The sequence below is a fragment of the Melanerpes formicivorus genome, unplaced genomic scaffold, assembly GCF_026170545.1.
Source record: "Melanerpes formicivorus ecotype bairdi unplaced genomic scaffold, bMelFor1.0.p_v2 SCAF_28, whole genome shotgun sequence".
Lineage (NCBI taxonomy): Eukaryota > Metazoa > Chordata > Aves > Piciformes > Picidae > Melanerpes > Melanerpes formicivorus.
The window spans coordinates 6,721,232-6,793,320 of record NW_027142380.1 but is presented as its reverse complement, the minus strand read 5'-3'; the positions used below and the strand labels follow the sequence as shown (position 1 = coordinate 6,793,320).

The window sequence follows — 72,089 nt, the reverse complement described above, 5'->3', positions numbered from 1 at the left end:
TCTTTTAGATACTTCCCATGCATTCTGTCCTGCTGGCAAAATAGGTAAGAGTTTAGCAGAAGCATGATAATAGGACAGCTCTAATGTAATTTGTGTCAAATCTTAATGCTTGAGCTTGGAGGAAATGCCAGACCAATATGCACTGTCCTGATGTATCTCTCCTTGGGGAATTCCAGCACAAAGGAGCCCCCAGACTCACTCATACCTCAACAACATACAACAAAAGAGAGAGAAAACCCAGAAGTGCCTGAATTCAGTCATCAACCTCTGCCTGTAACCTCTGGAAATACTCTAAATATCATCATTCCAGCCTCACAGAAATGAAATACTTTGAGAAGTTCCAGCATAAGATGTTCAGACTAGCTTTTGCCTGATGAACTTTCAGAATAAATACATTAGGATTTCAAGCTGATTTAAATGACAAAGCCAGTTATTAATTTTGATGCAAACTTTGGATGAGCCTTCCAAGATTTTCTGACACCTTCCTTCATACATGGAACTCTGCCACCAGTGCTTTTATCTCCTCTTTTGCTCTGGCTGATGTTATTAGTATCACAAATGCTGTTTGGATGGAAAGAGGAAATGGAGGTATAGCTAATTTCTTAAAAGATGGGGTCGTTAATCCTGTCAGAGGAATATTTGGATCCCAAGCAAGTAGATACTCTCAAGCTGGTAGCTGTCAATGATAGATGACCCTGAACACAGTCTCCAAAGCCAGTGCCATCAGTGCAAAGCCCTCAGGTGTAAGATGAAGATGTCATCTTGGTGGAAAGGATAAAGAAAATAAAGCAAATAACACAATACTGTTATAAGAGCAGCTTGTGCGGGAAAATACTCTTTCATTGCCATAAACAGGGAGGGAACTGGTTAAGAAAACAGATTTTAGAACCTGATATATTTGAAGAAAGGTATCAGTCAGAGTATGAACTCCTGGGGTCAGAACAACTTGTCTGGGTCCCAAAATAAACTGGGCTGCTTGTGAAAAAATCTCTGTCTTCAAGGTCTGCTTCATCAGCTGATTATGAACCACCAATATTGAATGTAAACATAGCTATGGGTGAGCAAATATTTGTAAAATGCATTGGTTACTTATAGCAAGAAAGCTTGTGCCAAAACTTAAGAGATTCTTTGAGATCCCAAGCAAGCAACAGAGAAATGGTGGGGCAAATAGGCCTTAAATGGATAATAAAGTAGTAAGAAAAAGTACATTTTTGCCCAGCATCCTCTGGTAACACTAAAAATGATTCTGGGAAATGAATGACTCACTTCAAAAGAGAGCAAGTCTGAAAGAAGGGTCCTGCACTTCATGTTTCTTGTATCCATGGGTCTCTAAGACTTTGTATTATTTGCAACAGCCAAAATTTAGTATCAAAAGGAACAAAGGCCCTGACCTATGTGAGAACTTACCTGCTCCTGTTCACTGTCCTATCACCTTTGCTTTCCACTCTCATACAGTTTTAATTTAAACAAATAAAATGCCCAACAACCCAAAAACAGAGGCAGCATTAACTGTAATAGTCCTAGAGTCTCTATAGATGGTTTTTCCTTGCTAGATCACAACACATTATGAATTTTCTTTAACAGATGGGGAAAATACAGTGATTTACTGAAATGACTCACCATGCAAATGGTAGGACAATAAAATGACCCTTTATTTTCAAAGCCCTCACCTGGTAGTTGATATTTGTAATACCATATCCTACATCTAAATCATTATTTGTTACTTGCATTTTCAGTGTATTTTATTATATTAGCATGTCTTTAACACCACAGATCCCTGAGAGTGAAAAGAATAGAATAGAATTAACCAGGTTGGAAAAGACCTCTGAGATCACTGAGTCCAACCCATCATCCAACACCATCTAATCAACTAAACCATGGCACCAAGCACCCCATCCAGTCTCTTCGTAAACACCTCCAGTGATGGTGACTCCACCACCTCCCTGGGCAGCACATTCCAATGGCCAATTTCTCTTTCTGTGAAGAACTTCTTCCTAACATCCAGCCTAAACCTCCCCTGTCACAGCTTGAGACTGTGTCCTCTTGTTTTGTCACAGGTTGCCTGGGAGAAGAGACCAACCCCCACCTGGTTGCAATCTCCCTTCAGGTAGTTGCAGAGAGCAATAAGGTCTCCCCTGAGCCTCCTCTTCTCCAGGCTAAGCAACCCCAGCTCCCTCAGCCTCTCCTCATAGGGCTTGTGCTCCAAACTCCTCCTCAGCTTTGTTGCCCTTCTCTGGACATGTTCCAGCAAGTCAGCATCTTTCCTAAATTGAGGGGCCCAGAACTGGACACAGTACTCAAGGTATGTTCCAAAAGGTGCACCAGAAAGAGTTGCTACTGGGGAAAAGAAGCAATATTTAGATCACATAACATTAAGTTAAATCTAAAGACTAGAAAATTCTGGGCAATGGCTATGTGGGCCAAACAACAACACCTTGATGTCTGAGATACTGCATCTGGAAACTTGAAAGTAGTTCTTGACATCCAAGACAGTTCTTTTCCTCAGCAAGAACTCATAAGAGCTGAGAGGACACTGGGGAATCACTTGGAAAATATGACTTGCAGTTAAGCCCTTGATCAATCAGTGTAGTGAAAGGAGCAGTATCACTCTTCGGAAGTTAATTAGACACTAAGAGTAATACTCTAGAAAGCTTTGAGAGCAGATTGTGTAAAGACAGCTCCCAGTATAAATCATTACTATACCTCAACTCTGAATTCCCATTAATTATTAAAGCTTTCTAGGCAAGCTAAGCAGATATCCTAAGATGCATATTTCAGAAATTTCCCCATGTTAAAGATGAAGTAGTGTCAAAGGGCCAGGCAATGAGAGCCTTTGCAGGCCCCCATTGCAATGTACTCATGCAACTCAGCATCATCTCCAAGGACTGCATCAAGCTCAACTCCACACCCAGCCACCTCCCTCCAAGCATGTCACTGTCCTACCCAGCTGGTGAGCTTGGGTTTCTTTTCCATGTGCTTGAGACAGACCTGGTGAGACAGATCTACATGAGGACATTCAGAAGTGCTCCTGGGTTTTTCATTGCACTTTGTGTCAGCAAAGTTTTAGATCATGCCACATTCTAAAGGAAATGTGGATCTGAAATAAAGGATTGGGCAAAGTATGGAGAACAGCTTACATGAAGAACCAAGGTGTGTTTGGATGGTAGGAATGAGGCTCTTCCCCTCAATCTTCAAGCATGCCTATGACGGTTTCCTTCATTTTGTGATTAGACTGTGAAAAAAACAAATCTGGACCGAAGATGTAATTTGAAGGAACATTTCCAGCATTTTCCAGTGTTGAGAGAAGTCAGATTTTGCTGACCCTTGGCTTTGTTTTGGAGTTTAATTAGAAGCAGAAGTTCACTAAAATGCTCCTTTTTTAGGATAACTGCACTAAACCCCCTCTAAGTCCAACATCCCAATAAGGTACTGGGAGCAAGGAGCTTGTTGCTGGTTTTAATTAGGTTAATTATTTTCAGTGTTTCCAGCTAAGACTAAGAAAAGTGAAACTTAAAATGTTCTGAAATAGTTCTACATGAAACAAAACTCGACATTTCTCCTATTGCTGCAGTTAAAAAAAAAAGAAACAAAAGAAGAAAATCAAGGGATCTTTTTCAATCACTGCAAAAGATGCTCCCCCCATTTTATTTTGTAGAATTTAATTGTTTTATTTATTCTTTTTTACATTAAATGCAAGAGTTATTAACTTTAAATAACATGTAGGCTTGTCCTTTTGTTGGAAGAGACAAAACAGAAGACCGGCAAAGAGAAACCTTCAAAGGAACTGGAGGGAATGGCAGGCTTTACATTTGCATGCAAAGCTTTCAATGAGATGAAATGTACCCAAATAAAGTGTCTCAATTTTCGATTATTCAAATCAAGATACTGCAATATTTTTGGACACTCAAGACTTTGAGCTGTTTATTTATTCATTTTCTTTCTTTACTGCCTTTTTCCCCTGAGAAACCTAACAACTGAAATATAGCAGCAGCGCAGAATATTTATTGGAGAAAACAAGCACTTAAGAGGATTGCAAAATTTCAGGTTCTCGAGAAGAAAAAGCAATGGGCATTACAACAAAAGCTGCTGATACTGTACTACTTTGGAGTGTTACAGATAAAAGAGACTTTTTTTTTTTGCTCTCAAGAAGAAAACTAGGCATAGTTTAATAAATGTTAGGCTTCTTTTCAACCCAAATGTACAGTTGAAGGGAACCTTTACAAAAATAAACAAAAGCTATGTTTTATCATGTAGGTAGTATTTGAAAACATAGTCACTATTTAATTCACTAAGAACTGATAAATATTTAGGTAAAGAACCAGTTGAGGAAAATAGAATAGCCATGGTGAGTGATTTGAAACATTTTAGGCAATTCCTTCAACATTATTTTCATTTGGAATTTTGTCAAGAGCAGATGATGCTTTACATCTAAATGAAGATAAAGAGTATCAGTGGATTCCGTCTGGTCAGAGAGGTGCTGCCCAGTATGAGAACAAAGATAAGAAATGGGTATGTAGGGCAATGGGTATAAAGGCTGGGCTGCCTGGGTAACCCTCACGAAAGTGAGACAGCAACAAGTGAAATGTTGGCCCAAGAAGAAAGCAGAGGCTGCCCATGCTGGGACCTGACAAATGAACAGTTCGCTTCAAAGGAGATTTCACTCACATTTGACAGATCTTTTTTCAGAATAGTCACACACCTCTTGCTCCTTATATATTCAGCAAAGCATGAATAGTGTTTGAAAAAAATCTGAAACCCTGTTCCCAGGGTTTAATTGGTAAAACAAGGTGTCTTGCACAAATCCTTCTCTAAGCCCAAGATATGGTCTGAATTAAGAATTAGTAGCTTCAGTTATATGATCACCTAGTGTGTTAATGAATGAGGGAATAGAAATAAGGTTGCCTGAGCAACCTCAGCTCTGGCATGCCAGAATACTTGGCAAAGCAATCAGAATAATATTCTTTTAATATCAAGTGGGTTTCTTGGATAGATCTACATAGCACACTGCCTTCATATACTACTAGAAGTTAGGGTACAAACATGTATCTCACCTCCACCGCCTTGGCAAACTTGCAAAGGATCAACCCAGCTTAGGGTCTGAGGTTGTCCAGAGTACAACGCAGCACAACTACAATACTGCTTGATCTTGCACCGAGTTGTTCCTCAGAATAAATCCAAAGGATACTCCCATTCTGCTCTTGCTCTTCCCTGCCTTGCCTCACTATGAGCCAACTGAACCTTGAAGAGCATCAGAGCAGGCTTGACCTACAAGACACAAGTTGAATCTCCAGGGAAAATTCTAGTCTCCTTTGTATCACCTGCATACTGTTAGGTCTGATGACAATTCATTATCCATTTTGAGGTCTAGGGTTGATTGCAGATCTAATTTTGCTCTATTCTCATCTGCATGTTTTCTATATATAGCACTATTAGTTTTTTTTTCCCTTCCCTTCCAGCAACTTTGACAAATTCTTTTCAAGCACAGGATGGAAAGAAATGCTGTCTTCACAACAAAAAAAAAGGTAAAAAAAGAGCCTCCTTCAAATTAAAAATATGAGTTTGATACTAATTCACCTATGGCCCACCTTCCCCATCCTCCTTCCTGTTACATATTTGAAAGAATCTGATACTTAAAAGTACAATGAATACAGACAAATAACTTAAAACTCTAATTGTTTTTGAAGTATCATGCTACATTGAATCAGACAGTTCTCTTTCATCTACAGTCCAGAGACTTGCACTTTTCCCCTGAAATTCTATAACATTTGCAAGGAAATGGTCCCAGTTTAGAGTGACAGTGCTCCAAACAGTTCTTGTGTTTTCCATTAATTTTCAGTTGTATTGGTATTCTGTTCCAATTAGTCTCTGTTAGTGCTTCAAAGCTCTATCTTATCTGCAGATAACATCAAAGATGAGAGCTTCCAGTTTTAAATTTGGTTTGTAGTTATTTTAAAGATACAAAGGCATCATTTGTGAATAGCTGATCAAATAGAATAAATACTTTTTTGTTTGGGCTCCAAAAGGGCCTGGAAACTACTTTTCTGTTTGAAGTTCAATTTCATTTAGACATCAGGCCTCATTTTCAGGGTGCTGAACTCCCAGAGCTCACATTGGCTTCAGTTGCAGTTGTACGTGCTCAGGCAGAAAACTTATTTCCTCTTCCACAAACCTTTGAGGCTTCAATTTTTCTCATTTCACTAGTCCAAATCAAGATCTTTATAAAGCATCTCACAGAAGCATTAGGGATAAAGATCCCAAGTAACTCTCATATCCACCAACCTATCAGTTCCTTTAGGACGAGCTCTTAATCTCTCCTGTTAGACCTGTTTCACTCCAGCTAGAAGCAAATATCAGAAGGAACAGAAAGAACTTGACCTGAGGTCTCTCCTACCCCAGGGAGAGTACCTAAAAGTTCACAAAATTGCCATTTTGTCTCTGCTGCTTTGTCCTCTCTGCCCTGACAAGGATTTAAACAAAGACAAAAAAACTTTAGCAAAAGAACAAGAAATTCATTTCAGCAGTGGTTAGCCGAGAAACAGCAATGCTGTGTTCAAGCCAGCTAAAAGTTCCCTTGACACCTTCTTGAAATAAGGTAGAGGTCTAATTTTGTCTTTTTCTTATAAGAGTAATTTAGATAAAGCCTCTCCCTTCTCAGCTCTACTCAGCACCTCCGAGAAGGCAACCACATCTCAGTCACTGTTGGGAAGCAGCTTACTTAAAAGCATGAAGGAAACCACTCCAGTCAGTTTTCTCGCTGTTTAAAAAGTGCAGTGCTTTCTCTGACATCTTATCGAAGATAGTACTGTTTGGGGAGGTGCTGTCAAGCTTTGCTAGTCAGCAGAGGAGTCCTAAGTGCTCAGATTCTTCTTCATTAAAAAATACTTGCCACAGGCTTTTTTGCATATGATGGAACACGTAACAAATCACTGCTGAACCTACCTGGCTTGCACATGATGTTAAAGATGGTGAGATCTGGCTGTCAGCAATCCCAGTATGCATTCTGCACTTGCTGAAATAAGAACTTGATGGGGTGCTTGGTGCCATAGTTTAGTTGTTTAGGTGGGTTGGATTGGCTGATGGGTTGGATGCGATGATCTTGAAGGTCTCTTCCAACCTCGTCTGGTCTATTCTATTCTATTCTATTCTATTCTATTCTATTCTATTCTATTCTGGATTTTTCCCTTTGGTCCCACCTAGGTACATGCACAGATGTGTCATACTGATACTCCAGCAGCTCCCTCACTATGTTACCATGAAGAGATAGAGATTAAATGTGTTCATGGATTCCCACAAGGAAACAAACTGTGGGGACACATCCATGACCATGCAGTTTAGGAAACATAAAGCTTTGTTTCTGACCTGCTCCACACACCTATGTTATAGAAAGAAATGATTTCCACTGGAATTCTGCAAACACTCACCAACCCAAACACAAGATGCCAGGGCTAACAAGCACTTTAGATGGCAGGACAAGAGTTCAAAATGATCTCCACAAACCAGGGAAACAGTGTGGAGATAGCTAGGATGACGTTCCAGAAGTAGAGCTGCACAATCTTATGCTTAGGCAGAAATAATGAGTTGCACAAAAAGAAGGAAAGAGCTGGTTACGTCTCTATTGCTACAGAACAGAATTTTGGGAACAGGATGGATTATAAATCAAACATAAGTCAAGACTTTCTTGCTGTCTTGAAGATGAAAAACATCATACTGGGATGCATAGACAGGAAGAAATCTTGGAAAATGCATCCAAAATCTCAGTTATTCCATGTTGGCAGAGTTTTAGGAGGATTGTGACTCCTTTTGGACCCCACATCAGAAAGATGAAGCCTCAAGGATCATAATATTGACCATCAACTAACAAATGTGTTCCAAATGTTAAATATTGAAAAAAAGCTGAGATAACTTGTGAGAATCTTCCTTTACATGCTGAAAGGATGAGAAATAGCTTTGCACAAGCAGACGGAAAGGAAGACTTAGCCTAGACACCAAAGAGATGTTTGTGTTTGTTATCAGGATAGAAAACAATGGAGCAGACTGCCTGGAAAGAGCATTTACCTGAATGTTATTGTGGAACAGGTTGTGTTAGAATATTGGCAAGGAGACATAAGTCTCTTGCATTGAGCTAAATAAATCTTAAACAATATCCTCAAATTCTTTATGATTACTGTAAGAACTGTTCAACTAGAGGCCTTGAAAAAAAAAATCTCCAAACTAGCTTCTAGACAGTAATAGTGAGCTGCTGCAACAAAGATACGGCCTTCATTATTTGCACCTCTTGCACAAACTCCTCTACACTCTTATAAAAGTCTTCTAACTACCACTGGTTGCACCTCTCTGCCAAAGGACACTTCCCTCCATGAGATGGTTATGCTCCTGTCTCCTTTATACCACTATACACTGTGAAATGGCAGCAATTATTTAGCCATCCTGTATCACCTTACTGAGTCTTTGCCAGTTTTGCTGTCATGCCTAAGAGGCTTTCAAATATTTGTCCAGAAAAGCTTTCTGTAGCAGGTGTCACTTGGCCCAGGGAAGTCCACTTTCCCAAATGTCAAGGAAAGTTCTTGTGTTTAAGGTATTTTCCACTCAAACACATGTATCTAAGTTACAGGGCAATGCAGAAGCAGATATAAGGACAGCACATGCAGAGGTAGTTGAGAATTTGGCCCATGATGGACAAAACATGAGACAGCATTTTCTCCTTGAAGCTAGGCTATACAAAGGCATGAATAGCTTGCATTTTTGTATAAAACTATTATAAATCCTAGGCTTTAATTGTGACTGGGGCCTCTAAAAGTTTGCTTCTGATAGGAAGGAAAATGGCCATAATTTACCACTGTGCTCGGAAGCCCTCCCCCAGCTTGGACAAGGCCTCTGTGGCTCCAAGGTTAGAGGCTTTATGTCACATTTGCCCTTCATCCTCTTCTAACATTGTTTCCATCACCACTTTCTAGTGCAGACATCAACCTTCCTCCTGTCCTCTTGGAAGATGAGACACACATAGAAGATAGAGCATTACACACAATAGAAGATGGAGCATTCTTAACCTTGGTGGCTTGTTCTTCCTTCTAGGTTGTGAGTAACCTCTGTACTAATCCATCTTTGCAACCCTTTCCCAGCTCTTATTCCATTCTCCAGCCTAAGCTTATTCCCAGGTGTTCACCAATCTACAGTGGCACTGGGTGGCAAAGTGAAATGAAGCCCCACGTTACAGGACACAGAGTTATTGAAAAATTACCTAGGGTGTCTACAAGGCAGAGTGATGGAGAGTGAAGTCCTACTGTCTTTGTACTGCTCAGAGCTTCTGCAGCACACAGATCATTTGTCAGTGCCAGTTTGAGGTAGTCTCTCTAAACAGCCTGTTTTGCATTTGAAGCACTCACAGGACATGATGGTTCTGCTGAAAAACCATGCATTTTACATGTAATCACCAGGATAATTTGGCTGTATATCGTGTTCCCACAACTTAATATTCTACCTACAGATGCATGATCAAGAAGAGATTCCTTAACTTTGACAGGGCACATCACATTATACTCACTTTATTATTGGAAATGATCACCCCAGGGTGCAAAAGGGAGCAAAGATACAGTTTCATCATTCTTATTTTATTTATTTTTTTAAAGCACATCTACTGCAGTGTGGGCTATTCCAAAGCTACAGAGCGCCGCTTGCCAGTGGACAAGTGGCTAAATTTGACGTGGATTGTGCAAAGAAGAAATAACTGCTCAATCTAATGCTACACTGGGGAAAATCCACACAGGACAATTACAGTTCCAGGCACATAGCTCCTATCCTCAAGTACAAAGTTGTTAGGTAGTGAAATATAGTATTGTAGGCAGGTGGGTGTTGGTCTCTTCTCCTGGGCGGCCAGCAACGGAACAAGAGACACAGTCTGAAGCAGCGCCAGAGGAGGTTTAGGCTGGATGTTAGGAAGAAGTTCTTCATAGAAAGAGTGATTGGCCATTGGAATGGGCTGTCCAGGGAGGTAGTGGAGTCACCATCACTGGAGGTGTTTAGGAAGAGACTGAATGGGGCGCTTGGTGCCATGGTTTAGTTGATTAGATGGTGTTGGATGATAGGTTGGACTCAGTGATCTCAGAGGTCTTTTCCAACCTGGTCTGGTCTGGTCTGGTCTGGTCTGGTCTATTCTATTCTATTCTATTCTATTCTATTCTATTCTATTCTATTCTATTCTATTCTATTCTATTCTATTCTATTCTATTCTGTTCCACTCCATTCCATTCCCTTCTATATGCTGTACCTATGGACGTAACCAAAGACTCTTCCAGGTATGGCTACGCATCCTTCCTTGGACTCAGGACAGACCCTGATTCTCGACTCCTCACCCAGCATTAAGGAGACAAAGAAAACTTGACAGTTTTGATGCTTGCTAGGACCAACAATGAGTTTTTCACTCTGCTTTGATGGTTATTACCGCCTATTAAATTTTCTTACCCTGCAACTCTGCAAAGACTTGAATGCACTCCCAGCTGAGCAGACCAGAAAAATACACTCTCAAATCTCAACAAGCTCTTGATACAGTACATTTATCTGGCAAGTGATTGATATCACATCTCTTTTGGAATTATGATTTTTTTTTAAATTTATTTTTTTTTTCATTTTAATCCTCCATATAAATACCTTCTTTCACAATCTGGAAGGAAAAGGAACAAGTGATGGTCCATAGCTATTTAATAGCAATAAAATAAAACCTATAAAATAAAAGTGAAATGAATTATCAAACCATAAACTAAAGTTCGGTGTTTAAAACGGGCCATGGCTTTAAAAATTCAATTACAGCTTTAATAGAAACAAGTTTACTCAATATTTTAATGACCTCCTCTCATAATGTTTTTTCCTCCCTTGCAAAGCCTGGCATTACTGAGGATGCATGGCAAGCCTTCCTTCCCTCTAACTACTTTAAGATTGATTAGGAAACAGAAATATTGATGCATTTATCCAAAATAACTTAATTAAACGAGGCAAAAAATAGCACCTAGAAACATGCCTCAGTAGAAGACTGGAGCTGATCATGATTAAGAAAGGCTCTATCTAATGTTCCTGGACTGAAAACATTAGGACCATTAATTGAATGCCAGCAATGGAGAACACTCCGAGTGGGAAAGTCATTTAATGCTTTCTTAACACAGTGGTGGGCTATTTCCTGCTCAGGTTAGGTAACTTCTGCAGATTTGCATGCTACCAAAACACAGAAGGGTCCTACAGGGTATTTCAGCTGAGAATAGCAGTCGAAGAGATCATGTCAGAATACTAATTTGCATTACCTTTGTTGGAGCACAGCTGGAAAATCAGGTTTGTGTTTGCTTGATTTTTGTTAAATGGATATTGTCATGCTTTGGAGGACACATTTAGTAATGGGCTGCCAGAGATGCTGGTTCTTGAACTCCAGGAGACCAAGTGTAGACTCAGTCATAGCTCCTGCTCTTTCAAAAAGATCTTAAGTGAGGGAAAACCCTTAAAGACAAGACTTCAGAGACTGTTACTTCTAACAACAGCAGCTTTCGAGGCTGTGGTTTTGGAAGAACTTTTCTTGTCTGTTTTACTTTCTTTGGGAGACAGTAGGATTTTCACAAAAATCTCTTTAAAAAAATGAAGGTTGGGGTGCTGAATGAACTATGGAGAAATATTTTCCTTTTATTTATTTGGGAAACAACCTACATCTTGATTTTTGACAGTGCTTCTGAAATGCACAGTTGCATCAAGTCAAAGGTGCAATCAGATAGGACTCGGCTGATCTGTGAGGAGCTGAGCTGATTTTATTAGGACTCATCAGGTGCCCTATGGGTTCTGCACATCGGCCACAACAACCCTGTGCAGTGCTACAGGCTGGGATCAGAGTGGCTGGAGAGTGGCCAGGCAGAGAGGAACCTGGGGGTACTGGTTGATGGTAGGCTGAACATGAGCCTGCAGTGTGCCCAGGCAGCCAGGAGGGCCAATGGCATCCTGGTCTGCATCAGGAACAGTGTGGCCAGCAGGAGCAGGGAGGTCATTCTGCCCCTGTACACTGCACTGGTTAGGCTGCACCTCGAGTCCTGTGTCCAGTTCTGGGCCCTTCAGTTTAGGAAGGAGGTTGACTTGCTGGAGTGTGTCCAGAGAAGGGCAACAAAGTTGGTGAGGGGCTTGGAACACAAGCCCTATGAGAAGAGGCTGAGGGAGCTGGGGTTGCTTAGCCTGGAGAAGAGGAGACTCAGGGGTGACCTTATTGCTGTCTGCAACTACCTGAAGGGGGGTTGTAGACAGGCAGAGGTTGGTCTCTTCTCCCAGGCATCCAGTACCAGAACAAGAGGACACAGTCTCAGGCTGCACCAGGGGAAGTTCAGGCTGGATGTCAGGAGGAAGTTTTACATAGAGAGAGTGATTGCCCACTGGAATGGGCTGCCTGGGGAGGTGGTGGAATCGCCATCGCTGGAGGTGGTCAGGAGGAGACTTGACAGGGTGCTTGGTGCCATGGGTTAGTTGGTTGGGTGGTGTTGGATGATAGGTTGAACACGATCTGGAAGGTCTCTTCCAACCTGATCTATTCTATCCTATCCTATCCTATCCTATCCTATCCTATCCTATCCTATCCTATCCTATCCTATCCTATCCTATCCTATCCTATCCTATCCTATCCTATCCTATTCCATTCCACTCCACTCCATTCCATTCCATTCCGTTCCATTCCATTCCATTCCATTCCACCCTGACAAATCTAGCTGAAGAAATCAACACCACTGACCAAATTAAAGCATTTCAGATGCAACAACATGCGGGGGAAAAAGGGAAGTTCCTGGAAGGAAGAGGGGAACTGCAAGGGAAAAAACCATGATCCTCAAAGCTGCATCCAAGGGAAATGCAACAAAAATCTTAAAATATTACCCCTCGAGGTATTGCTGTTATTCCCAAAGCACCCTGCTTAAAATAGGTTTCCAAACCATGCAAGACTAATCATTGCAATTTGGAGATGTAAGCAGGCACTTACCATGCATTTCACAATTAGCTGAGGATGGTAGAGGAATCTCAGTCATGTTGGCACAAGAGATTTAAAAAAAAAGAAAGAAAACATTTTTTTTACTCGCAAGAATGACATGTGATGGGAGAGTAGAGGAAGATAATTGTCATAACAAAGGGAATATGTTATTATTTATTGGCCACACTTAAGCACTGGGATCTTGGATTATAGTATCTGGTGACAAATGCTGCTTGAAATTTTGTAAATATTACTTTAAAAGGTAAGATAACTGAGTAATTCTGAGTGTGCTCTGCAACCAACACTTTCAAAATTCACTTCTGGGAAGCAGAGTAACATTTTTCTTCTCCCCCCCCCCAACCTCTGAGTACCCTAAAATCTTGTTCTCTTTGGGCTTTACCCTGATCCTGCTAACATGAGAGCAGTATTGTTGGGACCTATGGCCATAGCATCTCAGACTTACAGAATGGTAGAGGTAGAACTAGTAGAATGGTAGAATTAATGAAGCCTACTAATAACCTTGAATTTTATTGCCTTCAAAGTACAGGGTACTGCAGGCTGAGCCCTGCCCTCTGTGCTGCTGCCTGTCAAGCCCACCCAGCACAGGGGCTATCCATGTCAGAGACCACTCAGCCCTGTTGCAGTGGAGGTAAGGACTGTTCATCTCTACAGACCTACCCTCCTGGCTGATGATGGATTTCCACCTCCTGTGAGCTTGAGAGGGTCACAGCACTCAGCTCCCCACAGGATTAAACCATTTCTTTGCCAAAGTGGCAGCTGTAAATAGACATTTGGGGTCTAATTCCTACGTCCTTCAGTATTTTAACTTATATTTAGCCAAAACATTGACACATTTATCCGATTTGTCACTATTCATTTCCTGATTCCCTTTTTATTTTCTTCTTCCTCTTGCAGACTCACTGGGTTATGAACTGCAGTAATAACCTTTCCAAACCAATTTTTCTTTTTGCAAAGCTTGATTTTTTTTTTCCCCACTCACTCCACTAGTGGTGGGATGCTGATTACTCTTCCCTCCCTGCCTTACCCAGCTCTAGAAGTGTATGCAAACAGAAAGGGAAAAAAAAAGAAAAAGAAAGAAAGAAAGAAAAGAAAAAGAAAGAAAGAAAAGAAAAAGAAAGAAAGAAAAAAAAAAAACAAAAAAGAAAACCCTCAGCAATAAGTTGGCTGATTCTGGCAGGAAGACAAATCCAGCACCACACAGCAGGCAGGCAGAGAGTGCACTGCTCATCCTTTCTGTTTTGTCGGTGTATGGGAATGCTGGACATCAACACGCAGCGAGGGATTCGGCCGAAAGCTCTCCTCCTCACTGTCTGAACCCTGCTGCTTTCACCCCCGGTTGGAAGATACAGGTAAAAATAGAGAAATGCTTTAGCTAACTGGATTCAGTGAAAATATAAAGCAGTTAGAAGCAGCCTGGACAGCCTAATCTTATTCCTAGCAGGCAATGGAAGCAAACCACAGTGTCCAGGCTGATAGCTGCTGTATACATTATACCCTCAGGTACTGTAACTTGCATGTGATTCTTAGCATTGCAGCAAATAAATAGTTGCAAGGGGTGCTAAAGATTTTACTTACTTATTTATTTATTTCAATACACTTTGTTCAACTTGCCTTTATTAATATTTATGATTATTTACATAATTATACCTCGCTGACATCAGGCTTTGCAGCAACTTTGAACCACAACAAACAGGCAAACTGGGTACCTCCTTTTTAGCCAGACTGTATCTATTCTATGTGTTAAATGTACATCTATTACTTGCATGCTATGAGCATATAATTCATTTCTTAATGTAATTTATAGTTACAAATGAATCCATCTACTAACAGCAACTATGTAATATTGATGAAGCATTTAGGAACAGAACATAAATTGAATGACTCGGATATTGCATAGTATCAATAATCTGTCGGGGGAAAAAATGTGTCTGTGTAAATAAGCACAATTTATTATGGCAGGAACCTAAACAGAGAACACATTTCTTTGTCAGAAACTTTCTTTAAAAGATCCTGACATCCCAAAATTCTTTTCTCCCCTACAGATGTCAGAAGCAGAGACAGACAAGGGAAAAATCAAACCAGCAGAAAGTTTTGAACATGACAAGCAAAATGTTTCTTGGCTGAAGAAAGGTAGGTTACATTGCTGAAATATTGGTTGCTGGGTTGTGCTCAGAGCTATTTCTTATTTATTAAAAATTTCTTTTTTGGAAGAAAAAAGGCATAAGGATCCCTCATAGGCTTAAACATGGCCAGGATTTTCTACCATCCAAATTCCATAGCTTGACTTCTATGAAACATTCATCTACATTTGCTTACAGTGCAGAAAGGCCTGCATTAACAAACTTTAAAGTAACCTGAAAGCTCATTTTTCTAATCTCCTTGCATTCCTGGGGAAGTTTTATTTAACCCACACTGTAAGCCACCAAGAAGCATGGGTCACCATCATAATTCTGATGAACAGGTTTTATTAACTCAAACTGTTACTGGGTTGGATTAATTTCTGTTTGTTGTTTTTTTTCTCAAACATGAGTGAAGATCAACCCTGAATGTTTGGATTTGATAGTGTCTTGTCTTAACATCAGTTGTCAGTGGTTTATGAAATATGGACTCTCAGAATGAGAGAAGTTATAAAAGCCAAGGATAGGGAACCCTTCCAGTTATAAAAGCTGAAAAATGACAAGTGCTAAGTAACTAATTTGCATCAGATACTGGTTCTTCAAAGACTGGTAAATTATTTTAGAAGAACAGGACATATGACTGCAAAGGTTTTCTTACTGTCTATCCCTGTATGCCTCAAGATGGGAGGTTCTTAAGATATATTCATGCTGGGGAAAAAATGATTTGCCAAGTTAGTAAATAGTTTATTACATCTTTGTGTGGTTGTTGGTCATAGCAGTCACTTTTTTCTATTCCATACATACACACACAAAAATCCCCAAAACATGAATTAAGTACAACCTCAAGATGCTTTCGAGATGCGTGTGATACAAATGACACGTTTGTGGTTAGGTGCAAATTATGGCTTTTAAGGAGAACAGCTATTTTCTAATCCTAACAAATGTATTTTGGGAATATTCAACAAGTGACCTGCTTTTTTTGAAAGCATCAACCATGGGAGTATTGAGGAAAAGGCTAATTTTTAGCCACCACTGTGGCTAAGGCTCATTTATAGCCACTGCTCCCAAAATATGCATCACTATTTTAAGCTCATCTAGTTAATTGTACATTAGATCTTTTATCTGCCAGAGAGCTTGCAATACAGTAGGCCTGAATTAATGTCTCTGCCTTGAAGCCTTCATTGTTTATGCAGCACTTCTGCAGAATGAAGGTTGCATGCTTGAGCAGAGCTCACTGGCTAGCATGGCAGGCTATTCGACTTGCCATCCAAAATCCTCTGCTTGCAAGGTGTGAGCTAACTTCAGTAAAAGCAGGAGATTTGCAGGTGGAGCATCACAGAGGGCAACACAGCTTAGTGAGATCTAGGTCTGATCCTACAAGATAACACTGCACTTTAGCTTGTAAACAGCAAATGTAACAGAACTGAATAGTTATTCCATCAGGAGTGAGTAGAGCACAAGAGATTTGCAGCTTTACAAAACCGGTATAAAGGTAGAGAGAACTTTAACTAGTCCATGCCTATGAGCAGGATAAGGCCAATAGCACAGGCCCTCAGAGTCCCATATGGGACACCTGCATAGCCAGGTGACATCACTCCCACCTGTTCTCAAGATCATTTCACTTAGTGAAGCTAATCCACAATACTTTATTTCTCCACTTCCCAAGGAGAGTCATCATCTGAGTTTCTAGATGATTAGTTATGTTCCAATTGTTTTGCACTTGGAGGAGATAAAACCTCTTTCAGAAAGAGTCAAATGTCATCTACTGGCACCTCTTCTCTCTAAAGTGCCACAGAGCAGAAGTGAGCCTTGAAGGTCTTGTACAGAGGCTGAGTCAATAAATAGCTGAAACGTGCCTCATATGGAAAATAAATTTTCCTTGAGACAAGGATGTGGACATTTATTTTATCTTAGACTGAAGTTTGCCGTTCAGAAATGTTGCTATTGTTTCTTTGCTTGAAGCATTTCCGTGGTCCAGGGTGGGGTTTGAGACCATGGTGAACCAAATTGTCTGGAGCAGCAGCTTAACTTCTATGTTTAAATGGTTTAAAAATACCTCACGTATAGATTTCAGGCATTCCAATAAACAATGAATTGTGGAGAACAGGCTTGTACTGTTTCCATCAAGCCCAGCAGGAAGACTATATGTTCTTTTAGCATCCAGTTTTAAAGAAAAGTTATTTTTATTCATGGCTTTCTATTGATTATTTGTTCCTCCTAAAAGAAACAACCATGAACCACACAGTATCAGAAATAAACAAAAAAGAGAAAAAGTATAGACTGGGCTCTGGCTTTAAGTACCTTTCCTAGACTTCATTTTTTCCCCCCAGGGCTTTGAAAAGTAGTTACTGGTAGTGCAGTGGGTCAAAATAACGTTTTTTCTTGCCTTTCAACTTTAGAAGCTGTTTAATCTGGGCAGGAAGAGAGGGGATTTTAATCTGGCTGGCAGTTACTTGCCCTCTGCTTTTTTTTTTTCCCCCTTTTGGAAGAAGATATTTCACTTCTGTCTTGAAGCCTCTAAAAGCAGAAATCAAAGCCTCATTCGGAGGAAAAACTTCTACCACAAAGCAAACGAGAAACCAAACCACCTTGTGAAAAAGTATTAAAGAAAAACATGAGGCTGTGTATATAGGACTGTATCTTATCCTATCAGCAGGGAGAGCATTAACAGTCCTACTCATGCCTCTACCTCTCAGCAAGTCATTTGGACCAACATCGCTGCCATGAGTCCGCCAAAAGACTGACAGGAATTAAAGATGACATGGGGCAGGGGGTGGGGTGGGATAATGTTGCACAAGCCAGCACAGTCTTGGAGAGAAATGCTTACATATTCATAGCTCTAGACTGTACTTTTTAAATGGACAAGGGCACATTTGCCCTTTCCATTTATTTCTGACTTATCCTACAAGCATTTATTTTTTTATATTATTTTTGGTGAGGGGCCTGAGGTCCTCCGAAGAAACTAGCAGATTGTAGGAGTACTGATGAAATAATCATAAAACTGTTAACAGGGAAGCAGACTGGCAAATGTGTGCTCTAGGTTTACTAGACTTTCAGGAAGTCTTAAGATATCTCTTTATTTCCTGAGGTGCTTAGCACTTTAATCTATGTATGGACAGTATGAGAGACTCCTTGGGCTGAGACTGGTTGAAACTGGGAATGATGATGATGATTAAATGATCACAGATATATCCTGAGTTGTCTCAGGATGAAGAATATGTAGCAACAATCTTTTCTGATAGTATGTCATGTTCCTCAGGACTATTTCTAAACACAACAGATGAGAAAACCTGTGTTTGGAGGGTATGCATCAGACCATCATGTGCAAATCAACCAGAATCAGTGTGAATGAGCACTGAGAAAAGGCAGTTTTGTCTGTCTGACCTTAGCACTGATGAGAACCAACTCAGGGAAAGCCTGGGATTCATTTGCAAAGAAGCACTTGCAAAGTTATCTACATTTCTGCCCTGAAAAACTAAAGAATCTTCAGCATAGACATTATCCCCACTTATACACCCACTTTGCTTTGACATGCATAAAGTGACATAAATGAAAACAGCTTATCAAATATGAATATGCAAGAAAAGAGACCACTGTAAGTTAAAAGTTGTATTAGAGAAATGTCCTCTGCATGGGCCCATGTCCTCACCTGTTTCATCCACCCACAAGATGTGCAACAAGCAGACCATCACGCCCCAAGGAACAAATCTCTCTATGGGCTCCTAATCAAGCAGTTATTAGAAGGTGCTGTGAAATCTGGAAGTTACACAAGACGTGCCTTTAGAAATGCAGTACCTACCCAAGGATGAGTAACCCTCCCAGGAGCTGACTCAGGGATGCTCCCAGCTTGCACAGCACAACTATGACCACAGAGCTGCCTCTTCCACATGGAACAAGGGCTCATTCCACCATGGTGGTGATTTAGTGCCAGATTAACAGCCATCTGGTGGGGAGGGAGGTCAACGCACAGCTAAATTCACACCAGCCTCAGCATGTGGCTTTTGGAGTTCCTTACAAACAAATCTCTTAGTATCACTTGATGATTACAGCCATATGGATACATGGGAGCAGGCAGGAGCTTATCTGACTGACATAAAGCTGTAAAAGGTGACACTGATTTTGCCCAGGAACCAGCAGTGGTCTGTTCACTATTTGTGCATCCATTGCAAATGCAAAGGGAAATGTGTGAGGGCCTAATGCTGCCCTCCTATGGTTTCATCCCAAACTAGCCACAAAAGCCCAGGAACACGGATCCAAGCTGCACAGAAATGAAATTTCATTTCAGGATATTTTCACACAAAGCTCTCTTGTTTTATGCTGCCCAGCTGTGTACACAAATGCCCTCCATATATAACTTCCAGTGAAAAGTTAATGAAATGGCTTCCTTGCTCTCCTGCCAAAAATATAACTGAAATTCTAATCTCAAGACTTTCTCCAAAACAGCCCCTTTCTGCACTGAAATTCTCATAAATCAGAAACATTTTTTTTTTGTCCAAAATAAGCCTGTTTTCATTGTCTTTCAAATAGTAAAAAGTCTAGCCCAACTTTCTTTAATCATCTGCTTTAGCCAGCAGATTTTTGCTGTAGGGTGAAATTCAGCCCTATACTGAGGGTCAATAGAAGGTCAGCACTTAAACCATAAAACAGGGCTTAAGTGGTAAATAGAGCCTCTGTTCAGGATTATATTTCACCCCTCCAAGGACTGCAGTTCATATGAAAAGGGAGATTTACTCATATCATAGGCCTGGCTGTAGTGACACCATTCACATTATTCAAATAATACCTTATTCCAGAAGTAATCCCATTGGGTGAGATTGTGCCACTTTTCTTAGTGGTACATCCCAGAAATCCAGTACAGGAGAAGATTATTCCGAACTGCACCACACCAGAGTATCCTTCAGCCTGGTCCTGGGGTTATATTCCTGGCAGTAATAGCAAAAACTTTCCTGTATTGCAGCACTCAGAGAAGGCTTTTCCCCACATTACCCAGGGGCTTTAAAGGACTTTCACAAGGAGTAATAAAGCAGAAAGGACATAACCCTGTGGGACTGGTTTAGCAGAAGGAGAGTTGTCCTGGAGACACTGGGGAATTACCCAGTTCTTTCACAGCCTTCCATATTTTGACCTGGTCTGCAGAAGCTGGGGCAGAAGTATAAGGCTTGTACTTCTGCTGAGATTGTTCTCAGCAGAGTGATCTGATCCAGCCTGCATCCCTGCATTTAGGAAGCCAAATGGCAGGTTTAGAATTTATTTTCTAAAAAGTCAGGAGTCACTGAATGCAATTTTGCACACACGCCTGGGCACTTGTTTCCTGAATTTTGCTGACTTGGGTCCAGAAGCTTTTTTCACTCTCTTCTTCCAGCCTGAATTAAGTCATTGAATTGAAAGGCTTTGTAGAAGACTGATAGCACAGAAATACCTCTCAGTTTCATATAACAGAAAATGCCAAATGCTTATAAGATGAATGCTGTAATCCAAGCAGACTCTTTCCAGATAAGAACACATACAAAAAAGCACACAGCTAAAAACTGATGACAAGGATCCCAGGGGGCTCAAATTTCTGGAAGATGCCTTGTCAGCTTCAGAACTATGACCAGATGAATTAATCAAGACAACCTTTCCTTATAAGTTGTAACCCAGCAGATTTAAAGACTCTCTTCCAATGGAGATGGAGTATATGAAACTGCAATGGTCCCAGCTCACCACTTCTAATTATGGTTTTATAAACTGAGTGGTCCTTGATCTTTGAACTGGAGGGTCCTTAGGGATGTAAAACTTTGAATACTGCCACAAAAGTGGAATGAATGTTCAGTAAAGACAGTGGTCCTTCCTGGGCATCAGAGTTAAGTTTAAATTCACACTTCTATACTGGATATTGACCGTAAAAATGTAAGTGAAGGTTTATTTAGGTTTGATTGCCTTAAGTAAATTTGTTCCACAAAGAAAGAGAAAAAGTCTGTTTCATTCAGCTGCCAATGCAGGGGAAGACTTGAATACTGAAAGTGTTCCAGGCCAGTTCTATTTGTTGCTGTACTTGGACAAAATATTCAGAATTTTGCTCTCACTTGTATCAGTAGAACAAAATAACAGAATAACATTTAGCTCTTAATCATCAGTTGTTGATTTTCTCAGCATCATACTTGGTAGAGCAGAATCCACACATCCAAGGGCCTCCATAGCACTTCCTATTTAAGATGGGAAGCTGTGGTACACAGAAAAATCTTAGCCTAAGGGTCATTGTCAAAGTGGTAATTCCACTAAAGCAGCAGAGCTGCACTGGGCTTGCAAAAGATTGTTTGTGCCAGTATGTTTGGGACAGATACCTGTAACCATCTTAGGGCATCAATGAGGCAGGAAGAATGGAGCAATGTGTCTCATTTTTACCAATTAAGTTCACAGAAGAAAAGGTTAAAGGCCAAGTGGATCTCCTAGATTTAAGGCAAAACAAGCCAGAAAGGTGCTTGCATGAAATAGAATTAAGTAATCTGGATGTTAAAGAAAACTTAGTACTAATAAAAGTGTTAAGTATTTCAGAAACTTCATCATTTCTAGTGTTTGACTATATAAATTCTCCTTGTTAGGTATCTTGTTGTCCTTAGATTTCAATACATGTACCACACAGAGAAGTTTGATTCTCTTCAAGGTGGAAGTGGAGCCCAATGTTGGTTTCTTTACTCAATTTTACCCTGCATTTTGGAAAGCTCAAAAAATTAATTACTACTTGCTTTCCTTCTAATCTGGAGCAGTAATGCAAATATCCTCGGGGTTATTATCAGTTTCTTCTGGAGGGAGACAGCAAGACCTTTGAAATTAATTGGGTATTAGATGTTTAAAAGCTATGAAAAAACAGAGACTCAAAGCTATTAATGAGCATTTAGTTCATTTATAGACCTTAATTCCTTGATAGAAATCCCATCAAAACAACGACTATGCAGGCTGAATTCACCCTGAGCTAGTAGGCAGGATACTCGTGGTTGTAAGCAGTTCAGTGCCAGTTTTCAGAAGGTGCTTTATGGGTCTGCAAGATTCCACACCAATATGTAGAGCCAGGCTGACAGTCACACAGAGGTATAACAAAATCCTTAATATTAGAGGAGTTCAGTGAAATATCTGAACATAATTAGATTATGAACCAGATTGGCCTCCCCTTGTCTTATGGAAGATTTGCAATCATTCTCTGAAGCACAACTGCTTCTAAGGACTCCAAACAAAATGCAGTGAATGGGCTCGGTCCTGGGCATTCTGGTTGTCTATTGTTTGTGAAAGATACTACTGGAAACTTGAGAGAAAGACCAAAAGTGGGATTAGTTTAAATATTCATTGTTAGCTGAGGTTCAAAGGAATTATTTTTCCCTCTGTTGTTTCCGTTTGGTTTTTAAGAAGCATGTAGAACTAAATCCAAATGGAAAGATACTTACACATTAGGATTGACTGCTTTGAATGTCCAATAACAAAATATGGAATACAAGTCCCTTATCAGAACAGCTTAATGATTGATGAATAGTTCTGTGACTTCAGATCTGGGGTAAGAGCAGATTCTATGAGAGGACTGAAATTCACACCTTCCACAAGAAAAATCTCATTGCCAGCTATCAGATCATAGAATCAGTCAGGATAGGAAGAGACCACAAGGATCATCTAGTTCCAACCCTGTTGCCATTGACAGGGACACCTCACACTAGATCAGGCTGGCCAGATACTTCATGCAAGATCATAGTTTGAAGATTCCCAGGTGTTACTGTCTGGGTGGACTACTTAAAGCTCATTTCTTTCTCTCTGAAGCAAAGGAGACTACAGCCCAGCAGGCAAATCACCTGCATGAAGAGCAGGAGATTGGCTCTAGTCCCTGCTAAACAGTATTCAGCTATCCCATAAAAAGTGAAAAACCTTTGACATGTGGTCTAAATACACTGCTGAGAGGAGGCAGAGAGGGATTTGAGCCTGGGCTATGCCCAGTTCAGCAGCGATATCACTCACACAGTTAAGTAGGGCCTAGAGCATCTCCTGATGCAGAAGCTCCGGAGTGGTGGCTGGTAGCAGTGCCAATGCAAGTGGAGTAGCCATAAGTACATAGGGTTGTTCTTCTCCCCATTCCTTCCAGTAATTTTCCCTGTTCCTTCCAGTAATTTTCCTGCTTTACTTCCTCTTGTTTCCTCACCTCCTGCATCAGTTACTCGATTCTCTGCACATGCTGTGCAGAAGGGCATATGCAAAAATCGGGTGCTGAAGCCCTCAGTGTCAGGCAAGTTTCTTAATAGCTCTTACTCCAACTGAGATTCATCTCTTTGAAGATAATTGCACAAGGCCTCTTTAACACCTAAGCAATATTTAAGTGTTACAGTGATCTTTGCTATCCCCCTAAACCAAATTAATTTTTATTTTATAGGAGTCACACAGTCTCTTAGGGTCTCTTGATTATATAGTCTCATTCTAATTTCAATCTTCAATCTGAATAAACACGTTAGAAAAACACAGACACAATTAACTTAATCATAAATTTAGATGGATTGTTTATTATCTGTCTACTTAATGTGCTTATGATTGCAGCAGTTAAACATGATAATGTTTTCTTCTCACACATAAATGAATATACACAGCACAGAAATATGTGCAGGAAGAAAAACTTCTGCCTGAGCACATCAATAAGCTCCAGAGATAGAGAAGTAGATTCACTGCTCACTGCTGTGCTCTACAGATAAACACAAGCTTTGCCATGATAATGTTGAGACATCTGAGAACTGGTTACTGACAAATTGTGTTCTTCCTGCTGAAGTATGCCTACATGCAGTTTCAAAAGCAAGGAAATGCTATTGCAGCAAAGATACAGGGAGAAACACCAGCTATATACCACTGCACCTGTCATTTAAAAGTAGAGGTGGAGATTCAGGGTAAATAAGATCGCTTGAGTTCTTCACAGAACAACACAGGTCAAATCAACACCTTCCCACTGGAGTAAACTCAGAAGACATCAAATTTACGGAGAAGAGTTTTCTGCTGTGTGATTCTTGTAAAGATAGTTGTTTTAAGCCCCAAGTTTTCTGTTTTGTTGCACGCCCATGGCAACTAACGTGCCAAAATGCTGTCACATATCTACCAATACTTGGATGCCAAAACTAACGTTGGAATATGCTTCTTCCTGTTCCCAGTGCATACTGAAAGTAAATAATAATTTCAAGCATGCATTCAGTTAAATTAGTGAGTATTACTTGGAGTTTTCTCTATCATTAGACTAATTTTTTAATGGCTACATAGTATACCATGATGAAGTTATATTTGGCTTAAGAATATTCAAGTTGTAGCTAAATTTAAAACACATACTTCCCCCCCCAAAAAAAACCTGAATAATTTATCATCTTTGTTTGCTCTTGGGTCACAGATAAAGCAACCCCAACTGCATGTTCTTATTATATATCACTAAAAGTACATTCAGAATGATATTTCTTATGCCAGCCTTCCTCAGCATTCTGACTTGTGTGTTGATACCCAGAAAAAGGGTCTTCAAGGGGAATCTAACTCTTAACCCTGGCTTCACATGGCTCTTTGCATGACTCTCAGGAAACAGACCTTAGAAACAAGTTGGCAGAAGTCTTAGGGAAACAGAGCACATCTTCAGATAGTTACAAATTAGTAGGGCTGCTTCATGTAACATACTTCTATCAGATGGTGTTCTTTCTTCCAGCTTTCTACCTTGTGAGCTGCATTTGCTCTGCACCCTCACTGAAAACCTAAGCAGTCAATACTAAACTGAATCACAGCTTCTCTCTTGTTAGTCAGCAGAAGCCTAAGAGTCTGGACATACCATACTGTTGCACATAAAACAATTCTCATTTGGCTCAGACCAAGATGAAGTTTAATGCCTTCTAAGGATGTTACATAGACATACAACCTGTGTTGAGTGCTGGTCCTAAATTTACATCATGGCTGATAAATCAGTCACTATTCCTGACTGAAAGGTGCTCACTATGATAGCACCTAGTCAAAACAGAAGAAAGACAAAGATAAAAGAATGGAGACTCAAAAGTCAGTTTAAGCCTCTTCACTTTCACTTTGCTTCTTCTCAATGATTTCCTTCACATATGAATGCTACAAAAACACAGAGAATTCTATTATAACCATTTTTTTCCTGATTAAAAGACAGAAGTTTTGTGGTTCTGAAATGTTAAGCGTCTGAAATCCGTGCCTATATTCCAGAAGTAGAGAAAACAATAGAAGAGATGGTGAGAGGTAGAAGAAGAAAGTTGAAAGAATCTTAAGAAAAACACAATGATGGTACCTGGCAGTCATTTGGGTTAGATGAAGTTGTGACCAAATGCTTTGTCTTCAAACAGTTTAATTGTTTATGATTTAAAAAAAAAATAATTATTATAAAATGAGTTATACAGATGTAGAGATAGATATAAATCTAGCATACAGTATTTCAACTATGTCCATTTCAGGTTCCAGCTAACCAACAATTTTTTTTGTTTGTTTCCCTAGTTTATTTAAGCTTTAAATAGAATAGAAAGAATAGAATAGAGTAGAATAGAATAGAATAGAATAGAATAGAATAGAATAGAATAGAATAGAATAGACCAGACCAGACCAGACCAGACCAGGTTGGAAAAGACCTCTGAGATCATCGAGTCCAACCTATCACCCAACACCATCTTATCAACTAAACCATGGCACCAAGCGCCTCACCCAGTCTCCTCCTAAACACCACCAGTGATGGTGATTCCACCACCACCCTGGGCAGCACATTCCAATGGCCAATCACTCTTCCTGTGAAGAATTTCTTCATAACAAACAGCCTAAATCTCCCCTGGTGCAGCTTGAGACTGTGTCCTGTTGTTCTCTTGGTGATTGCCACCAACTAGTGAGATCCAGGGAGATACTTACTTGACTCACACTTTGTCTCTAACTTGATGACCAGCACTGTGCCATCAGAGATGGTAATCACTAAGCAAAGAAAGTCTAAAGAGCAGTGACAGCTTCCCCAGCTGTCACTTGGAGGGAATCACCAACAGTTGTGGAAGAATGGTACAGCCTCCATGCCTTAATTTTTTTTTTCATGAAAAAATAAATAAAATATAAAACTAAGCAGCGGTTTTTACAGTATGACACAGCAGTATTACTTGCATTAGGCCAATTTACCACTTATGATAGCAGTAATAGCACTAAAAGCCAATAAAAGCGGTCTGTTCGTTCAGAGATTGGCTTTTATGGCTTATTCTAAATATTATCAAGTGAATCAAAAGCTGTCATTATAGTGTCTAAAAAGCCTTCGTACCTTGTAAGCAAACAGTGTGACTTTGACAAATAATCATTAACGTGCCTGTGTGAGACCAGGGCTAAAAGGGAAAGGAGGAGGAAAACCCAATATTTCACTTTACATAAATCATTAAGATGATTTCAGTTAAATTTCACACAAAATAAAACAGATTTATATGTAAAATGCCATCGTTTTCCCAAGTTTGGGTGTTGGCTTTCTTTAATCTATGAACATTTTCATAAACCAAAAACTTGTCAGATAGCTGAGCAATGCATGACTCAAATGTAATGATACATTCTCATCAGCTTTGGGAAAACAAATGACACACATCTGGGCCAGCATCTAACTTAACCATCCCTTGGCTCCCATTCCACCTGACAGGAGTCCTGAAAAACACACTACCACTCTTCCTATTCTTACTTCTCAATAAAGGCATGTTCCTATAGAGATAGAAAGGCATAGTTCAATTTGTCTTCTGTCTCATACCTGGCCAGTTACTCTTGCAAGAAGCTTAGGGGACAAAAACAAGGCTCTGGCAGGTCTCAGCTGCACTCCACCCACCACCTGCCCATTTGGAGGTGAACAGGAGCATCAAGAGAGAGAACTGTGCTCTCTGTTGCATGCAGGGCAAATGCCGGATGCATAGGGTTTCTTCTTCCCAGTATTCTTTGCTGCTACCTGGGAATACTAGGGCAAGTTCTCTTCAGATCTGCGCAGCCCAAGTCACTACTATTTGCCATTTCTAGTATATGGCATCTTGAATGGTACTGTCCAGCATGTAGTCACCAGCAATGGTTAAGAAGGAAGATTTGGGCTTACCACTGGCTGTCCAAGACAACCATTACTGGCAATGTTGCAGTGATTCTGGTCACTTTCTGATGTGTTTGAGTTTCAGAAAGCTAGAAAGCAAAGAGATAGGCAGGAGAAAACAGCCTTATTCCTGCCCTTGTACTGTTAGATGACAGTGACCAACATTAACTCCTCATACCCTCCTGCTGTGTAGCCTGATGAACCTTGTGTTAGTCAAGGTCACATCTCCACAAGACAGAGAGCCCTGTTGGGCCCTGTTGGCTCTACGAAAGTGCCCTCATCTGTTTCGGATCCCTGTGTGTAGGCTTTACCTGAGCTACCTGGAGACAGAGTAGGATAGACAAGCTGGAAATACAGTAGAAGCTTCAGGATGTCATGTAGGATGGAACAACACATGTGGGAAAGTTGAGCACAACACCACATAAGAAGGTAAATATTGGGAAGATAGAGTGTGGACTGTACAACAGTTCTGACAAGCGGTCAAATACTGGCATGGGTTGCCCGGATAGGTAAGGAATGCCCCATCCCTGCCTGGAAACACTCCAGGTCAAGGTTGTTTGGGGCTCTGATCTGGCTGAAGATGTCCCTGGTCACAGCAGTGGGGCTTGGACTAGATGACCTTTAAAGATCCCTTCTAATCCATAGCATTCTATGATTCTATATAATCAGGGCTTTTCTCAATTAAATCATTAACTAGACTAGCAGTAAAGTCTTAGTTTCACAAACACTGTGTGTACCTTCTGCCCAAGGAAAGATTTTTTTTAGTGTAATGTCAGCAAGAGGATTTGGGAGGCTAAATTATTCTCAGCACCCTATAACTAGTTTGGTCTCAAGTCTGCAGACCACAGCTCTTCCTCAGCCCTCAATGCAAGCTGCAGCAACTTCTTATTCACGTTGGCACTCACCCAAGGTTCTGTACTCAAGACCAGGGTATGCAACTGTGGCAAATGTCTTGGGCCAGGCACAGCCACCTGTCAAGCCTCATGCATTGAGTCCAAGCCTTGGGCAGTTGGCTCAAGCCTTCACACTCCCACAGCAGTGATGTGTCTCAGGGAGTTTTCTTGCCTGTTGCTATTTACAGTTGGGGGCCCCACTGGAGTGGCAGGCTGGCGTGCTTGCAGTTGACGGCGTTATGTGATACGTTGTGCAGCTGCACCGAGTGCATGAGCTAGCAGAAACATGTGGTGCTGCACTGCCAGGGGAATTATTCCCCCCACACAGCCCTTTAACAGCCACGTGTGTTTGGTAGGGAATTTATGTGAGCAGAAAAACCAACAGACCTCCCATTCCAAGCTTCTAATTTATTGGGATATTTTCTTTTTCACAGATCAAAGAACTTTCCAGAAACTCAACTGTGAGGTGTAGAAAGATCCCAGGTCAAAACAGATACACCAGGGTTTGACTATGGTATCCTAAAACATGGTAGGAAACCTGCTAGGGTCCTCTACAGACTTGCAATTAACCAAGAAATGGTGTATACAGTTCTATAGATCTACACTAAACAGACTTTTTTCTATAAAAATCTGCCACCAAATTGTGGGTTTGGTTATCTCAATCCAAGGAGTGGAAAAGTAGGTGAGAGCTGGTAGGTTTTTTTCCCTCACAAGAGCAAAAGAACTTTAATCCATTTGAATCATCTCTTTCAGATAGTATCTAGTATCAGTTATCAAGCTCCCTTTCAGACCCAGTACACAAACTGAGCATCTGCTTTTCTGTGCCCAAGTATAACTGGTTCAAAAGAGTCAACAACCAAAACCTAGAGAACATAAGGTTCTTATTGAAAGTAACACTGTCAGTGTCCCTATTCCATTTCCACCAACAGTATTTTCCAGTACTGATTTCAACTCAAGCATTCCTATAATGGAAAGAAAATATTTTATTGCACAAAGGTTCAAGTGACTTGGCCTCTTTGCTTTTCACATTGTCGGTCTGCAGTGCATGTATTTATCACATAGTTTCCCTGCATTATTTTCCCCAAGGCTTCAGTCTCTCCACACTATAGACCTACCTTCCTCTCTTTGTCACACAAGTTCTGTATTACTGCTGAAGAAAATCGGAGCAGAGGTCGCTGTGCAACCTGAAACAGCTTGTGCCATGCTGACAAGAAACAAACATTGGGTATGATTTTTTTGACCAAGACTTCAAGAGCAAAGTCATTGGAACTACTCATATGCTGGAAGTTAGGTTTGTGCTTAGGTGTGTTGCTGAACCAACTTCTGATAGAAGAGGAGGGTGAAGAATATGTTGGCCTAGATTAGAGGCCAAACCTTGAGTCTGTGTTGCCCTAATTGCTAGCATAGCAAAGAAACTGTATCCTTCCCTCTGCTGGAGAGACCACCTGGAGAAATACATTTTTCTTCTCAAACTTTGCACAAGAGCCCAAAACTTGGCTTTAATATAATACATATTTTCATTTCCCTAACCGCCCCCCCCACCTCTAATGAGATGCACTGGTATTTTACCTGCATGTGCTGCGTTCTGTTAATGGGAAATGTTTCAAACACTGTGTGGTAATGGACTGTGGGATATGGGATTATATATTTATTAATCTCTAGAGCACTGTGTAGAGTGTACCAGTAAGTTACAAGCAGACTGGCAGACCAGGGTTTGAATTCTGGCAGGAGATCTCTTCCAAGCTTGTCCGTTGGGCTGCATTTGGCTCTGCTTTAAAACCTTATGCTGAGCTATAGTTGCTTTGGTCAACTGTGCTATAAACAGGCTGCACTGAAGACTCTGTTCTGGGTCAGTTGTGTCAAAGCTAGGATGACCTGGTGGCCAAGGACATGTGCTTTAGGCAACTGAGCCCAATGATTTGTTACATGATGTAGAAAATGTTGCTATATCCAGAGATAACAGCAACGAATATTAGTCATGGTGTGCTTCCATTGACAGAAAAAAGCTCTCTCTGCCCATGGAGATTATATTTATACACAGCGATGTCTAATTTTATCTGTATGCAAGTTTACACAAGCATGCTACAGTCAAACACGCCTTCACCTTCTCTTCTGCCACAATAGGTCAGACTAGTTTTTTCAATGCAGTGGCTTTTACAGAAGTGAAAGGTTTGTTTTTTGCACAACTGAAAGACTGTCATTTTAAGATGAAAAAGCCTGATTTCCCCCTCGAGGGAAAGTTGAGGAAAATTTCATGGATTTGCCCTTTGTAATATTCTGGTTTGTCTGCAGCAAAAGGAGGAAATAAAAGCTAATGGAAAGAGACATTTCTTTTTGCATCAAAACTGAATACTTCCAAGAATGCATCCTCAGACTCTACTCAAATGCTTAGAAGAAACAATTACTAGGTCAAGTGATTCACAGATTATTCAGGCACTTCATATTTATTTTTCCTAAACAAGTTAAAAAAACCCCCAAAACTACAAAAAATAAAAACCCCAACTGTGACAAATTTTCCCTTTTCATTTGAGAGTCTCAAATCCTTTTCAGCCATTAACTGCTAAACCAGCCTATTTGCTCCATGAAGTTGATGAATAGGAGTGAAGGTGAAGCAATTACTTTGAAGAGTGAAATTAATTCTTTCTCAGGTTTGGACATCGGGAAAAGAACATGCTCTACAGTGAACCAAGCTCAGCCCTGAGCCTTTTTAAGGGTCAGAACAGTTCATATCCTAACTTTGCAGCCTTGTTTCATCTTTCCCTATGCCACCAGGGAACTGAGGCCTTTTACAGATTGAGACAGTTACAAATTAAACTTTAATAACCAATGCTAAATTAGATATACTTAGATACACACAATACTTACATATTCTAAATCTCCAACTTTCTGGCTTGGTAAGATCCTTGACTGCAGTTCCCAGTGTTTCCTGATGAAGATGAGCCTGTATGTTTCCAATGAATAAAGAGAAATAATTGTAGCACCCAAAATTAGTAGCTGTAGATGAAGTATAGATCATAAAGGACTGCCATTGGGTTTAATGACAGAAAGGTTAAGCCCTTAGCAAACATTACAGTACTGAATTGTTAGCATTTGAATTTCCCTCATTCTCAGCCTCATTTTCTAGCACCTTTGTTGTTTTTTTTCCTCTCCCCTTATTTTTGGTCTGTGATACTCAACTCTGTACAATTCCAGGCTGTTCAAGATCTTCCATTTAATTTTATGAGTTCTGGACTGTGGATCTAGAATTGTTTTTAAAGCAGTTAAACTTTTCCTCCAGAAAATACATCACTTTTGAGACAACAGATGCTCAGCGCCTTGTATATAGTTTTAAGAGATCTCTGTCCAGGACTGGTCACACTGACCACCTTCTCCTATCTGTGTCCCACTGGAATGCAATTTGCATGTAAAGTTATAGACAGATTCATATAGAAAGAGTATAGTTTAGGTTGGAAAGGACCTTAAAGATCATCTAATTCCAAATCCCCTGCCATGAGCAAGGACATCTTCTGCTAGACCAGACTGATCTGGGATTGTTTAGCCTGGACAAGAGGAGGCTCAGGGGTGACCTCATTGCCCTCATTGCCCTCTACAACTACCTGAAAGGTGGTTGTAGCCAGGAAGGGGTTGGCCTCTTCTCCCAGGCAACCAGCACCAGAACAAGGGGACACAGTCTCAAGCTGCGCCAGGGGAGGTTTAGACTCGAGGTGAGGAGAAAGTTCTTCACCGAACGAGTCATTCGTCATTGGAACGGGTTGCCCAGGGAGGTGGTGGAGTCATCGACCCTGGAGGCGTTCAAGGGGAGATTGGACGTGGCACTTGGTGCCATGGTCTAGTCATGGGGTCTGTGTTGATAGGTTGGACTCGGTGATCCTCGAGGTCCTTTCCAACCTAAGTGATACTGTGATACTGTGATACTGCGATACTGCGATCAAGGCCTCATCCAGCCTGGCCCCGAACACCTCCAGAGAGGAGCCATTCACCACTTCCCTGAGCAACCTGTTCCAGTGTCTCACCACACTCACTTCCTAGTATCCAATCTAAATCTGCCCTCCTCAAGCTTAAAGCCATTCCCCCATAGTTCTATGACTACAAGGCCTTGTAAAAAGTCCCTTCCTGGCTCTCTTGTATACCCACTTCAGGTTCCTGGAAGGCCACTATAATGTCTGCCCAGAGCCTTCTTTTCTCCGGGCTGAACAGACTCAGTTCTTGCACCCTTTCCACATATGGGAGGTGCTCCAGCCTTCTCATTATCTTCATGGCCCTCCTCTGGACCTGCTCCAGTACTGTATGCATAACAGTATGAGCTGTATGGAGCAGTCCAGGTGTGGTCTCACAAGAGCAGAGTGGAGCGGGAGAATCCCATCCCTTGTCCTGTTGGTCACCCTGCTTTCGATGCAGTCCAGGACAGTGTTGGCCTTCTGGCCTACAAGGGCATACTGCCAGCTCATGTTCAGCAATTGACACCTCCAAGTTCTTCTTCTCAAGACAGCTCTTGAGCCACTCCTTGCCCAGCTTACATTTGTGTTTAGGATTGTCCCAACCCAGGCATAGGACCTTGCACATGGCCTTGTTGAACTTCATGAAGTTGGCTTGGGCCCCTGGTCACCAAATTGGAAAAGAATGGACTTGAGGGGTGCACCACTCCCTGGACAAGGAATTAGGAGATGTCCACACTCAGAGAGTTATGATCAATGGTTCAGTGTCCACATGGAGACCAGTGACAAGTGACATACCTCAGGGATCAGTAATGGGACCAGTGCTGTTTAATGTCTTTGTCAGTGATATGGGCAGTGAGATTGAGACACCCTCAGCAAGTCTGCAGACAAAGCCAAGCTGTGTGGTGCAGTTGACACGCTGGAGGGAAGGGATGCCATCCAGAGGGACTTGGACAGGTTTAAGACCCTATAAATATAACACTGGAGTTATTGACATGGGACTTGCCTTGGAATATGTGTAAATTTACCACAAAGACAACTGATTTTTGACTTCTTTCTTCATCTACACTATCTGTAATGTGCATTGCAAAATCATTACTTGCCCTATGGTGAAGACCAACTAAACTGTGGCTGGATAAGAAGTCTATTTGCTTTGTCTAAGTACTGCAAGCTCTCCCATATCCAATGACTATTAGAATTATTCTGTGATTTTTTTTTTCAGCTTCTAATACATATTAATTTGTAATATACAAACCTATTCAAATAAATAACTGTGCAGACTGAATAAAAAAGCAATTTAAACTTTTCCCCCCCCTAACTGGAGACACTTTTTACAAATAGTTCTTTTAAGTAGTCTTAATAGTATCTCTTTAATATCGCCATTAAAATTCACCAGAGTTCAAGAGCAGAGCAAATTTACATCTGTTAAAATAATGGAATTGACACTGATATTACATCATTGCTATTTTAAATAATAATTCTTCATAATTCTAACCTGCTTGCTTTAAGTAATAATTCTTCATAATTCTAACCTGCTTGCTTTAAGTTGCAAATAAAGGGCTTGTTCCTACTTTATTCCAAGTCGATGGTGGAATTCTCTTTAGCTTTCAGGGAGTAGCACCTAGCTTTAGAGACCAGGGCCCCTGGTGATCTGTGGTGGGGTTTGACAGTGTTCACTAATGCAGCTGAAGGAAAAATTACTGTGGACAGAATTCTGTGAGCTCCAGTCAGACAGGATAATTGTGCTGGAACAGCCTGTTCCCAAAAATCATAAAGCTCTATAGACCACTCTGAATTCCAAGGTAGTTACAGTTGCTCTGCTTAGTTTCACAAGAAAGCAACATTTTATATAGGTGTGTTTCTCTTTTTTTCCATTTTAGTGCAATCTTGTGGTTTTCCTTCCGTAATGTTTTGGGAGAGCTTGTTTGAAGAGAAGCGTAATGGCAACCCTCAAAAATTCACCTTCCCTGGGGAGAACATTAGAAGTTTCACTAAAATTACATAAGTGTTCTATGAACAGCTCAAGCTGAACCTAAAGGAATTAATACAATACACTGCACAGAGCTGGAAAGCCGTCTAGAAAATGAATCAACGTAGTTCTCTCCCTGATTACATAAGAAAATGAAGCAAGGATTTAAAAGAAATATAGAGGGTAACAGTTATAATTAAGACTACTTTAAAGTAGAGAAAAATATGCTTTTTATCATAGAATGGCTTAGGTTGGAAGAGACTTTAGAGATCATCTACTCCAACCTCCCTGCCATAGGCAGGGATGCCTCTCAGCTGCTCAAGGCTTCATCCAACCTGTCCTTGAACACCCTGAGGAAGGAAGCATCCTATTCCAGAGTCTGGCCACCCTCACACTGAAGAACTTCTTCCTAAGATGCAGTCTAAACCTACTCCCCCTCAGCTTCAAACCATTCCCCCCTCCCCTATTGTTAGACACCCTTACGTAAAGTCCCTCTCCAGCCTTCTTTTCAGGTATTGGAAAGGAGCTATAAGGTCCTCCTAGAGTCTTCTCTTCTGTAGGCTGAAGATCCTGCAAATCCTTTCCCTGATCAAGAGGGGACTGGATGCGGCACTTGGTGCCATGGTTTGGTGGTCACAAAGTCTTGGGTGACAGGTTGGACTTGATGATCTTTGAGGTCTTTTTCAACCTTACTGATTCTATGATTCTGTGATGTCTCTTCATCATGCAAAGGCCTCCCTGAGAACAGCTGAAGCCATTCCCTAGAGAACCACTTAACTGCCCAAGTATGTTTTACCTAGAGCTGCTGGCAGCACCAGAGAACCATATCCTTCAAAGCCATGCCTCTGCCAAGAATAGAATAGAATAGAATAGAATAGAATAGAATAGAATAGAATAGAATAGAATAGAATAGAATAGAATAGAATAGAATAGACCAGGTTGGAAGAGACCTCCAAGATCATCGCGTCCAACCTATCATCCAACACCACCCAACCAACTAAACCATGCAACCAAGCACTCTGTCAAGTCTCCTCTTGAACATCTCCAGTGATGGTGACTCCACCACCTCCCCGGGCAGTCCATTCCAATGGGCAATCACTCTCTCTGTGTAAAACTTCCTCCTGACATCCAGCTTGAACTTCCCCTGGTGCAGCCTGAGACTGTGTCCTCTTGTTCTGGTGCTGGCTGCCTGGGAGAAGAGACCAACCTCTGCCTGTCTACAACCCCCCTTCAGGTAGTTGCAGACAGCAATAAGGTCACCCCTGAGTCTTCTCTTCTCCAGGCTAAACAACCCCAGCTCCCTCAGTCTCTCCTCATAAGGCTGTGTTCCAAACTCCTCACCAACTTCGTTGCCCTTCTCTGGACTCATTCCAGCAAGTCAACCTCCTTCCTAAACTGAGGGGCCCAGAACTGGACACAGTACTCGAGGTGTGGCCTAACCAGTGCAGTGTACAGGGGCAGAATGACCTCCCTGCTCCTGCTGGCCACACTGTTCTTGATGCAGGCCAGGATGCCATTGGCCCTCCTGGCTGCCTGGGCATACTGCAGGCTCATGTTCAGCCTACCATCAACCAGCACCCCCAGGACCCTCTCTGCCTGGCTGCTCTCCAGCCACTCTGACCCTAGCCTGTAGCACTGCTCAAAGCAGAGAACAGGCCACTGTGGAAGACTCTGGTCTGAACCACTTGATGCTCAAATCAGCAAAGTCTACTACCCAGCCATTCCTAGGCTGCCTGGGTGTTTTTCAGAATTTAAAACAAATAAATAAATAAAGGCCTGTCCACACAGTAGCTTAACTTCTGTAAAATCATGATGATACAGCTGCACATTATTGAAGTTTTCAGGGACAGGAATGTTTCAAGTCTATCTGCACTGGGCATCTATTTTGACAGATTTCTGTCCATGGCAGACAGCACCAGGCACTACAGTTAACTTCCTACTAATGCACTACTAAAATATGTTGAACATTTGCTGGACAATAACCACCAGCTGAGCCTTACTCATAATTTTGCACTGCAGTACAGTTCCTGTTAGATGTTATCTGGAAGCTGGAGGACATTATTAGCACTGTCATAAAAGGTAAAGCAGAATCAATCTGTTGTTCTATCACCACTGACACTGCCTATTATAAATAAAATATCTATCAAACCTTATCAAATTTAGCTCTTGACTGAAACGGTGGCTGCCTTGGTGTCTTTAAGAGCAATTTGGTTTAAAGAAACCCACATGAGAGAACAAAATATGACCTTTTACTGTGAAGAAAAGTATAAATAAGCAGTATCACCAACACCAGGTAGAAAACATATTATTCTAGAAAAATCAAGTTTTGAAGAACTTGCAGTTCTGACTGCTCTAGTACATTTGAATTTACTTACCCCGTTACATGTCTTTTCTATTTCACAGTGTGACACTTATTGCTTATTTGCAAAAAGAGGAAAAGAAAGTAGTTTGGACAATAGGGAAACATCTTCCAAGCAAGGATGACTTGGCAATGTTGCACCTCAGGAAGCATTTCAGGCACTGCACTTGATGGTGTCTAAGAAGAAAGGAGAAATAAACACCTAAGGGATTAGCCTACAGACATTTTCAAGTCATGCCAGCTAGACCTAGTTGAACTAGGAGGTCCTTACCAGATGCATCATCTGTGATTCTTTTTGGCACCACTCCTCAGCTTGGAAATACACTTTTACTCCATTCCAGTGGCACTAACACAACCTAATGTCTAGTGCAGCTCAGCCTTCACCATAGCCTTGAATCACACCGCAACTCAGTATGTTTGCAATTAAATAGGTTACAAACATGTGTTTTGTAAACCATTTACTTTCTTGTAGCTTTCCAGACACCCTAATAGGAAGAAACAGGATGCACCTGACATGAAGGACCAGTTGTTGACATGACTCTTCTTTGATGGAGAAAAGAGGATTATTCAGACATAGAGTCATAGAATCATTAGGGTTGAAAGGGACTTCAAGGATCCTCTAGTTCCAATCCCTATGCCATGGTCATGGGCACCTCGCACTAGATCAGGGTGCTCACAGCCACATCCAGCCTGGCCTTAAAACCCTCCAGGGATGAGGCTTCCACCACCCTATCTAATTATATATCTATATATATCTATCTATATCTCTATCTATATCTATCTATATATATATATAAAAGAGACTATTTTTGTATTATAAGCATATAGTCTAGGTTCCTTGTTCCAACATTATTATTTTCTAACACTAAAGCCTGCCTATCTGAAGACTTCACGTAGCTGCAGAAATCTTCATAGGAAGAAATATGTTCTCATGTCATCTATTTTTGGCTTTCCATGCCGTGACAACGGGGGCTGGCCTGGTGTTTCTATATATGAACACTTCTCAGGTAGCAGAACAGCTACCGCAGATTGTCTGGCACCTGCTCGAGAGTGAGGTGAGCGGAAAGTAAAGCAAAAGTATTTTTGTTTCATCGAGAACATCTTGGCCAAGCCATATTTGTAGAAGACAAAAACTGAGAAAAGCGTAAACTGGTGGGGAACGGAATCTTTTCATGTTTTGGGAGCATGGAATGGGGAAATCAGAGTTCTGAACTCGAATGGGTTTAATAAAGAGTGCAACAAAACCAGCAGGTGCTGAGAAAATAATCTTTTCAGGATAAGCATTTTCAAAACCTGGTAGTTACATTTTGTTAGTTCTAATCTTCTCTGAAAAACATCACTTCTGAAAAGAGAATATAAAAATATGGAACCTGAATGCCAACAGAAACATATTGCAAGTATGATATATCACCAACAAGTCTATCACTGCTAGGTTAAGAAAAAACTTAATGCACTTAAAAGGGACTTCTTTTGCTTTCTAATACATGCTTTTGAAAAATCTGGGTTTTTTTTTAATAGAGCAGCTATTAAGAGAAATTAATTATGATTTGATTTTTAAGGGCCTGGGTTTTCTCTTACCTGTATCGTTCTAACTCAGGAGTAGGCCCATTCAAGTAAATGAGATGAGACCAGCGTGATCAGAAACAGACACCAAGATATTTATGGATGAAGTAATTCTTGCTCTGGAGATGATTATATCAGTGGAGATTTAGTCTATCATCATGCAGAGCCTGAGACTCCTTTCCCTTACATCACCATACATCATGAAGCACTGTGAGGAGATCAAGGGTGTTTCACCAGTCTAAAGGCAGGAAGATGGAAGACCTGAGCCCACAGCCTAGCCTAGCTGTGAGCTGACTACAAATACCTGCCCCCATTTAAACCAGCAGATCATCTGGTCTTTCTTCCTAAGTCTGTTTACCTACTAAAACTTCCATATACATTGTTTTAAGACCTGTTTCTCATTTAAAATATTAAGTAACTGTGGTCATAAAAGAGCATATATTCTTTTTCTGGCATCATATTCAAAAAGTAACATTTCCCCCACTGCTCTCCAGTGACACATCTACAGAGATGGTAAGGAAAATTTGAACAGATAACATAAATTTGACTACTCCAACTCCCTCTAGATCAAATGTGGTTCTGTAAGAAATCTTTAGCAGTCCAAGTCTCTGAGCATTTTGCAACAATTTCTGTGTCAAACAACTATGCCAAATTCGACAGCATTGTTCCCTTTTTAGGCACATATCAGGTTTGGTGGTGCTAGAATAACATGTGATCCATCCATCCTCACTCTAAGAATAGGCCATGCCAGCTATTCAAGAAGCCAGCACAGAAAATGTTGTGGTGGGCTGCTGTGAGTATCTAGGATAGATTATGAGGAGAAAAAGAGACTGGAAAGGCTCCAGCAACTGTTGGAATTCCTGAGGAGTTTTTTCCATCGTGGCAATGACTTTAAGGCTAATTAAAGTTGGAAAACCAAAATGGCAGTCTACAAATTCCTCAGACATCAGGTGCTTACCAGAAAAATCTGTTCCCCAGCTGCACATTGTCCCTGTTCTCAATGGTTTCCATTGAGGGGGGGGGCATTCCCTTCCCAGACACTAGGCAGTCTGCCTTCCCAGTATATCGGTGTGCTTCTCACTTCTGAGAAATGGAGAGGACTAAAACCACCTTCAGAGTGAACAAAATCAAGTGTGGTTGCTTCTTGGATCCTGCTCAGCAATCCTACAAACTGCCTAAGAACCATGATGATGTTTTGAAGCAGCTTCTTCATACTATAGACAGCTACAGAACATCACATTGTGGTGCTATCCTGTGGTTGGCCAGCCAGTGGTCCACCGAGGACACTGAGCTGGAGAACACTGAATTTAGGTAATTTCCGGTGCAGTTTTACTTCCTACCATTATGCACTTTTCTCAAGGTATTTAAGCACCAAGCATTACAGGCATCATGGTTTCATACCCATGTTATACTTTGCTAATACCATGTTTCTCTGCATTAAGTGGTGTATTTTATCTTTCCCCACAAATAAGAGATGTCTGCATTATCATACATCCTATAGGCAGCTCTTTCCATATCTAAATCCCAGGGATTTATTTGGGGGGAAGAAAAAGAGATTATATATTTATTCAGAAATTAAATGGGATTAATAATTTTGAAAGTAATTTACAAATAGCAATCAGCCTCTGTGATGAAGGTCAAAAGAAAAAGGACACATTAGCAATTGAATATCTTCCCTCCCTTTAAAGTTTTAATACTGCATACCTGTTAATAATGGGAAATATCCTTCTTCAAGAGTAGCATTTTCAAAAATTGGTAGGATCCTTTTGCTAATTCTAATCTTCTTTTAATAAAATAATTTGTTAAAAAGGATTATAAGAGAGCATGAACATGGAACACCAATAGAAATGTACTGCCTACACAATAAATAGTTAATGTATTTTCTAAATGAATGATTTAAAATGGCTATTAAAGTAAAGAGAATGAGCTTATGTTTCTAGTAATGACTTCTCTGCCTCAGAATGAAATCTGTAAATCCCTGATTGCAATTTCACATCCCAAAAGAACAAGCAGTCCGGGGACCGATGCTTATTGCCTTTATCATTAATGCTAGTGCACCGCAGATGTGATTTTTATATCACTGGTTTGAATATTTACATTTACACTTGTGTGTGCTTTATATTTTAAATCTCATACAGCTACTCTGTCACAAAAAATAAAGCTCTCCTTCAACAAGGCTTTTTTTTCTTTCTTCCTTTGTATGTACATGCATACATGTATACACAGACTTTCAGTATAACTACAATTTTATTCATAAGAGTGCATAATGATTCAGGCTGTGATTGTTAATAAAAATGCATTTCTAACCATCAAATTTGAGTCTATTATTCTAAGTTAATTGCATTTGCCCTAAAGAGACTTGCGACTGGCTGTCAGCCTATTTGTGTCAGTTCCATTTTATTCATCAGTCAATCTTGTCTCCTCTTTTTTCACATCCCATATATTGATCAAATAGATTTGTTAGCATGCCTCTGCAGCTTTAAAAGAAAAAAAAAGAAAAAGTTTGTTATTTGTCAGGTTTATTTGATTGCTATATTAGTTTGTGTGTTATCTTAATTTTTACTTCAGTAGAAAATAAATGCCCTTTGATGGTCCCACAAGATGCCCATTAAACATGATCCATATAACAAGTTAGTGGATGGGATGAATGTGGTAAGAAAATAAACACATTAAACCTATTTTTAAAGGTGGTGTTAATCTGCAGCTGTATTGTACTTGATCCAAGAGACAGGAATAGAAATAAGTACAGTGTGAAACAATTTTGATAAACATCAGTGCCGTATCATTGCATATTATGCTATGTATAAAATACTTTAAGAAAAAGATGTGCAGTATAAAATAAACTGAGGTCATATCTGGAAGAGTGGGTTTTGTGGTTAAGTGTGAAATGGAACGATATTATATATGGCTTTAAACACTAAAAATTAGGCTATAGAGGCTGCAAGCGAAGGCAGGTGGAAATGCTGTGTTATACCGGGCAAATTATACAGGGAGAGGACAAAAAAAAAGAGCTTTTAGACAGCTACAAAGATAAACATCTAAGGAGATAGCTTCTTCGTCTGTAAAAGATGTCACACACTGCTCAATGAAATAAGTAAGGGTTTAGCTAGATTTAAAAATTGAAACAACATCTTGTGCACATTAGTCACTCAGTTTTGGTAATGCCTTCAGGAAAACCCAGTTTTTACTTCAGCCTTCTCAAAGGGGAAGGTGATGCAACCAGTTTTTTTCTATACCAATGTCTCACAAGCCTGCTTGTGATACTTTCAAGCAGAATATATATAACCATGACTCCTTAACACTGAATCTGGGCTCTCCCTAACATTGAATCTGGAATCTCCCAAGTTGATAACCTGAGTTTACATAGTGTCAGAAATAAGCACGGGGGGAAATCAGCAATAATGTGCTTACCATATCATTAAGAGAAAAGATGAGAAGTCCACATGCCTGAAGACAGCCACTCAAGACCCAGAAGCGTGGATTTAACAAAAGTTTTAGGAACCAAAGCCTGGTGCTTAAGTACATTGTCCAACCACATAGCTTTCTGAAATTGAAATAACCAAACTTTTCCAAATGTCTTATAAAAATCTAAGGTATTTCATTTCTTTGTCCAGGATTAGTCTTTGTATTATATGACTTCAGTCACCTAGAATTTTGTTTTCTGGTCTGGATAGTTATCTATATTTTATCTGTAGCCAATTGCAGGGGGCTGGGATGAAAACAGGGACAAAATAAGCCTTCCAATAAGTGTTTTTTTACTGGCTTAAACTTATTTGTCAAGAGATGCTGACTTAACATCAGGGCATGCTTGTCTCCTGCTGATTGTTGCAAGGGTTTAGGCCAGACTGAACACCACACGTACAGCTGCAGCTGTATGATGACCATCACCCTAAGGGGGACCTATCTCATTATAGCAGAAGCATTTTCAAATACCTGTGGACACTTGAAATGTCCACCTCCTAGGTTCTTGTTTCTTGGCTGGAACATCTCTAACAGTATTTCATGACAAGCAACCATGCTAAAGCTTCAGATTGCCTGGAATAAAGCTCAGATTTGCAATTGTCCTAGAGCTGTTAGCAACACTCCTGAGATTCAGAAGCACACAGTGTGATGAAGGTTTCAAGCTAAACCGTTATGACCAGCTAGTATGGAATATAAACAGGAACAGATGAGAAGAATACAGCCTCAACGTTTGAGACAACAAAGAAAGAGTGAAATGATTGCTACATAAAAGACATTTCAAAGACCTCCCAGAAAAGCAGGCATAAAAATCCCCAATAAAAAGGCTCAGCAAGAAAACTGTCACACCCCCTAATCCTCAGCAGACTTTAACAAGATGTTCACATGAGCCAGAGATTGTCTCCTTCCCCAGAAGACAAAAGGCAAGGAAAACAATACCGTCTAGCATAGGATTAGGAGGGCAAGAGATAGATAAAAAGGATTCCTTAACCTTACAATTAGAAACCCCAACTCTCCAGCCAAAAGGATAATCAGAAACAGACTGCAAACCTGTGTCACAATAATCGCTGCATCTTTCTTTGAAAACTGATATATTTTCTGAAGAGGTTATTTTTTTAATTTATTGCCACCCCAAGAAAGGTTTTGTCGGCCACTTAACTATAAGACAACTGCTGCTACCAAAGCACAATCCAGCACACATGGCAATAGCCTTTTATTTCCCATTCTTCACATTTCCACCACCTCCAACCAAGCAAAAATTAGATTACTGGTGCTTGTACCAACCTCCCAGTAAATTGTACAACTAAATCAAAATTATATGCGGTGTACTGTACTAGTCTTTTAACAAATGATCAGCTCACTGTGCCCTAAGCCAGACACATAGACAGATTCTTCATGCCAAACCTGGCATAAGCATGTGCTCTGATTAAAAAGGAAACAACTTAGTTGTTATAACGAGCATCTTTAGCTTTATTTGGTATTAGTAATGCCTTTAAACAGAAGGCAGGGTACTGGCAAGAGTAGAAAACAGACTTGAAGGAGGAGGAAACCTACAGCCTGGAAAGAAACTACAGTTTCCAAAGTTTGACCCTCCTGCTGCAGTTAACTAGTGACCATAAGCTGTAGAAGTTTGCTGCATAAAAATGTAAAACTCCTTCTGAAGCTGAACAAGGCAACCACAAGACATTGACAGCCACATTTACAGAGCATATGTTAGCTTGTGGACATGACTTCAGCATCCAAACAACCATTTATGCTTAGGAGCTATACATGTCCCCACCTTGTAGTGGTTATTGCAAGCACTCACTGATTGAAACAGTCTCAAGCTGCGCCAGGGGAGGTTTAGACTCGAGGTGAGGAGGAAGTTCTTCACCGAGCGAGTCATTCGTCATTGGAACGGGTTGCCCAGGGAGGTGGTTGAGTCATCGACCCTGGAGGCATTCAAGGGGAGATTGGACGTGGCACTTGGTGCCATGGTCTAGTCATGGGGTCTGTGTTGGTAGGTTGGACTCGATGATCCTCGAGGTCCTTTCCAACCTAAGCAATACTGTGATACTGTGAAAGCTAGGGTTTAAGCCGTCATTACCTCTAGTGGGCAGTTGATGTTGACAGCCTTTCCCAATATTTCTGGTACCATCAGGAAAGGTAAAGCAAGCTATTTGTTTTTCCTTCAGATGCAGCCCACTTTAAAACTATTGTTTTATACCCTTGTGATCCTATTGTCTATTGGACCTTAAATTTCCTTCCTTAATCTAATGTTCAGTAGTCTTATTCTGTGCAAACTAGACACTACCTCAGAGATCTCTTGTATGCTGTGGCAGATGAAACAAACTCTCCTTATGTAAACTACTTGAAACCACTTAGAAAGAGGCTGGCAAAGTTGTAACCTTAGCCATTGTCTTTTGTTATGGAAAGAAGCAAACAAATCAAACTTCCCAGAAGAGTCAAGACTTGAAATAAACACATGGGAAAAGGCAGATTTTTCTGTTCTCTTTAGGGAGCTCAGAGCATAGAGTTTGACTTATATATACTTGCAAAAAAAAAAAAAAAAAAAACGGATGGAAATTATCTACAGATTTCTAAATGAGCTTAGAAAAGCAGACTGTGGTCCAAATGAGAGCAAACAACCCATTGTGGATGTCCCCAAATCGTGTAGCTAGCAGTGTGGCACAGCAATACAGGATGCCGATCACCGCAGAGCAGGAGCAGAGGATAGTGTGGTCTGCATGGTTTGCCTGTTAGCATAAGCAAACTGATTTCTACTCAGCCACACAGTGCCCCAGAGACTCCAGGTCTTGCTTGTGGATTAAAGTCAGATACAAGACTTCTCCCACAAGCACACTTGTCCCAGTGCCATGAAGAATTTCACTGCTGTACTGCTGAAATGCTAGCTGTGCTCCAATCAAGAGCCTGGAAACAGGACCATGGCATTCTGTCTGTTATCTCACAATTATTTCCAGATATTTTTTAACTCATTTTATGAGCAAGTAGGCTTCTGATTGCCACTATTGCAAACACAACTTAATTTACAAGGTAGGCTACTACTTTTCACAGTTTGCAGTGAGATCCAGGTTTACCAAAAAAAAAAAACCAACACCACCAAAACACCCCTTCAGAACTGGCACAAAATCCCACATGCAGTGAGCTCACAATGCCACCCAAGTATTTGGTCATTTACATAACACCTATGTCTTCCTCTCCAAGTAGAGGAGAAATGCATAGTGCTATTAACACCACAAAAATTTCTATTTTGCCATCATTACTGATTTTGAGATACCCAGATACCATGGTGGTAAAAGTGCTGCAAAACCTTCGTACACCTAGACGTGTGGGAAGAAGCATTGCCATCCTGATCGAAAAAAGTAAAGATGGAGGAGGAGAGTAACTCCTGTGAGCAGCAGCTGAGGGAACTGGGGCTGTTTAGTCTACAAAACAGGAGGCCAAGGGGAGACCTTATTGTTCTCTACAAGTACCTGAAAGGACATTGTAGAGAGGTAGGTGCTGGTCTCTCCTTGTGAGTAACTAATGACAGAACGAGAGGGAATGGCCTCAAGCAGTGCCAGGGGAGGTTTAGGCTGGACATTTAGGAAAAAAATTTCATGGAAAGGCTTGTGAGGCACTGGAGTGGGCTGCCCAGGGGGGTGGTTGAGTTGCCATCCCTGGATGTGTTTTAAAGCCATCTAGATCTGGTGCCTGGGGACATGGTGTAGTGACAGACTTGGTGGACCAGAACAAGGGGACACAGTCTCAAGCTGCGCCAGGGGAAGTTTAGGCTGGAGGTGAGGAGAAAGTTCTTCACCGAGCAAGTTGTTCGCCATTGGAATGTGCTGCCCAGGGAGGTGATGGAGTCACCGTCCCTGGAGGTGTTCAAGAGGAGATTGGATGTGGCACTGGGTGCCATGGTCTAGTCATGAGGTCTGTGGTGACAGGTTGGACTCGATGATCCTCGAGGTCTCTTCCAACCTTGGCGATACTGTGATACTGAGTGGGCGAAGTGGCTGGACTTGATGATCTCACAGATCCTTTCCAGCCTGGAGCATTCTGTGATTCTCTGAATTCTGAGTTAAACATCCACAGCATCCCCAAACCAGAACACTAGACTGCAGGTATTACAGTGCTTATGTTTAACAACTTATTTTGCTAACCTCCAAAACTGCAAGTCCAACATCTCCACATGTGCCATCGATAGGAGCAGGGATGTGCTGAAGCACAGAGCGATGAGGTCTGTATTCAGGTTCATTACCAGCGTTTTCCTCTGCTGCGATTATTTTAATGAAGATTTTGCCTAATTAAGATTTTCACGATTTGGTGTAGGAAGCAGATACAATACCTGATATGGTATACCCTGAAGCCAAACATTTCCAACAGCTTTAATGGGCATTAGGATGGTCCCATATGGATCAAGGCAGAGCTGTTTCACTCATCAGCTGCATGAAGACCGCTTAGATGTGAGCCACCAAAAGGACATAGTAAAAACCTTAAACTTCACTCATTCAGAAACTCAGGCATGAAAGCTGCATTAGTGAAGCAGGATCCTTATGGAGTTTCTGCTCCTCTAGGTAAGAGAAATTGAGTTGACCTGCTTTTTCTCCCTGTGGGAAAAAAAAAAATATTGATCATCTCTGTGAGAGGCCAGAGGTTGCTGGATCCTTAAACAGAAAAGGTATCTCACAGTTTTTACACAGAGATGTTTTTACCATACCTCTGAAGTCAATTAGGGGACTAAGACTCCAGCCTCAGTAGCCTGAATTCCTACTTTCCTCTGATAACAGCACACATTTGAGGCACTGACAAAATGCGGATGCTTGTGTGGGATAACAAAGCCACCTTACCAGCTGAGGAGCTTTTCTTGTTCAGTGAAGCTTCCCTCTCCCATTCTTGTTTTCCAGAACTGGACAGCCCCATCCTACAGCAGCTTGGAGGTTCAGGTAAGTCACACCACATCTTTGCAGCTACTGAAGTGCTGCCTTTCATGTAAGAAAATGAGATCAATCATTCTAATTCCATGGTTCCTCACCTGTTTCAGCCTTCAGATCATCTTTAAAATGTGACTATGACTTGTATTACTGACTTCAAGAAACATTTGAAGTTTTACTCAAAAGAGAAAAACAAGCTCAGAAGTGTTGTGTACTGGAGCCTACAGGCCTTTTGAGCATGAGAGCAAGCTCTTAACCTCACAACCATTTTCTCATGAAAATGGGGTAAGAAGCCCAAAAGGGTCATGTGCTCACCATGACCATTAATTAGGGGGTAACTGATCAGAGGGTGAACACACCAGGCTATGCAGTCACCAAAAGGCTGAGTCTTCCAACAGTCTTAGAGACCACATCATATAAAAAAGTTTAGAAAGCACCATGCCCCCTATTAGGACTTTTCTTAAGGGGGCACCCAGAACCCCGTTGCTGCAAGGAAAAAGCCTGAATGTATTTGTATTGCAAACACACATGATGAAAACTTTCTCTGCTTGCTAGAGGACACTGCTGGGGCTTTGGTAGACAAGGTCAAGATAGCGTTAGTCTGCTCTGATAAAGCATGAGGAGGTAAATCATTCTCTGCAACCCAGAAGTCATTCAGATGGTACTTTTGGCATTTCTCACCCCCCACCCCACCCCCCCACCAACCCTTCCCTGCTTTTGTTCTGTCAGTCTGAAGAGAACAGCTCGTGTGATGTAATTTAGAATGGAGCTTTTTTAAAGCTTTCACTCAGGAAAAGCTTCAGGAGCTCTGGGGGTATAGCTTAGCTCCAAGAAATAGAAAGAAAGCAAGTTTGCATTGACAGCTTGATCCCAGAGAGAGGTGGCTGCCTGCTTGTCTAACAGGTCCTCTGGGTCTGGATGAGGCAGAGACAGAGGAGCAGTCAGATTAAGTGAACGCACGCTGCCAATGTTAAAGGAAAAATTACCATTATTCTGCATAGTTCACTGTTTGCTACTGCTATTTCCTTCAATAAAACCTCTTTTCACTTGCCAATTGGAGCTTGTCATGTAACAATATTTCTTATGCACAATACACATACTAAAATGCCCCTGTGTTTTTAATACATTTATAGTTGTTAACAATAGTGGTATAGTGACAGAAAAAAATGTACTTGCTTTGAATACAGAATAGAGTGAAAAAAAGAACAAACCAGAGGCCCTGCTCTGAAGGATTAATGAGGGTTAGATTTTGCCTAATTTGTGTTAAAACAGTGACACCTCTTCCATTTCGCTGACAACCACTTTTTCCTCTCAAGGCCTGGGCTGTGACCTCCTTGCTTGGAAGGGGTGGTACACCTGAGCCTTGAACAAAAGCTGCAGTGAAAGTTTTGATGTGGGGAAGTGAGGACAGGGTTGAATTCTCACCCACCCCATGCCCAGGCAACCCCTAGATAGATGGACAAGGGGTGTTGCTCCTGGGGCTTTGGTGAGCTCAGTGCACTGAAGGTCACCCAACCGGCCCTTTGATCCATGCCCATAGGTGGGTGGGAGTATGCTGACCTACTGTCTAGCAGTACCTGAAACCTCTGCTGTTCAGTGCTCACATCAGACAGTAGCAAAACTCCTTGTTAGTAGGGTTCCTTACAATGCAGGACAAATGGCAGGCACTGGAGAGAAGCTGGCATTTCACTGAGGTTGTTGGAACTCTGCTGCTCTCCTGTGAATGCTCATACAATGAAGACATTGTGCTAGTACTGTACTTGCCAGGTGGAAATGACCACAGTGAAGGTGCCATGGTGAAAAGAAATTATGTTTGTGCCTCTCAGCTGGTCAAACCTAATATTTCATGCACCCAAATGAACAAGCAGCTGTTTGGAAACCTTTGTAGCACAGTCATGAAGGAAACTTTCTTCTGCCATAAGATTCATGTTTTCTAAGAACAATTTTTTTGTTCTGAATAAGTTCACATACACAGGAAAAGACATCTTGAGTGTTCCTGGATTCTCCTACACTATGCAAGGATGATGATCGACTGAGTTTAAACACACCCTTTCACTGCATCTCAAGAGAAGTCCATTTGATTCTGTGAGCAGAACAGTTACCATGCTGGCCTTTGCCAGAGCACTCAAAAGTGTATTGTCCTAAAAGTACTTATTACATACTTAGGAAACAATGTGCCCCCAGAATAGGTTTTCAGCATCTTCAGTGTCCACCAGGAAAGAAAACGTTTTGTAGCATGACACATTTTGCTAATTGCTCTGTCTACAGTTCTTTCGAAAGAAAAGATCAAGGGAACCCAGGAAGTCTCCATATTGGAGATTGTTTTGAAGCCTGTTAAGCTCTCTGGAAGTCTTTCCATTGACATCTACTGATACTGGATCAGGTCCTTGTGGAGCTAAATAAATGGCTTTCCAGCAGAGCCAAGCAAAGGCTACTCAGCAGTATGTGGTGAGGTGCTTAGATGTTAATGAGATTAATAGTATTTGCTACGGTGAGCAAGTTCATCTCCCAGGTGTGCTCCTGTACAACAGGGGTACAAGACAGAAAGAAATGAAAGTGTGTGTTAGGAAAGCCTCTAGAAGACATAAGACTCTCGCAGATTGCCACTCATCATTGGATTGAAATCAAAGAGAAGCTTTTATAACTTATTAAAAGACATGGGGATTTGTAGTCCTCTATTATCACACGCCAATTTACCACCAGCAGAGCTTTAAGGACCATCTACGAGGAGCGCTTGATGTTCTGTTATTTGCAGCTCTGTTTGATGGTGTTTAAATAATTTTGATTTATTTTAAGAATATATGTGGTTTTGATGGTGTTCTCCCCACCAAATCAAAATGCTGACAGCCTCAGAGCTCCTCAGGCATTAGCGCTGTGAAAGGATATTTTTTTGTGTCCGTAGCTGTGTGTAATACCTGCTTTGGGAATAAACCCTTGGCACATAACTTCAGTGTCATTCTGAAAGTGGCAGAGTTGCCAAAGACCTGGGAACATGAAAAGAAGACACTGTGCTGTCTTTTCATTGGAAAGTTCACAAATTCTGCCTAGAGATCCCTCTGATATTTTCATTTTTCAATAGATACTGCTTACCAAAAATAAAACTGACACTTTAAAGTGCTTTCCAAATTTAACAACACAGAATTTTACAGGGGGGGGAATACAAAAAAAGCCCTCTCTTTTGTAATAAACTCAGTATTTTCTGGTTTTACATTACCTATGTACTTCCCAACTAAAAAGAGTGAGCATTTACACAAGGATGCCCGTAGGTGAGACCTACCTTTAGTTACTGTGCCAGCATGTTAAATAAAGCCCTGTTAAATAAAGCCCTGTCGACTTCTGGCCACTCCATTCTGGTAGGGATTTTGCTTCTGAAACTTGATCATACCAGCAGCAGGTCTTAACCTCATTGATGGGATGAGTAATTAGCTGTGAGAGGAAGGAAGGAAGAAAGACTGAATTAATGCAGCAGTGCTGTTGAGGCAAGTAATGTAATAATAATAAAGTTTGCTTTTCCTTTAATTGAAAGCAATACAACCAGTTCAGATACGATAATGCATAAAAATCTCCATCTTGAAAACCTGCAGAATTAAGAGAATTTGAGAATTTTGAGTTATCCCTGTAATGTGAGTGCTAGGATGGAGCTTTCCCAGCACTCAATGTGGAATGTCCATATAGCCCCATCAGTGTGGTTCTCAAGGGCTCTGCATAGGGCTGGGCATCCCAAAGCCCTGCAGTCCAGGGAAGGGACAACCACTGGTATAGCTGTATGGTTACTGGGGTGATCTACTGACATTGCTAAAACACTTAGATCTTAGCCCTTCACTGGGAGGGGGAAAGATGTGACTGTGTATTTTCAGTTTGGGTTCAATTCAAGACTTACTTGTTCTGAGTTTAATTATCCCTTTAGCAAAATGTCAGAAGAGCACAGCCTTGAGACAGAAAGAAAGAAAGAAACAAAAGAATATATAAAGAAGATTCTATTTTTTCTTTACAAACACTTTTTAGGGATGCTTCACCACTTACAAGAGCCAAAAATCCAATCTGGGACTTAAATTCAACTTCAGAAATATTCACTCCCTCTCAGGGACTCCCAAAGAGGATGATCTTTGTCAAGAGCTGTGGTAGTAACAACAGGGTGCCAGGATGCCCTAGCCATAAACTGGAGAAAATTAATTCAGAAGAGACAAAAGAATAAAAGACAACAGCAAAAAAAAACCCAACTTACCTATCAGCAAGCACATGAAAGACAGCAAGATCCTGCTGCTCCCTGGACTAACCTCAATTAATATCATGGATTTATTTCATGGATGGCATTTCATTCTATCAAAACAGTCAGGACATTAATACAGACAAATACAGAATAAATGCAGAAATGCTTAGTAGGAAAGAAAACAGTGGCTGAAGTATAACTTGGAAGCTCCAATCTAGAAACCAATGTTAAGAGCTTTTGGAGCATGCACAGCCATATCCCTCACCCTGGTCCATGGCCCTCAGTGACTGCATTGCCTATTGGCCAGCTGAGGATAGGTTTCTGCTGCAGCTAACACTTGATGTCAGAACTGTGAGGTTCCTGTGAAAATCCAATGATTTATCTCGGTGCTTATCCGCTGAGGACTCTCAAGGACCTGGTGTCAAGATCAGACAGAGAGCAAAGGAAAGCGGAGGTCTCCGAGCACCACTACCAAAACAGTTGTGAATTTTGCTATTGTGCTCCTTGAAAGCATGAATTATGTCCAGCATCTAACACAGAAGATGATGTCTGATGCAATAGACACTTTTGAATTAGCCCATAGAAACCTTTTCATGAAGAGTTTGGTCCCTCTTCTTGCAAAGTTGATTACAACTCTAAAGTGTAAGTGAACAACATAAAATTCAGACTAATCCCTTCAATTCTTTTTAAAGCATCCTTAAATCCACCTTTTCTTCTTTTTTTCCACCCCCCCCACTGTACATCTTACTTTTTATAGTTAAAAGTAATTTTAAAGCACAAAAAAAAAAAAAGAACATAAACAATATACACTGACTCTTGACACTCCATTGCTTTTTTAAACTAGAATAATAAAAATTTGCAAATGAACAAAAGAGTGGGAGGAAGATATCTGATTTACAATGTTTTTGAGATAAAGAACACTATAAAAAAAGATCAATGTGAATAATAAAGCATTGTTAACTGAGTCATGACATTTCTATTCTCAGTGAAGATTTGAACAGTAGAGCTCTGCAAATGAGCACCTTGTGCCATTTTCAAAGTGGGAGGAAGACATATAATTATAATTTTTAAAGTGAAGGGAATTTAAAGGGGGAGGGGGGAAAAAAAACCCTCTGTGAAAAAGTTTATTGAAAAACATATCGACATATCAATATGACATAAATTAATTTTATTAAACTGGGGGGGGGAACCTCCTTTTTTTTTTTTTTTTTCCCCCTTTTTTTTATTTTTTTTGTGGAAGACTGACTGCAGAAAGCATTCCTTGCAAAGAATTTTCTTTATTAAAAACCCCTTTTTTTTGCTGAGATGAAACAGCACCGAATGTCAGCACTACCGTATATTTATTCTGTAACTCTTCCAACAGCTGAGATCTATAAAAGAAACATATTTTCAAAACAGTTTTAACCTCCATTGTCTTGATCATTCGGATTAACATGTATTTTTTTTTTCCATGTCACCTATTGAAATCCCTTAAAGGAACCTTTTATTCAGTCAAAATTCATGAAGCCGTTTTCTTCAGCAGCCTCCCAAAAAGAAAAAAGGACGTAACGCTGTGCGTTTGCCTCGACAGACATTTTCTGCCATTTCCCTTATTTGTGTGGTGGGAACAAAACTTCATTTTTATGCCATCAAATCTGCCGAGAAAAGTGATTTGGAGAGGGAAGAAAACGAACTCTGCTCTTGCTGTGTGTGCAGTTTAAATCCACCCTGAAAATACGGCATTGATCAGATTACTCCAATTGAGTCATTTAGTGCTTTGGCATTCCTGAAGTTAGGGCCCAGCTGTGAAATCATAGTTGGGGCCAAACTTTGCTGTTAGGTGAGTGCACATGGCTCCCATTTTCTTCAAAGAGAATGACACACATGGCCAATATTTAACTTTCACCTCTTCCATTCTTCAGCTAGTGAAGCCAGAACGGGTGGACTATGTGCAGGCAATTTAATAGAATTAAGAAAATAATCAAGATTTTCCAAGACTTACTGGTGATTTGGGCTATATAATTCAATACACCTCAAAGCACAGATGCTCAACATATTCTGAAAATCGGGCCATCTCAGATGTCTTACTTTCAGCAGGTAAAATCATAAATCGCTTTGAGTATTTTAGCCATTGGACCCTAACAAACAAGGCATAGGATACCTCTCCAAAATCCTAAGCTCCAGTTTCTGGGTTGGCTCAGATACCTGGGTTAACTTACCACATCCCAATCCATTTTTGGTACTGCATTTCTACATATTTCTCCCCTGCCATTACCATTGTAGGACTGGAACATACTACAGATGCCCTTCTGCAGCAGCCATCCCCTTGAGAAAAATGTAGTATCTGGTTCTGCAGATCACCTGGGGTGGACCAGGCTGCTGGGATGGCCCACAAGAATTTGAGATGTTCTACAGAGAAAGAAAGATACATCCCAAAATCTAACTGCCCATGGTGTATGCAGACCTTCATTTCAACTCAAGGTCAAGTGGAAAACTTTCCTATCATCCTTGCTGACTCTTCTCTTTGCTTTCCCCCGGCTCCATCTGTTCCTCACCCATCTCCTTCGTTCCGCACTCGCCTCCCTCTTCTTCCTGTGTCCATCTGTTCCCTCCTTCCTCAACACAAGTTGGGGAAGGGAAGTAAATTCAGTCATTCACTGAACAGATTTCAAGATGAACCCCCTCCCTTTCCAGTTCTAACTTCATTCATCATGGTAAAATTTATAATGAATAGAAATGTTGAAGGTGAAAATTTATTAGGGATTGTGTTGCTTTCTTGTATCAAAAGCAGTTAAAGCTGCATATAAACATTGGCTTCATTCATTTTTCTTATATATGGTATAATTAGTGAGAAATATTAGTGGAAGTGCTTGCTGCGCCGTCCATCAACACATGCCTGTCAGAGTTTAGGATCTGGGCCAAAATTTTTTTGCCAGTCCTGTGATAGATTTATAATAAGCCAGTAGAAGGCTTTACAGTCAGCTGGGTCACTAATTCATAAAGCTAAAATGTATGCAATGAGGTCAAAAATTCACTATTGATAAAATAGCCCCTCCCGGGATTGCACCATTAGCTTTGTGACTGCAACAGCAAAATAAAGCAAACCCAAAGCTCCTGTGAATTACCAGTCCACCATCGTAAATCAGAGGAGAAGCGCTTGCACAAGTCCATGATGTCATATGAAGCCCAGTATATATTTATAACCTTGTGTACTATTTCCTGTTTCCTTATGGCAAAAATAAACAGTCTCTAAATCCTCAGTATCCTTACTCCTGAGCTCAGCAAAACGGAATGGGCACCAAACTGTGCAAGCATCCATGATATATTAGTCTAGAGCAGCTTGCTTCAGGTTAGCTCTGATGGTTACTCTCCCCCTGGACTTTCCTGTGTGGATGAAAGCAGTTCCAATGGAGTTTGTTCCATCTGCTGCACTCACTATAGGGGCAGTCCCACAGCCCCTCCTACTTTACCTGCTGGACCCTGGGAGAGAGAAGAGAAAAACAGATTCAAGTCTCCAAGCCCTATTCATGGAGTTGGATGGTCTGCCAAGCACAGCAGAGGTGGGGGAGCTCAGCAACCTGGGCTTGCCACTACAAGGACCATAGGAATCTTGTCCACCAAGACACCCAAGCCCTGGAGGTTGGAGTTTGGGCTGCCATTTCTACTCTCCTTTACTGATGATTTATGAACCTCATCTAAGACTCTGGGGTGTTTGGCATGCATAATGCCCCATCTCAGACCTTTGGACTCTCAAAAGATTCTGTACCTACCTGAAACAGGAACTTCTGTTTTTCCCAGTGATCTTCTCCCTCTTCTCAGACAAAACTTTCTCTCTCATTTTATTTTTGGCTTCCTTTCCAAAAATGAGGCAGAGAGAAACGGAAACAGTGAACCACCCCATGTAACCTCCTCTGCAAGGAAGCTCACTAGCTTCTATTTGCCTCCAAAGCACAATTCTTGAAGTTAATGAATGGCTGTCTCTAAGTGGCTCGGATTGAAACATGCACCAAATCACATTTATTTGCAGTTTTTCTCTACAGTGTTGCTTTGTTCTTCCACTAAGACAGCTGCACCAGCTCCCTGCCACTCCTGGCACTCCCCAGGGTGACACTGAGCAGCGAGGTCCATCCAGGTAAGCTGCTGGCCCCAGGCATGTGTCACCTCTGGCAGCCCCTCCTGTTGCTGCTGGCAGACAAATTATGTCCTTTAAACTGGCAAGAAAACATATTTTGATTTTCTTTTTATGTTTTCCTTTTTGGAACACAGCCATCAAAACCTGGGGTTTGGGTTTCATTTTGCTGTGAGTCTTCTGAAACCAAATGAGCTCAGTTCGAGCCTTTATACTTACAAATTATCATCCATCAGGTCTGATGGAGCCCTGCCTGCTTCATCTCGGGACTGAATGGACATGGCACACAGCTCTTTCAGTGATGAGCATGTGATATATTAAACAGACAGGTAGTGACAGTGGTGCATGGGATAATGAATGGCAGGGAGGTCAGCCAGGCCTTCCCTTGGTTCTTTCACTGCACCAACACGCAAAGATGCTTCATGGTAATAGTAAAAAGTTATGTATCCTAAACACACCTCAGCATTAACACTTGGGTCTCCTTGCCACAGGGGTGTGAGGCAAAAGGCCACTGTCTAGATGGATTTGGAACAAATGCCACAAGTGAGTAGAGTCACAGACTCCCTTGTCCCTTGTTTGTAAGACATCTATGAGCCCTATATAGAGTGATAGATCAGTTCTTCTCTTTCAGTGGCGACTCACCCTGACCAGTTGCTCTAAACAGCTCTTTAGCATTATCCATACTGCTGCAGTTCCTATACAGCAGAACAGAGCACCTCTTACCCACATTCCTTGTCAAAACCAGGCTTAGAACCCTTATATGCCACTATGGAAGATAATTTCAAAAGCATGCTAGGAAGCTCCAACCTCTGATTTTCCAGAGCTGAAAGACCCTGGTTTGTGCCTAAGCCAAGGAAGAGAAATAGAAGTGAGGGGACCTACTGTAAGTGCCAGTCTTGATACCACTGCTCCTAACTATTAACCAGAGAAATCTGAGGATGGCATCAGTGGAAAGTAAGCTATTTACTTTACGCTTTCAGGAATTCAGACATTGTAGTCAGCTGTCCCAAACACCTAACTTTAAAGACCTAAAGATTTCCTGTGTGCATTGAGACTGTCTCTAACATAAACATGGGTGAACAATCCCAGGCTTCTACTGCAGCAGCCGAGGCAAGCCCCAGCTTCCCCATAAGAGGAAGTTGCTACCTCATGATACTATTTTAAAATGGCACACTCTGAGGGTTTACCTCTAGCTGCCTCTGCCTAGCAGTCTAGCACTGAATAATCTGTGCTTTCTTCATCACTTTCTGTTTATTTTTCCCTTTTAATTCACTTCAGTAGATGATTCCTACACATTAAAATCACAGACATTGCTGGATATCTGAAGCTGAACACAGGCCCTTAAAAGATAGCAACAAAGTTTGACCCTCTGCCCATCTCCATTTGTCATTTTATTCTTTTTTTGCATCCTCATTTTATAGTAATCATCAACAATACTGTACAAAACCTATTTTTAAGACTATTTGGCTCCACTTATTTGTTCCAAACTCTCAACCACTACTTTTACATGCAGCAACACAGAAAAAACAAAACAAAACAAAACAAAGCCCTGTTAATATTTTTTTATGCTGTTCTAGAATAATCTTCGTTTCTTTAGACACTTTGTGCAAACATTAACTTGATAAAAGACATAATGTGGATGGACCCACGGCTGAACTGGAGGTAATTGCATAAAAATGAAATGGAGACCTATAATTGTACACTGCTTTAGCCTCTATCACACTGTTTGGTGGAAGCAAGGATCTCACTTGTCATAGCAACTTGCTTGTTACGGTGACTGTATGAAGACTTGATCTAGCTGCACAAGACAAGTATAACATTACTTAAAGGGAGCTTTTCAAACTAAAAGTCTGACACTGAAATGTATTTTCAAAGATGTAGTATGCTTTAACAAACAGAAGAGCCCTTGAATGACAGCTTTTGTTACCCTTTTGTTTGATGGTGCTGTATTGGAAAAAAAAAATTCAGGTTATATCTATGCCTTTCTATTTCTGGTTTTGATTTCTCTTCAACAGCACTTCAAGAATAAAAATTGACTCAAAGCATGAATAGTAGAAGTCGATGGACACAGTAAATGCTAGTCTGGCATTTACTGATTACTTCCGTCTGATTTTCTTTCTTCAGTCTCGTTTGTTGAATGCTTAAATGCATTCTGTGGGCCCAATGTATTGTAGCAGAGATGGGGAAGTCAAGGGATATATTGCAATTTAAAATAGATCTGGTTTAGACTTTTTTTGAAAGAAAAAAATGATAGAAATCATCATCCTTGCTTACATCTTTCAATCTGATCTGTGTGTAGCTCTCAGCCCAGACAAACAAAATCCATTTGTAAGATTGACACCTGAATAACAGGTGGGGCATTTGTCTTTTGGACTCACAAATCAGTTACTGTCCAATAAATCCAATACATGAGCGGGACATCGCTTCCTCCAAAGCTCTGCTACTCCAATTAGCACAACTGTTCCTGGAGGCTGCATGGTACTGGATGAAAGTGCAGGAAAATTTTTGGTATGGCATTGATTTATAAACACTGGAAAGCAGTTGTTAGTGGACACATAAGTACATCCAAAATATGTGAATTTTCACATTTCAGACGTAAGACATTAACCAAGAAATCAGGGGGTGGAGGGGGGGGAAGCTGTATTTACTTAATCTGGTGGGAGAACCATCATCAAACTCTCACAGATGGGAAAAATTAGATGTGCTTTGCCCAGGATGGTAGTTTGTGCTCTGCCCAGGATGGTGGTTTCCTGTGACCAAGTGTCCAACCTACAGGTGTGCACGACTGTGCTTTGCACTAGTTGGCCACACCCAGGGAGCCACTGCCTCTCCTGTCCTTCCCAAGTCTTGCCTGTGGCTTTTCTTCACCATAACACTCATAAAATCTGACAGTTGTAGGTTTCTAAGACTCTTCTCTGTGCCACTTCTCTCTTTCTTTCTCCTATCCTCACTTCTATTGCACCTGTTGCTCCTTGCCTCAGGCATAACTGTAAACTCTCCAGGACAGGAAAAATCCACATTTCCTACATAGTATACTTTGTCATTATTAGAAGTTAAAAATCAAGCCAAAACATCTGTCAACACACATTTTTAAAGCAATGATTTAATGTTAAAGTGAAAATGATAGCTTAGTATTTCTTCTTATCCTCTCCCAAGGTCTTACTCTGCTCAACTTTATCATGTTTTTCTGCTTCTACATATTTCACTACCATGAAGATGATCTAAACCAGCATAAAATCTCACTATGAGTAAATTTTGAATGATTATTCACTCATTCTGTAAGTAAATAAATTAATAGAAATCATAGGAAAATCAGCTTGGAAAGAACTAGAAGTTACTTTGTCTGGCTTTTGCCTTAAACCAGGGCTAACCCTGCAGTAAGAGCAGGCTGATGACAAAAGCGCCTAGCTGAGCTCCTCACACTTTTCCAGCCTCACCAAGGGCTATTCTGATACTTTAAATCTTCCGTGGAGATTAATTTGGTCCCATATCCAACCCCAAGTTTTCTTTCTTAAGCTTGTGATAGTGGCTTCTTGCCCTTTTACCTCTGTGCACTACAGGGTTACACTGGGGTCTGGCTTATCCATTACCTTGTTTATGAGGTGGAAGACAGCATTCAGCACCACTCTCTACCTTCACTTCTGCAGGCCAGTCAAACTTCTTGAGCTTCTCCTCATACAGCAGATGCTCTACACCCCTCACCACCTTCATGGCCTTCACTGGGCTTGCTCTAGATATCAGTTAGACCTCAAATCCTTGCTTCCCCTAACTTAGAGCCCAAGGATCTCAGTGATTTTGCACCTACCTTGCAACCCACTCATCCAATACACATTTCCTCCTTTTAGCTCCAAGGATACTACAGGACACAACTGTAGTCTCATCCACATTTCTCTCACTTGGATTTACCTTGATACATGTCAGGGATCAAAAGTACCTGAAAAAAACCCAAGAGATATGAAGTGTCTCTCTTTCAGGTCCTTGCAGCAGACACAGACTAACTGCTTTAGAGCATTTACTGTTCCTCTCACAAAGTAATGCTTGCAAAACGGAGATGTTTGTAAGGATTGATTTTCTGTATGTCACTCAAGAGCAAGCATATCACAAGATTTAAGTAAGATAAAAAGTGAGGCTGTGCTTGATGTGAGGTGCAGGAGTTAATCAGCTGCAGATAAGAACTGATGAGGTTTTATCATCCCAGCCATAGAGAGAATGACTGTGTTTCTTGGCTTCCTGATCACTTTGGAGAGTAAATGAAATGATATATCAGCCCATGTTTATCTGTTCCTGAGAAGTTCTTCAAGAAGAAATTGAGCTCAGAATTCTTCTTAACCTTTCCCCTATCTAGGACTTAAAATTAAGCTCTCCTCTGTTTTCTGAGCTGCCTCTCTGGCACACTGACAGCATGTGAAGTATCCCATCTTCTAGGTGACTTCTAGGCCAGCACCGTAAGTGTGGATAAAGTTATGAAATAATGTATCTGGATGTTAAACAGAGACCATCTGGCTTTCTTTGCTACAAGATTATGAGACATGGTGAGCTGGCACATCTGCACCTAGGTACCACCTACACACACATTGTTGGCTGTAAATTTAAGGAAACAGAGCTGCTGTTGAAAAATAACAAGATAATTATTTTGCCTTCTTTTATATCACAAAGTGAAGTTAGTTAGGAGATCACATCTGAAATAGATGTCATGGTTCTGTTCTCTCTCCTATCTTGATCCCGCCCAGTGGAACTGAATTATTACTCAGCCTTTAAGTCCCCTGGGTTTAAGAGAAAACCTTAGAATTGCAAGCTCAAAAATACTTAAACTATGAATAAACTTTGCTTGTGTAAAGAGGCTGACACCACTGGGTAAGGAAGGGTAGGCTTTGGAAGTAAACAGCTGTAGGCTTGGAAATTCTGCATATGTTATTCTTTCAGATCTCTGCCTTAGTATCACAAACAAGTTTTCTCTTCTTTTCTTCTTTCTTTTTTTCCCTAATCCCACCAGGTAACCAGCTTACAAATGAAAAACACACAGATGAAAAGCCTATGAAAGGCATTGTTATGAGTTCCGTGGCAGAATTCAGCATCACAGACACTTCATCAAAGGGTACCAAAAATGAGAAGAAGTTGTCAGCTGCGAGCACATCATCCATTGCTTCCCTGGAGAAATGCAGAGAATTCACTTACATCGAGGATGACGCATCAGTACATCAGAGAGACAGTGATGGTATGTTTTATGAAACAGATCACCCCTAAGCTGATTCAAATCTATGCCCACATAAATATAAATAATGCCCATTGCAAGAGCACTCTGTAACTCTAACTCAGAATAAAAGCTCACGTGCTGAACAGGAAGTTCAAGAACATAGCCAAAAGCAGCATTAAGTTGCCCTGCAGACATTTTTTTTTGTGATAGATGAGAATCTGCAGATGGTCTTATAAATTGTCAGTGATTAAAGTCATAGAAGAGGAGCTTGGAGCCTATGGTGCAACAGTGCTTTTGTAGTTCTGTAATGAGCATTTCCACGGAGGTACTAGTGTCATTATCAGATAAAAAGATACTTCACATGGACATATATCTCCCAGTAGCAGAAGCTATTGCCATGGGTACCACGGCAGCTGTTGTGGTTGCTCTAATATGCTGAATTTGGTGGTCAGCATGTTGGACTTATATATGCAGTTCTTGTATGGATCAAGAGGAAATGGCCTCAATTTTCACCAGGGGAGCTTTCAAAGAGGGAAAAAATTGTCACCTAAAGGTTGTTAAGCCTAGGAACAGGCTGCCCAGGGAAGTGGCTGAGTCACCATCCCTGGAGGTATTTAAAAGATGTGTATATGTGGTGCCTAGGGACATGGTTTAGTGGTACCACACTTGGCTGTGCTGGCTTAATGTTTGGACTCAATGATCTCAAAGATCTTTTCCAAGCTAAATGATTCTATGACCATTACATCCAACCCTGCCAGTCTGCTGACCCATCAACACAACCTCCCTCTGCTGACTGCAATGCAAAACTCACATAGGTCAGAGTGAGGAGCTCTCTTCATACTCTGCCTTGCTTCTTCAGAAACTGGGCCAGGTGGATCCACATGGACAGGACTCCTGGTTAGTTCAGTGTGCTCTGAGTTTTGAAAAGAATATATTTGAAAACAAAGTGCTGTGAAAGGAAATTACAAACCAGAACTGCAGCAGAAGCCCAATAGTTCAAGTGCATTTTCACAAATGGACATTGTTAAAACAGAACTTGCTCTGGGGCTAATAATCACCACTGATTTACCTTTCCTGAAAAGGAGCTGATCCTTTTTACCGTGTAAAAGCACAAGGTAGAGAGCTGAATCCTTGCATTTGCTTTTGTGAGAATTTCAGAGGCAATAATATAACCAAGAGTTGGGGAATAGAATGGGTTGTAAACATTTATTACAGGCATGCAATAAGTGGCACGACTCCTGTTAATCTAAATAATATAACACCCATGATTTTAGTGGAGTTCTGCTGAGAACCAGCTATTTCTGGTTATTCCAGTGGGTGGGGGTGGAGTGGGGAAGGGCTTTTGTGAAGCATTTTTTAAGTTTCTTACGTGTGTCTTTTGCAAGGATGGATTAGTGTGTTCTATCCAACAGAGTTGGAATCTATCACAAATATTGCTTAACTGTTCCTAAATTAAGAATTTCCAAATACAGATCAACATAACGAACCACCATGCTCTCCAGGAACATTACCATCTCTACTGTATCACCGATCCTGTAATAAAAGGGATGTCTCTGGTACATCTGTCAGAATATGTTGAATTTCCTTGAAGATCTGAAGCATTTATTTCATTTAAGGGACATGTCCTTTATTCCAAACACTATCTGATACGGCCCCATAGCCATAACTGGCACACAGGTGTGTACCATGTGACATAAATAACAGATTTCATACTCCTTAAAAAAGCTAAAAGTGAAGGAAATTAACAAAAACCCCAATCTGTGCTCAATTAATAATGTTAAGGGCTGGATGGAAGCCAAGAAAACCGAAGGAAGCCAGATTTGTGGTTGTCACTGCATACTCTACTTACTCTACTCTGACAACTTAATGCTTATTCCACACACACAAGGCCAAATCCTGCTTGCTGGTGCATGGAGAACCTCTGAAGGCAGAGCAATAGCTGAGGAAATCAATGATTCTTTATTTTCCTGTTCTCAGACAGGAACAAATCCAAAGCTTATGGATCTCACTGAGGGTGACCATCATGGCCTCAGTGAGCTGTGGACCAGGTTCAATCAGGGTGTCATCTGCATGAGCAGAGGGAGAGCTGACAGGCACGAAACAAGAACAGGAAAATTTAGAGAGGAGGCAGGCTAGCAAAATCCTTAGAAGTTCTTCTTTTGTGCTAATTAATCTACTAATGGAGAGAATGAGAGCTGAGGTCATTGTTCTCACTGAGATAAATGCGGTGATGCCGTTTTGCAAACAGCAGGGAAAACAGAGAAGAAAACAGGAGATTTCATCTGCTTTTATGCAGTTTGTGGCTAATTTATTTTCAAATATATAAATTAATGCATAGGAATGGATGTTTAATTGCTAATATCTATTATTTATATACATTACCCCACTTAAAACAGGACAGGAAAAAAAAGCCTCACACATGCAGATTTCTCGAAATGTGTTACATCCATTATCACAGTTCATGGTGTGTGCTCTGATGGGAATTTAAAAGCATCTTTACTGCACATCACAGACTCTGTGCTGAAGCACTATTTTTTATTAAAATCTTGTGCTTTTTGTGTGCTTTCTTTCCTGGATGAAGCCCTAGGAATCATATCTATTCCCTCCAGATTACATTAGCCCCATTATGGTTAACACATTCAGGGGGAAAAAAAAAACAACAAAACCCTGTTATTAGAAAACAGATCTTTGGAGAGGGGGAAAAAAATACACTGAAAGATCCTTAATTGATATAGAACTTTGAATTTTGTCTCTCACATCTATGTATATGAAGAAAATCTAATAAATATGAGGTATGTATAAAGAATAGTCTTAATTACACCGAGGACTACCGGATAAAATTACATTTTCTACAGTGCAGATTTCATGCAATTAAATGTAGCAGTGTCACCTTATAAAATGTTTCCATTTTATAATCATTTCAGTTCATTTATTTAGGAAAAAAAAAAATTATAAGCATGAATTTAGTAAGTATCACCAAAATCTAGTCATTCTTATTCCACAGAGCTGACTTAGGCGTTACTTGTGCTTGTCTGAACTTAAATAGATCTTGATGCATTTAAATAAGTATTACAATTGATAACATTGGTGATGATACGGTACTTAGAAAGAGGTTCAATCACATGCTGTTTATTCTTGCTACCTGCTTTAACTGACTTAGTTTTTGTGGTTGTTGCTATAAAGAAGACAGAATGATTTTTTGATTTTGTTTTTCACGAAGGGAAAAAAAAAACAAAAAAAGAAGAGCATAATTCTGGAAACTTCCTGGCAGTGAACTTTATGTTACGTGAGATGGAAAATGCCACAACAGAACCAATGCAGTTGAATGAGTTCACAGTTAGTCATCCTAGGGCAAGAAATGTGGTTATAACCATATGCTTTCCTGGAAGAACCAATGAAAAGGCATTCAGATTGTTTAAAGGCATTTTTCCATTCCAAAAACAAGGAGGGGTGGGGGGGAAAAATAAAGAAAACATAATTGAAAGGTCTGAGTCTCTGAGCTCCAACTGGATTCACACAGTCAGAATCTTACACCTGCTCCAAGGCCTGCTGCACCCAAAGGCAGCCACCCCAGATGCTATGGTTTGAAAGGTGGGACTTAATGAGTTGATTTCTGAGGGGAACAAATGCACTACCATGTTGTTTTTTCATGGGGACTATGTTTTCAGGCATATTTACTGCCTCCAGACACTCATCCAAGTTGATACCATCACCCAAACACAGAATTGCCTAGGTATGAAAAGACCTTTATGATCATTGAGTCCAACCATTAGCCTAACACTGACAAATCCTCTACTAGACTATATCCTTAAGTACTACATCTACACAACTCTTAAATACCTTCAGGGATGGTGACTCCACTTCTTTAGGCAAGCCAATCCAATGCCTTTCAGTAAAGAAGTTCTTCCTAACATCCAGTCCAAACTTCCCTTGGCACAACTTGAGGCTGTTTCTTCTTGTTCTGGTTTGAACAGACTGACTCCAGAACCTCCTTTCAGGTAATTGTAGAGAGAGAGAGATCTCCCTGAGCCTTCTTTTCTCCAGGTTGAACAATCTCGGTTCCTCAAATGCTCCTCATAAGACTTGTGTTCAAGGGCCTTCACCAGTTTCATTTCACTTGTTTGGATACACTCCAGCACCTTGTAGTGAAGGACCCCAAACTAAACACAATATTCGAGATGCGGCCTCACCAGTGCCAAGTAGAGGTGTGAAATCAGCTCACTGGTTGCACTGCTCACACTGTTTTCCAAACTTTCATTTTCCTTCAAAAATTAACCAGTCTGTGAGTGAAAAAGTGAGGTAACCATTCTGGCGGTGATGTGGAAGGATCTTGGGCTGAGAATCAATCATCTTGCTGCCCTCCGTCAGTGTTCTCTAGACTTGCTTTTGCTCCATGGCTTAGGCAGTCTCACTGTCATTAAACATTATTACTGAAACAGCCTGCTTAGAGAAATCAAACTACAAGGAGATAATGGATCTGTACTCAAATTTTTTTTATCCCTGTGTGATTTGGTCTTCATAATAAGATCTTCTCAGTCCTTGATCAGATGCCATACGTAATTCATGAGCTAAAGATATACTATCCCATGTATCCAGATTGACCACAAAGAAAAGCAAGAACTAGAACTGGAGTGTTTGAGGGCCTGATCCATCCTCCACAAAAGCCTTAAATGTTTGTATGCTAACTTCCAACAAGGATTGATTCAGACCATAACAAACTTCCAGCCCAAAAAGAATTACTTTAAATAAGGAAGATTCAGCTCCGAACTCGTATGCAGGCAGAAATTCCCCTGAAAGTTTTTGTTTGGGGCTTTTTGTTGATTTATTTTTCCCCTTCCTCAAAACAGCAGGAACAGCCTGATGATTTTTATCTTTAATTGCTAACTCATATGAAAAAGAAAATTAACTTCAGTGCCAAGTGCATTAGTCAGGTAGCATTACAAATCCCCCAGCAAAGCATCCCGTCTGCGTGAAGTTCAACCCTGTGTTGAAATGTATAATCCAACCCCTTTAAAAGCCTAGAATCATAAAATCACTTAGGTTGGGAAAGACCTTTAAGATCATCAAGTCTAGCCATAAAGTTGGTTTAGAGTACTTGCTCCTCTGAACTTCACTGCCACAGAGCATTTTCATTCAAATTATTTTCATGTCGCTAATGTTTTCCCAGAACAAACAACGTTGAAAATAACTCCTTTCATCTGACTTTATGGAAGCAATTATCATCAATGTATTTTTAGCCTACCCTGGGTGCTGTCTTGCATCTCGTTTCTGTGTAGTCACACTAGCCTGAACCTGGGAAATCAAACCTGCCCTTTTTCTTATGTCTCGTTGCTTTTCCTTTCTCTTAGATGAATGTGCAACACTTATCCTGGCCTGCTTGTTCTGCCAGTTTTGGGACTTTCTTATAATGCTGCCTGATACCTGTGAACATTGGCTGATAGATACCTGTTGTCCATCCAATAGATACTACCAGACCTCCAACGAAGACCATGCCAACAACGATTGCAATTGTGACTGTGACATTGATTGCAGCCTTTTTGAGTCCTGCCATGAGACTGGTGAATGCCTGGAACTTGCCATGGAGATTTCAGAAGTTTGCTACCGCTAATAGGAAAATAAGTGACAAATATTCCCCAAAACTGCCTGAAAGTGAACTGAGTGCAAAGGACTTTGTGGGTTGTTTCTGGTTTGGTTGGGTTTTTACATATAACAATAATAACCAAAGTGTTTGCCAACCAGGATTACCTGCCTCATGCTGCTCCCACCCTGGAGGTCTGTAGATCTGTACCATCCTGGTTGTATGATTTCACAATCTGCTGAAACCAATAAAAGGGGGGGAAAAAAAGGGTCTTCTCCTTTGCCACACACAACACAAGAATTCCTAAGTGCCAAGTGTGCTCCATGCTTTATCTGTGAGTCAATTCAAGGCTTTTATAAACCTTTAATGGCTTTAAACATGGATTTCCCCATTCATAAACATAGGACAAATTAGAATATTATTTTAGGACTGATATATATTAGTTTATCTTCCTAATGGAGTCATACCTAAACATGTATTACATATTGTTGGTTGTCATTAATAATGTATGATATAACATCATTTTATAATTAAAAATTTATTTATTCAATCTCTTAAAACACACTTATATGCCCAGTTTAGGGAGAAAAGAAAATTAAATGAATTAGAAACCATGCTAGCAGTAATTACAGCAAATGTCTCTAAAAATCTCCAGTGAATTTTGTGGAGGAGGCATCTTAAGAGGGCAGTGCAGTTCGACAGTGTATTAGTGTGAGTGCCTATGGTTGTGTGATAACAGCTTATGCCCATTGTTCATTAGTTATAGGGAAGGTCTCCTTAAGTGTAATTAGCCTAAATGGGAATTGACTGCACACTTTCAGAGGAGAATTACCGTGTGGATAACCAGTACCTCCTTGCTTCGTTTTCATTTGTAAGATTTCTGCAAGCAGCAGAATATTGCCACCTATTTTGAGGGAACAGGCAACTCCACCTGTGCACAAAGGATTACAAAATGACAGTATCTATCCTGGTTGTGCTTTCAAACTCCCTCTATCTCTTTTCTGATGGCAGGTCGGATTAGTAAAAAGAAAACAGACATTGCACATTACACATCTGACAACAAAAGCATGTAAATTCAACTGCCTGACTGTGCAGAACACAAGTATTAAGCACAAAAATACAGAGTTGCTTGCTCATGTCAGATCCTTACAAACACCAAAGACAGTGTGTGCTTTGTATCAGCGTTAAAACTTCTCCCCAAGTACCTACTGATCTCAGTGCAGAAATACCTGGGGGATTCCAAACAAGAATCCAGGACAAGATGCTGGGATATTCAGCATCGCTGAAATCATTAAAGCCACTGAGTTTCAAATGTGTAATCTTGGCACATAACTATTTTTTTTTTCCCTCCATGTTTCTGGAAAGTCAGAAAGCAAGAAGTAGAACTGCTAACATCTCTGGACAGTGTCTTACAAACCTTAGTGACCTAAGGAAAATAAACCACAGGAAAGCAGTGAACAGGCCAGCATACCTGGCTCCTGTGCTCCTTCCAGGACACTTATGGGAAGTAAGAGAGTTTTGCTTATTTTAGCCGTGATGTCACATAATGAATTGTAGCCACCTAAAGGAACAAAATCATTAGTACTTGTCACATCTGCGCTTGCCTGCCAACTGGATCTGAATCCAACCCTAAAAATCACAAACAGTCACCATCCAGGAGACAGTGGTTTGCACTCAATGGACTAGACAATGCCAAGTTTTAATGCTCCAGTTTGTACTCTCCCATAGATTCTTTTTATCCTATATTTCCCAATACTAAGCCCTACAGCTACACGCACAGTGCAGGGTATCAAGCCGCAAAGGCTTGGTTCATTCCACTTTCTACCAGACTGTCCTCAACAAAGTGGTAAGTGGGCAAGACACTGACCTAAAGCATTTAAGAGTCAGAAAAGGAGAAAACTAGTCCCACACATCATTTCTTACAGAAGTACTGATAGAGATGCAAGCTGGCATTCTTTGCTCTGGATGCTGCTGTCCAAAAGGGGAGATTTCATATGTGATGTCTGGAAGAAAGCCAAGATATGAAATCAGAAGGTGGCACATCCCAAAGTGCGGCTAGTGTGGAGTCCAGAGGTGGGGAACTTACCTTGAAAGCCAGGATGTCTTGTTCCAGCTCTGAACCTGCAAGGCAGTACACATTGTCCACACTGTATCACCCATGGCAAGTGAGGTGTGTGTACCTCATCCAGGGATCTGAATTAAAGACTACTGAGACAATTTTATTTTTCTTTTTCAACTCTTTTCCTAGGACACATTATTCAAAAGAGCTTCATTTCAAGTTGTAATCCATAGGTTGGCAAACTGAGCTCATGTCTACTATAGGTCACAGGTAAGGTCAAAGACAGAATTACAATGGTCATGGCCATATCCATGGCTAGACAGGATGTCCCAACAATATGAACTGCCTCACACTGTGGGTTCTATTGAGAGCTGCTGTGTAGTGAGTGGCAGGATTTTCAATAATGCAACAATATCTCCTCACCTACAGTGTACAATGGCACAGTGCTTGGTTTCCTGCCTTAGGAAGCAGATTTTCAGAGGCCTTCTGTGTGGGCACTGAAACCTTGAAAAATGTGTTATTTCATAGAATGGAGTAGAGGCAGCAGTTTATGACGTCTTTGTTTTCTGTCATAAAATTGTTAATTACAACATTGTATTTTCGTGACGCACAGGAACCCTTTGAATATATTGACACTAGTCAGTCAGACTTTTCCATTCACTATTCCAGATACTGGCTTTCCTCTTTGGAGAGCCATCCTATTCCCACACTAAACTGACTTCCTAGGCCAAAGAAATACCCATTTATCAGATCTGAACATGGGTAGACACTCCAACGAAACAGCAAGCCTTAGAACAATCCAAGCCTGTCTCTGTATTTTTTATTTACTGGGAAGGAAGGTCTGAGCACTTGAGTAGGAGGCGTTTGGGTGGATGGCTGTTCTGAACATGTTGGACTCAGCTGTGCTCTCCGAGAGATGTCAGCTCCGCAGTGTGTGAAACCAGCTCCTCAGAACAACAAATAGAAGTTACCATTTTGCAAACGGGAACATCGCTCCGACACGACGCCTCTCCTCGGCACCAGAAATGCGCTGACAGATTGGCTGGGGGAAGAGAGAGACAGAGATAATAACGAAGAGTTATATTGCTACCTTCCACGGGAAGGGACCACAGGATGCTCTCTAAGGATCTCCTCTTGGAAATCACAGAATCAACCAGGTTGGAAAAGACCTCAGAGATCATCAAGCCCAACCTATTAGCTAATACCTAACAACTTCTGACAACTAAACCATGGCTCCAAGTGCCACATCCCATCCTTTTTTGAACACCTCCAGGGATGACCCAGCAGCCTGATCCTTGTGAGGAAAATGATTTTTTTCACCTGCTTTCTGCGTGTTCTCAGGACACAATACAGATTAAGATGCAAACTCTTCACAGTAGAAACTTTCATCGGCTAAATATTGTTAAAGACCAGTTATTTCAAAGGAAATTGAATTCTCTGACTGAACATGAGTCCTTCTGTAATGTCATTCTGGTGCCTTACTCTCCATACACACTACGAGTCCCTTTAGGTATGGGGTTAACAAAATTCAGCCCATGTACTCCCAAAACACAAGGATGGAGCACATTATCTACTTTGGCTTTCCTCTGCTTCCTCGATCATTCTGACCCTTCGTACTCACTTAAGCAATCACAGCCAGAATGACCAACATCTTGCAAACATCAAGACAACACACAACTCTGCCTTAACTCCAGGACTGCTTAGGGATTCAGGCTGAGTGCTGTAAGACTAAACTCTATAAGACTTCAGTTCTCAGGAAGAAAGCAAAATATGGGAATAATTAAGATATTTGTTGTTCTATCTCTCCAATTGTTATGCTTGTACAGTGTCAAAAGCTGTTCAATAGTGTTGGACTAAGAATGTGTCTATTAAACTTTTCAGCTAATTACACGAAATGGGTGTTTGCATTGAAATGGGTGTTCCCATTGCTTTAATCTTCATCCATGTCAAGCTCTGTATTAGGTCTCTTTAGTGCAAGGTAAGTTTCCTGTTACACAAGAAAATAAGTTTAACAAACAGGCTGGGATTTCCAAGCACTGCTCCACTATAATTCACAGTAACTGAATATTAATCATGATTCATAATCTATCATTCTTCTGGTTTAAAGAATAATAAGGGAGGGAATTACTGAGAAACTGCACTTTCTCTTAGCATAGTTCATTTAACTGCACAACAGAACAATTCCATGGAATTCATTATTCTTTAACATTGCACATGAACAGGAATCGTTGCCATCTGATGCATGTTCCATGGCCTGTGCAAAATGAGTTAGTGGGTGCAAGCCAACTCATAATGGATGTGTGCCCATATCACAAAAACCACTATTATAATTGGTACCCTTAGGAAAAATGCCAAGGTCTGGGTGTAAACAGAGCACTTTCTGTCCCAAGAGCTACTTCTTCCATGGTCAGAGTTGAAACACATTAGAAAGAGCAATGCTGAACTGCATCTGCTGCTCCTCTAAAGGGCTTTGTGCTCCTGAGGTAGCAGTTGGCATCTCAGATTCCTTTTAAAATAAGGAGAAAATCCACTCTTAAGGGACACACTCATTGTGCCCCTTCACCCTGCAGACATTAAAGTCAATGTGAAGGTTGTGCAAGCATAAAATGAAGCATAGCCAGTTGTTGCAGTATGTAATATGTCCTCTTTCTAGATATATGCAGAAAAACAGTCTATTTTCATGAAATAAAAGTGTCTATCCATCGGCTCTCAATTGAAACCCAAGAAATCTACAAATCAGAAAATGCTGGAACAACAGACCACCTTTTAGTGCTTTCCAGTGGTGAGCCGTTATTCTCCTCACACTGAAGAGAGACTGTTGAATTTGCTGTAGGCCAGTTCACAGGCCACTTGAGTATCCTGGTTATAAAAGAGAAAGCTAAAAGAAAAGATGCCTCATGGACATTCTCTTGATGTCCTGCCTGGGAAGAGCAGTTTAAGTGACAAAATAATACTGGAAAAGTCTGCTTCCTTTTCAGAGAACTCACAACTGAACAAATCATTCACATGTTTCAAGCTGCACCAGGGGAAGTTTAGGCTCGAAGTGAAGAGAAAGTTCTTCACAGAGAGAGTTGTTAGGCATTGGAATGTGCTGCCCAGGGAGGTGGTGGAGTCACCGTCACTGGAGGTGTTCAGGAGGGGATTGGACGTGGCACTTGGTGCCATGGTCTAGTAGTCATGAGGTCTTGGGTGACAGGTTGGACTTGGTGATCTTTGAGGTCTTTTCTAACCTAGTTGATTCTATGATTCTATGTTCATACCACAGTAGATTAAAATGACCATGGTAAAAAAAAAACCAAACAGAGGGAAATCCCCCCAGACCTTACCCTATACAAGCACACAAGGAGATCACCAGCAATGTAATTAAAATGTAGACTCAATTTATATTCCAGCTTTGCCATGATTTCTATGAAGTGAAAAATAATGCCAGTGAGCAGTGAAGAAAATATTATTTAGATCAACTGTATAAAAAGCATGAGTGATTCCATTAGCAAGCAGAGCTGAGAAAAGACAGGAATCAAATCAAATCTAAATATGATAATACAGCCAAAGTGACATGTTCATTGTAGAAAACATCCAGGCCAGGGACAGAAGCAGCAGAAGAAAACTCACATTTTGGGTTTATGCTGTAAAACATATTCCACCTTATACAACCTTTTAAATCCCAGTGGAAGTGTCATACAAGCTCCTCATTTTTATACTGTACTTGTTCTAGGTAAATAAGAAGTGTGCAGTTAATTTACTGGGACACCTTTCCTTTGTTGCAATATATATGCATCATTCATCCTCTCAGAGATCCAGTGTGACTTCTCACCTGATACAACCATCATAGACACAAAATCTTCTACTCAGGAAACAGCAATGCTGCCCACAGAACCAGGTTCAGCTCCTAAAAACTTTGGAGGGGGGGCAAACTGTGCTGAAGGTTGGTGTTAAGAGGGACAGTCAGTTGTTTAAAATGCAAGGATAGGGATTTTCAGAATAGGAAAGCTCACTCTGCACTTCATGAACATCAAAAATGTAGCCACAAAGATCTGTCTCCAAGAAGCTTTTCTTGGGTAGTACAGTATTCACTAAAGTCTACTGTATATATTTTTATATAAAGAGAGAGAGAGGGGTAAAGGATTAAGACACAGAAAGAGATGAAGTAGCTTTGGGTGATGCAACTCTCGGCAGCTGTTACTAGCTCATGATCTCCTATCGTTCCCAGAAATAGTTTTCTCCTGTCTTATGATTTCTGCTGCATCAGAAGCCAAGGAGTCAAGGTATGAATATAGGAGAAGCATCAGAGGGTCTTTGCTCCAGCTCCTGAAGATTACTGCTTTCTCATGGGCTGCTCACTCATTCCTCGTTTACATACAGATGGTCTCTCTGAAATAAGTTTCATCTGTAAGGGGTTTCAGCACACTTCAAAGTGAGGACTGGAGAAGGACATGCATCACTATTCATCTTCTCAAAGTTATAATCAACTATTAATCCATTTTAAACCCCTTGCTTTTACTACACATTCTGTTACTCATACACACCATAAAGTCATCACTGAGAGGGGAAGCTGGAAAAATCCAGCTACCTTTCCAAATGGAAATCAGGAGATATATTTTTAGCTACATTAAGCCAACTGCATGCAGCTCTGCACACTTATGTAATTCCAACATAAAAATAATCCATAATATT

The 72,089-nt window shown here is 40.8% G+C and overlaps 1 protein-coding gene across 2 annotated transcripts; it reads left to right on the top strand.

Annotated features, from left to right (window-relative positions):
• Window positions 1-14,182: 14,182 nt before the first annotated feature.
• On the top strand, window positions 14,183-65,757 carry MDFIC2 (MyoD family inhibitor domain containing 2). Of its 2 annotated transcripts, XM_068154419.1 has the most exons (6): window positions 14,183-14,343; window positions 15,037-15,124; window positions 46,240-46,278; window positions 54,519-54,587; window positions 59,578-59,799; window positions 65,127-65,386. In XM_068154419.1, the coding sequence occupies exons 2-6, from the start codon at window positions 15,037-15,039 to the stop codon at window positions 65,384-65,386; spliced, it is 678 nt and encodes a 225-aa protein (XP_068010520.1). In that variant the 5' UTR covers window positions 14,183-14,343. The 2 variants fall into 2 exon arrangements, with proteins under 2 accessions (XP_068010520.1, XP_068010519.1); XM_068154418.1 differs by lacking the exon at window positions 54,519-54,587 and having other exon boundaries at window positions 65,242-65,757.
• Window positions 65,758-72,089: the final 6,332 nt, after the last annotated feature.

Bases quoted from the DNA above. Each gene is read 5' to 3' on its own strand.
- MDFIC2 (XM_068154419.1), top strand. From the start codon at position 15,037: ATGTCAGAAGCAGAGACAGACAAGGGAAAAATCAAACCAGCAGAAAGT. The intron at 15,125-46,239 runs GTAGGTTACATT...CTTGTTTTCCAG, and splicing joins TGTTTCTTGGCTGAAGAAAG to AACTGGACAGCCCCATCCTA. The intron at 54,588-59,577 runs GTAAGCTGCTGG...TAATCCCACCAG, and splicing joins GAGCAGCGAGGTCCATCCAG to GTAACCAGCTTACAAATGAA.